Source organism: Gracilinanus agilis, chromosome 5, assembly GCF_016433145.1.
Source record: "Gracilinanus agilis isolate LMUSP501 chromosome 5, AgileGrace, whole genome shotgun sequence".
In the NCBI taxonomy this organism is placed as follows: Eukaryota; Metazoa; Chordata; class Mammalia; order Didelphimorphia; family Didelphidae; genus Gracilinanus; species Gracilinanus agilis.
Genome location: NC_058134.1, coordinates 298,711,493 through 298,781,336, shown reverse-complemented (window position 1 = coordinate 298,781,336; position 69,844 = coordinate 298,711,493). Strand labels below are relative to the sequence as shown.

Sequence of the window (69,844 nt, the reverse complement as noted above, 5' to 3'; positions counted from 1 at the left end):
CAGATGGCTGCTCCCCATCTGTGGTTTAGAGACATTCACAATCTGCCCTCTAAAGCTCCCCACACTGCTCATCTTTTTCCCCGGGACTTCCCCACTTCAGGGAAGAAGAGCTCACCACAAAGGATGCTATCTGTGTTCTCTGGCTAGGGATTCAAGGGGGAACTCAGAGCGGCCTTGCTGTCTCGTATCAGCCAAAGCTGTCACCTTCACAGTCCACAAAAGATGTGGAGTCAGGCTGGGGCTCCTGGTGGCCTGAAATTCAGATGAAATAGCCTGTGGAGACAGCAGGCAGAAAGTGGGGGACGAGAGGCATGGGAGGGGAGAAGGTGAAAAACTCTCCTGGGCCTACAGCAGGGGACAACCGTCAAAGCACGTGACTGATGCCCGCTCTGCAAGATGGGACAGGGGGTTTGAACTCAGGAGGAACCTAAGAGAATTTGATCCTTAGGTGGAAACCGATGGGTTTACAGGAACCTAGCAGGGTATGAAAGGCTCCCACAGCCAGTAAGGCAGGAGGGTCCTCATCTGTGAAGGGAAAATTAGAATATTTGTGCCACCTGCTTCCCAGGGTTGTTGTGGAGCTCAAATGAGATCAGAGGCAAGTTTGAATATTTTGCCAACTTGAACAGGCAGATGGTGATGGGGGGGGGGGGGGGGGTGATAGGAATGATGATGGTGGGGGAGGTGATGGTGGTGATGGAAACGACATTGATAGTGGCCGAAGCGGTTGGGATGACAGTAGTAACAGGAACAATAAGTCCTATCCAAAGCCCTTCCACTTCCCTTTCTGAAGTAATTAAATGAGGCTCTCTCTCAAATTCCTCTAAGTTCTGACATATCTGGCACTTGTCCTGGTGCCCCAGAAGCCTCTGTATGTTAAGTTCTAAAGTGCTCCCTCCCAACCGTCTCACTCTCTGTTCTCGGATTTCTCCCAGACCTGAACGTCCATGTTAGTATTTAAAACAGCAAAGTCCAACACTATGATTACTTATTTTTCTGCCTTCGGCTGCTGATTAGAATCTTCGTGGAAAGCTGCTCTTGCCCTGGGACACCTCTGCGCATTTCATTTACAGATGAAGCAGTTCTTCCCAGAGGGCCTGCACTCCCCAAAACCATCTGCACCCAGCCAGCCACACACCCACAAATACACACCAAGAACGGAATCACTACGGTGCTAGGAGCCAGCTAGGTCGAGAGCGTGGGCCAAGGGGGTCTCCAGTGCTACCAGCGATGATCAGGTCTCAACCAGGTGAAGGCCAACAGCTGAACATAGGGATTAAGTTATCCAGTAAGCCCAAGGAAACTTCTCGGAGAGAAACCCTCGTTGGTAATCAGTCCCTTTTCAGGATCCCTTAGAATGTCTCTGAAGGGAACTTCTTCATCTTCCCCCCTGCCCCACCTCCCCAGGCTCCTCCAGCTTCTCCCCACTCCCAATGATGACTTCTCCATCCTTCTAGTCACCAAGGCTTAAACCTCAGCATCATCTTTGGCTCCTCCCTCACCCTCATCCCCTCCGGCCAATCAGCTGTCAAGTCCTGTCAATTTCACCTCAAACCACATGAGATTTAGAGCTTTCAAGTCTGGACCTTTTGCCCAAAGTCCTCCTTTTACAGAAGAGGAAAATAATATGTAGAAAGTTTAGGCTACAAGTCCAAGGGCACACTGGTTGTAGTAGAGTCTAGATTTGAACTCGGGACCTTTGATTTCAAATCCAGGGCTCTGCCTCCATCACCCACCTCCCATTTGTTTCCCCCACTACCACAGCCATGCTATTCAAATCTTCTCACTCAGTTGGAATCAATTCCTAATTCTCCAAAACACACACACACACACACACACACACACACACACACACACACTTTCCTTGATTTTTGCTTCCCAATTTGTCTCTGACCATGCCTCTCCTCTGCTAAAAGGCCTTCAGGAACTCCCTAGAGTTAGAGCCAAATAGAGATATGTCTCAGCCTGGCATCCAACCTCCCTCAGTCTAGCTCAGACCTCTCCCCTATTACCACCTCTCTTTCTCTGCCTCCAACCACTGTGAGCCTACCCACTCCCCGTCTCCACACACCTACACCTCAACTAATATCCTTAGCCTGAAGACATCATTAAGTGGATATACTGGTAAGCCTTTAGCAGAAATGCTTCAATCTATTCCTGTGCCATGGTTTCAACCATGACTCCTCCCTCTGTGGAGGCAGATTATAACCCTTCTAGGCTTAGTTACAATGGCAGCAACCTCATGGCCATGGTGAGGCTGGTGCCCTGAGCCTCGCTGGTACGGAGACGAGACTCACCACCTCTCACCGGCTTGTGTGTGAAACCATGCTGAGTTGGGGGTGTCTGCCAGTCTAGCCTGCGAGGAAATGGGCATCCCATGCAGCAGTGCAAGAGGGATTCATGGAGGACCACAACCACCACTACAAGTCCCGTACCATGGAAATGGCTATAACAAATTCTGTGAGACAGACTAAAGCACTGAGGCCAGGGATAAGGTTAAATGCCATCATGGACACGGGGAAATGCCTTGGATGTTTCTGGCCAAGTCACTCCACTTTGTGCCCCTAAGTTTCCTCCTCTATAAAATGGGAATAGGAATTCTAGCACCTTCCTCCCAGGGTAGTTGTGAAGAAGCTGTCCCTTAGGAAATACTTGCTGATTGACTTTAATATTTCAAACAAGATGATGATTGCGAGGTTCTTGTAAAGCTGAAAGCTCCGCAGAACAGCCCGGCATCTTTGTTAATCCACTTTGGACCTTCTTTCACCCTTGTCACCTGGAGGCTTAGTGAGTTGTGGACTAAATGGGTCATCAAGTCAAGTATCTTCCAGAAACCTGTATGAAGATGTAGTTTGTGGCTGTGGACACTGACAACAATAAGGGTAATTATCACAAACAACATTAGCTCAGATTTCTATAGTGCTTTAAGAGTGACAGAACATTTTCTAGATATTAGCTCATTTGATCCTCATGACCACCCGGAGAAGGAGGTGCTACAATCCCTCTTCCCATTTTATACATTGTACATTTCATATATTGTAAGATTAAAAATTAATATCCAAATACTCTATTATATTTCATAAGATTTACTAATAACTTGAAGTAAAAGGAATAAAAAGACAAAAGCAAAAGCCTGAGTAAAGCCAGCTTTCCCAGCCGTGCACACGGGGGAAAAAGAGCGAGGGAGAGGTTACACACAACTATACACAATATGAAAGGATGCTACGTGGGCAAAGGAGAAAGGATTCTGGGAGATGAAGTCCAAGGGCTCAAGATTTTCTCATTACACAATATGCATATATAATTTACAGTTGAGGAGAAGGAAAATGATTGCCCGTGGTGACACAGCCAAAGAATGGTGTTGATCCCTAGAGAGGGATATGTGCGTTTCTATGAAGCCACATTAAGTTTACCCCTTGTAAAAACAATTTGGAATGATGGGAGGCATGTAATTGAAGAGTTTGCACCCTTGGGGGCAGCCATCCTCCTGCTGAGACCTCAGGTGACTGATCACTTTATCGATTGATCTAGGGGGTTAGATTTGATTTCCTGGGTATTCTGTCTGCTCCTAATATCTGTCGGGTCACTCTACCTCTGTGAGCCTGTGGGGCACAAAGTATTTTGTAAGCATTAAAGCAGCTCCAGAATTGAGTTGAGTTTGAACATGGGCTCCCCAGAAGGAAGGAGATTTGTTCCAGATCACACAATCAGTAAGGGTAGAACCTGGGACTAGAATCCTGGTGTCTTGGATCCCAATCCATGGCTCTCATGACATGACAGCATCCTTTCAGAGAATGACCCTGTTTTCTCTGTGAGAGCCTGGCTAGAGAACTGAGTGAACCCCTCATTGGCTCACCCCCAAGGACCAAGGGACTTAAAGGAGAGGAAGCCTTCCATTCACTGCTGGTCTCATCTGCTCACAGGTTGGAGGACTCTGGCTCAATCAAGGTCCACGGGAACCTGAGAGATGGCACCAGGGGAGAGAGGGCACAGCCACACCTGCTGAGGCTCAAGGCAGGCAGCTTTGAAGAAGAAGGAAAGGATAGGGCTTAAAAACAGGAAGCCATGAAGCAGACCTTAAGAAAGTGGATTTTATTGATGGATGACTTTGGCCTTAATATCCCAGCAGTTTGAGGGGAAAGGCTCTTCTCTCTCCCCAGACATCCTTCCCCTGTAACAAAAAAGAAAGAAAGGGAAGGGGGAAAGAGGAAGGAAGGAAAGAAAGGAAGGAGAGAAAGAGGGAGGCCAGAAGGGAGAGAAGGTCAACCTGGATGGCCTTTGAGGTCCCCTGAGAAGGTTGGAGTGAAAGGAACATTTTTTTTTCTGCTCTCTGGCACTGTAGCTCCATCTTCACATGGCAGAGGTCACGCTCAAAGAAGGGGCTCTTTGAGCCCCGCTTACTTCACCGGCTCTCCTTATAATTCTGACATCCTTACTCTTGCCATTTCTTATTGCTCAATAATAATTGGGAGTTCAGAGCCTGGCACAGAGAAAATGCTCAGATGCCTGGTGGTTGGCTGTTGAATTAACGTTGGAATGGAAGGGTCAAGGCCGAAGCCACAGTATGGTCTCCCTCCCCCTTCCCCAGCTCTTTTTCATCAGCTTCTTTTCTTTACCCACCCACTCTGTGGCAAGAGAGCAGCATGGAGAAATCTGTGTTTTCCCAGTCTTTTGTAACAAAGGAAGAAAGGGAGTAAGGAAGCCCGAGTGAGCCTGAGGCCAGACCCGAGTTGTCAGGCAGTAAAGGAGGGAAACAAGGAAGCGAGTGTGTGTTTTGATGAGGAGGGATATAGGGCACATGCTTAAATTCAGCCACCCTCTGGCTTCTGGACAGAGGAAACTCAAAGCCCACAATGGGTTTCCCATAACCCATTGAGAATTCCATGTCCCTTCAGCAGTTATAATTTTTCAGAGATAAAGAACGACCCTTCTGACAATTGTTCACTGTGTCTAGCCTTAGGCTGCCCTCAGAGGGAGTGGGATGGGGAGGATGGAGGTGGGAGTAAGTATCCACTATGTAAAGACCTATTTATGGAATATCTCCTATTGAGGACCAAAGACCTAAAATGGAGGCAGGGAAGGAAGTCTTTTCTTTTTCTTTTTTCTTGTTTTTTTTTTTTAAACCCTTACCTTCCATCTTGGAGTCAATATTGTGTATTGGCTCCAAGACAGAAGAGTGGTTAAGGGTAGGCAATGGGGGTCAAGTGACTTGCCCAGGGTCACCCAGCTGGGAAGTGTCTGAGGCCAGATTTGAACCTAGGACCTCATGAATCAAGGCCTGGCTCTCCATCCACTGAGCTACCCAGCTGCCCCCGGGGAGTCTTTTCTATATTGGGGAAGTTCGTAAAATCATCCATCTGAATCAAGAAGGGGCTTCAGAAACCACAAATACAAACTAAAAGGAGCCTTAGGTTGGGGGATGGAAAACCCAAGAGGGGCCTGAAAATAGGGAAGGTCAGAACTGGGACACAGAACATTAGAAAGATGCCATGGCATACCTTCCCTAGAATGTATGCCTGGAGGAGATCTGATCGACCATCTCCTCCAGATCCTTTATTTTTTTCTCACAGGAGGAAGCTGAGGACTGGAAAACAGGACAGTATTTAACCAGAATCACGAGGTGAGTGGTTTGTCCCAGTTGCCTGAATCCAGGATTCTTTGTTGCTTTCCTGCTTCGGTTTTTAATACAACCAGAAGGAATTCCATTTCCCCCAAAGTCCTTCCAAGGTATCTAATCCAAAGTGACATCCTTGAAACCTCCATGTCCAGCCTCGTGAGCAGCGTCCCAAACATGAGTCACCTTAGAGGACCTGCTCCTTAGCCAAGATCTAGTTTCTTGGAAATTCATTTCCACTGTGAAATGAGCTTCCTAAGAGTCGCTCTGCCTAGCTCTGGGGGCTGCACGAGGTTAGAGTTTGGCATTCTGGAATATGCCAAATTGAAATGTGAATCAATTGTCAGGAACTCCACTGGCACCTAGGAGAAGCCATGTAATTGGAGTCAAAGCTCCTCGAGAATAGGCATGGCTGCCCTCAACCCTAAGGCAGTGGGGCCTTAAGGTTCTCAGTCTCTTCTGGCTGGATTGGAAGAAAAAAGAAAAAAGGGAGAGAGAAATGAACTCGTTTGGGCTAGAAGTGAATTGGAGTCCATTCTTCCAATTGTATGTAATACAATAACTGGCCCTGAAATGACAGGATTTAGCCAATCCCAGCCCAGGTCTAGGCGAGGTTCTAAGACCAGACAGCCAGGGAATCACTTAGGGAAGAGGCCTGTGAAGACCCAAATCCAGGGTGAAGCAGGGGTCCTAAATATCAAGGCAAGGTCAGAAAGGTCTACCCTTCTTCTCCTCTACCCTTCCTACCGCTGACCTTCCCTGTTCTAAGTTCCCATTCTGACATTCCCTCCTCCCTCGGATCTTCCCGTGCTAAGGTTCCTCCCCCCTCTGACATCCTATGTCCCTTCCCCATCCCATTTCGGATAGTCTAATACTGCAAATGTTCCATCAGGGGAAACAATCTGAATCGTAGAACCAGAAAGGACCCTGGAGACCAGCTTGTCCAACCCCTTCATTTCATAGGTGAGGAGCTGACACCCTCCAAGTCCCAGGGGTAGTGTCAGAGAGAGGTCTTGAACTCAGCTCTTCTGACCAAGTGCCCAGGTGTGTGGAAATACAGGAGCCCCTATGTGTGCCGAGTTCCATCTATGCCCTGGCTGTGAAGGCATGACCTTGGAGGTCAGTGCCAAACTCTCCTCTTATAGATAGGGAAACAGAAGGATAAAAGAGAGACGTCACTGGCCCAGGTCACCCCAGTGGTGCCAGGGTCCAGGGCTTTTTCAAAAGCAGAGTTGGGGGTCCATTCTCCACCTTCCAATTTGTTGAGAAGAAGGCAGACTTAGCCAGAAAGGGCTTTTGATCTAACTCTATGTCTAGACCAATTTCCCTTGTTTTACAGGAGAGGGTACAAGGACCCAAAGAGGAAGAGGGATTGGCCCCAGGTGGCCAAAGTGGCAAAGATGGAAACTGAGGCCAAGGCCTCCGGTGCAGACTATGTGGTTCCTGCCCCCTATCCGTAGAAAGTGGGAGGGTAGGCTTCAGATGCTCTCCAGTCTAGCATCCTGTGTTCTGTTGGTCTGCAAGATCAGCCAAGCACAGGAGAGAATCAAACATTTTAACCCCAAAACAAGAGGCAGCACCGTCCTCTGGGAACCATCCAAGACCACAGGACTCCAGGACTCAGTCACTAAGGGTTCAGGGTGACGAGCAAGGGGGATGGGCTGGTCCATAACTGAGGACGTGGGGATGGCTCCATCTCCTCAGATCTGCTGACTGCCTCTCCCTTGGCTCCCATGAATACCAGGGAAGAGGGCCCACCGGTCCCCTCATTAGAAATCCTCTCACTGAGTTCATGGTGGAGCCTCAGACCAGCCAGCAACCTTCTACGGGGTCCTTCTCAGCAAGAAGCGCCAGCAGCCAGCCTGGCAGAGGGAGGGACAGGAACCTGACTACCTCCTGGTCCCTGGCCCAGCAGGCCACGCCAGGCAGCAAAGAGCCCAGCTGGGAGAGAGAGGCTTTGAACAATGGGCCCGGATGGTATGTGCCTCTGATGGGCTCTGCAGAATTAGCCAAGTCGCTCTTTAGCTTTGGGGAGAGCCGGAGGAGGGCTGAAAGAGCTCTAAGGCTCCCTCCGCCCTGACGTTTTCTGTTCAGGGGTCTCTCCCCCCTCTGCCTTCCCTTGTACTCGGGCTTCTCCCAGTCCTGACACTCTGTTTTATGCTCTGTTTTGCAGATTTTGTTTATCCATTCTGAACTTAATGAATACTCCCCAAAAGGGAAAACAACTCCATGTATAAAACGGAACAGAAAATGGGTCATAAGTGGAAATTGTGAGTCTCTACTATATATAATTGGCTCCTTTAAAAGTGAAGATAGTGGACCTCATTCTGCCCTCTGAATGCCCCACGTGGGTCTCTAGAGGTCACCCGGCCTCTGGAATAATGGAGTCACTGAATCTGTCAAAGACATGCTTTTTTACACTGTTCTCTCTATATTTATATATGAACATATATATTTATGTGTATAAATTGTAAGAATATATAAACAATTGTAGAAGTTGTTCTCCAGATTCTACCCATTTAATTCTACGTCTGTTTGAATGCATCTCCCTAGCTTTCTCTCAAACCATCGCCTTCACCATATCTCGCAGCATCTAGAATTTCATCACAATCACAGGCCCCCCCACGGATGGGCGCTCCCACCATTTCCAGTGGCGTAGTTAGAATCTGTTCCCCTAAAAACGATGATCTCCAGCAAAACGAGGATCCCGGCACCCTACTCGCCTGCTGTCATCACGTGCTGCCGCAGACAGGATATAAATTGGGTGGGATTCCTCGTCTCTTGCTCTCTTCCTGCCTGTGGGCAGCTGTAGTGGATCGGGGACTTTTGAGCAGGTTGAAAAAAAACTTAGTCGCGTGGTTCTATTTTGTCAGATAACGAACTATAAAAATGATACTTGAAGTATTGCACACGGTTCTCTGTCACCACCAAAAGAGGGGCCCTCAATATTCTTGGGCAAAGAACAGCTGTCCTCAGATACCTACTAACTGGGTGACCCTCGGCAAGAAACGTAACTTTTTTTTTATTTTTATTTTTTAAACCCTTAACTTCTGTGTATTGACTTATAGGTGGAAGAGTGGTAAGGGTGGGCAATGGGCTGTCAAGTGACTTGCCCAGGGTCACACAGCTGGGAAGTGTCTGAGGCCGGATTTGAACCTAGGACCTCCCGTCTTTAGGCCTGGCTCTCCATCCACTGAGCTACCCAGATGCCCCAAGAAACGTAACTTTGCTCCAGCTCCCCCTACTGCAAACGAGCGCGACAGCCCCAGCACCCAAGATTGTTGGGAGGATCCAATGAGATCAGATTTGTCCAGTGGCTGGCGCTTAATAAATCAGGTGCTTCAGGGGCAGCTGGGTAGCTCAGTAGACTGAGAGCCAGGCCTAGAGATGGGAGGTCCTGGGTTCAAATCTGGCCTCAGACACTTTCCAGCTGGGTGACCCTGGGCAAGTCACTTGACCCCCATTGCCCACCCTTACCACTCTTCTGCCTTGGAGCCAATACACAATATAGACTCCAAGAGGGAAGGGTTTAAAAAAAAAAAAAAACAAAGTAGGTGCTTCATAAGTAAAACTCAGAAATAAAGAATACTTGCTCCCCTTCCCTCCCTAGAGCTATGGGCCTTTCCCCGCTTTAGGATACAGGCGCAGGGATGTGGGTCCGCTAGCACCATCCCTGTTCCAAGAGCCTCTCCAGCCTGAGGGAGTCTACTGCTACCAAGAGTACGTTAGGAAAAGAATTCTCTTGCTGTTATATTACTTTGACAATCCAGAAACCTTTAAACATGATTGTGGGCACTCAAAGAGCTTAGAAAATATTAGTCAGCCCTCGTGGTAACTCGGCATCAGTCTGCCCATTTCAGAGATGAGCAAATTGTTGACTCAGAAGCCAAATGACTCTGAGTCTCTACAATGACTCAGCTGAACTGCACATCCCTCCCTGTCCCTCTCCTGCTCCATGCCCTCCAGCTGAAGAGAGCTCCAGGAATACAGGATGGAAGTGAAGCCTCTGAAATCCTTCCCCACCCCCAGCCCAGTAGGACTTCGGGGGAGCAGGGACTCCTGGGGCCTCCCTCCGGAAGCTGAGCTGACTCAAGTCTCTGATCCAGCTTTCGTCAGGGCCAGGCTCTCCTGAAGGAGAAGGGCAGGGGCTTGCTTCAGACAAAAGGCAGCAAGAACCGCGACACGTTCTCCTCCTCTCCAGGACCCAGCCGCCCCGAATCCTCCTAAATGGCCCTGGCAAGGAGGCAGAGCAGGGCTAATTATCCTCAAGCTAGAGAGGAAGAGAGGGAGGCCAGAGGAGGGAAGCGATGGATGAAGACGATAATAGCAGCCAGTTTCCACTGAAAAGCCCTGGGAGGTCAGTAGCAAAGGGGAGGCTTATTCTGTTTTATAGATGGAGAAGCTGAGGCCCATCCAAGGTCACCAGACTTAAGAAGGGGCAGAGCGGGACAAATCTAAGGCTAAATTCTTTTCTCTTTTCACTGCTGCCTCTTAAAACTGTCCACGGAAGGCTATTCCATTATTTCTCATTTGATAGGACTGCAGAACCCAAACTTACCAAGTTAGCCCTGGGCAAGAAACTTAACTTTCCTACAGCTTCCCCAGCTGGAAATGGGCATAACAACAGCTCTGGCTCCCAGGGTTGTGGCGAGGATCCAATGGACTGGATTTGTCCAGTGCTTAGCTCAGGACCAGCCACATAGTAGGCCTTAACAACTTAGGTGCTTTAGAAGCTAAATAGAAAGAAAGAATGTTTGTTCCCCTTCCCTCCCTATACCTATGGGCCCTCCCTCTCTTTAGGATACAGGGACAGAAATTCATGGTCAGTGATGCTGGGAAAAGCTGCAACCACTGGAGAAAGCCATTTGGGGAATTCTAAGACAGTGACTTGAACGATAGAGCATGGAGGGCCTGAGAACAGGAGATGTCAGAGCTGGGAGGGTTCTTCGGAACCATCTAGAATCATCTCCATCTCTATATAAGAATAGTTTCTTTAGCATCCCTTACAGAAGAGCCCATCCAGACTCTCCTCGAATATTTCCAGTGACAGAGAGCTCACTGACTTACATGGCAAACCATTCTTTTAATACTCACAGTTCACATATGTGTAAAACATTCCCTTAAAGTTATCATTAGAAAGAGATTTGCATATGACTCAAGCAACATTTCTTAACTGCCTGACATGTGCTGGGCACCACTTCCTTAAGTTATCTCCTGAAATATTCCCAAGAGTCCTGGGAGGTGAGAATTATTGGCCTCGGTTCCCCAATGGCTCCGTGGTCAGAAGGGACAAGCAAGCAGCTCTCAAGAGAAGAATGGCAAACTTTCAACAACCATCTGGATATTTGTGCCAAATCACTAATAATGAGAAAAACAAAAATAGGAAAAAAAAAACCCCAATGGATTGGCAAGATGACAACAGATGAGAATAGTCAGGGTTAGAAAGGTCAAGAAAAGGGAGACACAAATCCATGGCTGGTGATGCTGGGAAAGGCTCCAACCACTGGGGAAAAGTCATTTGGGGAATTCTAAGATAGTGACTTGCATATCCATTGCCCTCAATCCAGAGATCCTGCTACTGGGTCCATCCACCAGGGAAGTCACAGAGAGAAAATGATGTTCCACATATTACCAAATACTCATCAATAGCTCCATGTTTGTGGTGTCTAAGACCTGGGGAATGACAGACCAGACCAGTAGAGGAATTTGAATATAACCAAATATTCCTGTGCTTTTAGAAAGGATGAAGGTGATGACTACAAAGAAAGAGAGGAAGCCTTAGAAGAATTGGTGCAGAGTAAAGTCAGCAGAGCCTGGAAGACAGTAACTACCACGGGGCACATGCCAATAATAAGAGCAAGACCCAACAGTGGCTTGATAGGGAAATGGAATGCTCATGTGCATCTCCCAGGAAGATATCATCAAAATCACCCCTTCTCTTTCTTACTGACATGCTGTATGCACAGTCAGACTTGATTCCCATGTTGGCTAGTTTTACCAAACTGCTTTTCCATTTCTCTCCCTCTTCCTTCCATCCATCCTTTCTCCAAGAATGGCTTGCTGATTTAGACAGGCAGGAACAAGTTAGAGTTGGAAGTGAAGGTCACACACATACACACACACACACACACACACACACACCCCAATTTTAAAAATGTTGGCTCTATTTTACAGGTGAGCAAATAGGCTCAGAGAGATGAATTGATTTGTCCAAAGTCACAGAAGTAGTAAATGACAGCCCAAGGACTCAGATGGAGGTCTCCTGACCCCCAGATACTATCCATGTGCATCTCTTCTATCCTCACAGCTACCATCCTCATTACCACCTGCCTAACTTAGCACAATAATTTCTCCCAAGGTGGCTGGGAGCACCACAGTACCCAGAACAATGACTCTGGAGTCAGGAAGATTTGAATTCAAAACCAGCTTCAGACACTGATTAGCTGTGTGATCCTGGGTAACTCAATGAACCTCCTTCTGCTTCAGTTTCCTCAACTGGGGAGAATGATAGCACCTCCCTCTCTCCTTGGGTAAAGAAGATCAAATAATACTTGTCAAGTGCTTAGCACAGTGATCCTGCTAAGATCTTCTTACGCATTTTTGGTTTCAGTCTCGTCTCTGCTCAAAAATCTTTCTGGCTCCCTACAGTCTCTGGAGTAAGGTTCAGGGTCTTCAAGCTGGCATCTGAGACCCTCCAGAACCTGCTGCTATTCTCCTTTTGCATTTTCTCCTCTAGGAAATGGGCTTCAACCAAACTGCACTACTGTTTCCCTTGCTTCTCACCCACCTCAGTGCCTTGATCACACTGTCCCCTCTACTTATCCTTCTCCGCTTTTACTAGGAATCTTTAAAGGCTACCTCAAACAGGATGTCTGCCATGCCTCTCTCCTCCCCTGATCTCAGCAACAACTGCCCACAGCCACCCTCACTCGCACAGCTCTGGCCTCCTCTGAACTGACCAGGAAACATTGTATGTAGCTGAATCCAGGTGGGTATCATCCACCTCCTAGGCAGTCAGCTCCCTTTGAGCCCTGCCCAAGGCAACCAATTACTCTCTGCTAAAATGGTCTACTAGACCATGCCATACTGGCATGGCCCTCCAACAGGGTGCATGGCATTATAGGAACCAAAGGAGCAGAATGAGGGTCAGGACCTTGAGGGCTACGACCCCATTTGGGCTGCCCTCTCTCCTCCCTTCCTCCCATTCAAAGCACTGGGGCCAGGTTTTTCTAGCCTCAGGAGGCTTGAGCAATTCCTGGGAGGGTCCCCCAAACTCCACTGGGAACCCCTCTAGCTGCTCTTCTTGTCCTGAGCCTACATCAACTTCCACTCCAGTTTAATGGAGGGTATTTCATCATTTTAAAACAAATTTGAACATAGGACTCTTCCCTGTGGAAGTGCACATGGGTTAGTGAGCACAAAGACTGGGGGGCTGTCGGGGAATTGACATTCTTTGGCTTTCATCTCCATGACCTCAGAAATTCACAGGGAGGCAAACCTTTAGGATGGAAGCTCCCAGAGGGCAAGCAAGGACAGCGACAGCAACACTCCAGAAAGGAGAGTCAGAGAGCTAGCTGAATCTGAGCTCTGGACGCCCACACTTCAGTCCAGAGACATTGGCAACGGGAAGTGCTGAGCCTTGGCCCTTCTCTGCCATAACCTTGCCCAGCCTCTGGGAAAAATGACTCCGTTTCTTCCTCTGTAAAATGAGACCGAGGTGGGGGCTGGGGAATGAATTAGGTGACTTCAGTCACCTTTCAGTGTTGGCCCACTCCAGTACCCAAAGGTGCCAGGTACTCAGCCAGGTTCTAGGGATTCAAAGCCCAGCGTTTTCCCTCCAGGGGCCTATTGGTGAGTATTCAAAGAACAAGCCTTTGTTCAGCACCAACTCGGCCAGAGTCTGGACGTGCATAGACAAAAATGGAAAAAAGCCCCTCTTCATGAGAGGAGCTTCCCTCCATCATCTCTTCCTGCCCAGACCCTTTTTTCCTTCAGGAAATCTGCCTTCCCTGGCTCTCCCCCAGCTTCAAGGGAAGGATCTCTCTCCTCTCCAAAGTGTCCTTTTGGGCCCTGCTCTGGAGCTCCCCTCTGGCCAGTGCCTCCCTCCTCATCCCACCTCCCGCCCTACTTATTGGTCTGATAGGCACTGTGAGAGAGTGTGTGTGTGGGGGTGACCTTTATGCCTCCTGAGCTGTGCTGGGTACCTGGAGCATGTTAATAATTGTGGTCAGACATGAGAAGTCTTCAAAGGGAGGGGCTGCAAGCCATGTGATTCAAATGTTTTCTCTGGGAATAGTTGCCCTCAGCTGTAAGAACAGTGTGGGAGAGCTCCATTTACCTCCATCTTGCGTCTAGCAACGACTATCTAACACCAACCTCCGCTGGGATTCAGAAGCCCCATTTGTGACCCGTGAAGCCCCAGGGAACAGGGATGGGGCGGGTACAAGGGGGACCGTTTAGCCCTTTGGGTCCCAAACATCCTGCCCCAGGAGTAAGCCAGATGAGGGCACGAGTAGAGGCATCCACAGATGGTGGACCGCCTGGAGATCTGGGGAAGGACAGTAGGGGCGGACTGCAGGGAGCTCAGAGGCAGGAGGGGAGGGAGGTGACCTCTCAGAAGAGACTATATGATCCAGAAGGGACCTTGGTCTATCCATGGGAGGCTGAGGTCTAATCCAGTTCATCAGTCTCAAAGCAAGAACCTCTGAAGCCACCACCCAAATTCTCCTTTTCCCACGGCCTTTTGGATTACACAACAATCGTGTCCTCACAGCAATCCTGTCCACAGACAGTGGGAAAGGCTACTGTTCTGGCTTACAGATGAGGAAAACTGAGACCAGAGAAAGTGATTCATTCGATGCCACTAAGCTCAGAGTCACGGAAGGTGTGAGGTGGAGACCCCTAGCCCAAGCTGCCCCGCACAACACGCAGGAGAAAGGCCCGCAGGCTCCTACTTCCAGAGAAAGGCAGCCCTGAGCCGGGGCCTCCCTCCTTTCACAGAGGGCCTGTTCTCCAGAGAGGAGCCCCCGCCCTGCAGGGAATACAGTGGTGTGCTGGGGTCCAGGCTCTTCCCAGCCACCTCACACACAGTAGGGAGCTAATAAAGGCTCGCTGTCGAAGGAAAGAAGAAAGGAGAGCTCCAAGTACTCCAGAGACTGCATCTGGACGTGCTTCTTCCAGTTCCCAGCACCATTTCCCTTTCAGTGCCTAACAATTGCGCAACTGGAACCTGGAGAAGGCATTTCTCGGGCTATTGAACCTTCATCGGGAGGAGTGGGAAGAGGGCTCCAAAGGCCAGGCAGCCACGGGCGCAGAGGCACCCCCAGCTGGGCACGCAGGCACACACACGGAGCCATACCAGCTACACACGCGCAAGCACATCCTCTGGGCCAAAAAGGCCAGCCGCCTGCAGGTGTGCCTCCTGGCGAGCTCCTCCGCAGCACCCGCTCCCCTGAGACTCTGTGCTCAACGCGGGTAGCCTCTCAATCCTTAGGCGCCCCCATCCCCGCCTCCCCACCCGTTGCCGTTTGCCAGGCTGGGGGCACTCAGGGACAGACAGGTAGATGTCACCGAGCAAACCAAAAGACGGACTGGGGGGCGACGGGGGAGGGGGAGGGGGACGGAGTCCTTGAAAGCCCTGAGGCGAGGCCAGGGAGCTGTTCTGGGCCGACCCGACCAATGTAGAGCGCTGTGGGCTGGCCGGGGTGGGGCGCCCCTCCTCCCTCTCTCCACCCCAGGCTGCCGCCGCCGGGTGTCAGTCAGGTAGTCCCGGCTCCTGCGGCGACCGCTTAGGAGGGAAGGGAGAGACAAAGATGGGAGAAGGGGCGCGTGCATGGACAAACCGAGATATCCACAGACACACACGCTTACACGTACGCACACAGACAGATGAGCAGACAGAGGAAAAAAGAGATGTGACAGAGACCGAGAGCCGGAAACAGAGACAGAGGCTGGGCTGTGGGGGGAGAGAGCAGGAGAGGAAAGAGCCGGACAAGACCCGACCCTATCCGACCCCTCCACCTCCGCCCCCAGCTGGGGGCGCCCCCAGAAAGGCCCCTGCAGTTGCTCCCAGAGCGCTGAGGGGGGCAGGCAGCGGAGGGGGGGGAGGGGGCGTCGCTTCTCGGACCCCGCAGCCTCCCCACCTTTGCCTAGGGCCCGGGGCCTCCCTTGAGCTCCCCACCGCTTCTCACCTCTGTCCCTCTGTCCTAGGAGCTCTGGCGCGGAGGGGGGGAACCCGAACCCCAGGGTTGAAGGCCGGGATTGGTGGTGGGGGAGGTCAGAAAAGCAGCAGCCTCGGCGGCAGTCTCAGCAGCAGCGTCGCGATGGACCGGTTGCAGGGAGGGAGGGAAGCCCGGTGGGGCGGGGCAGGGGCGGGACCCTCGGTCCAAAACCCGCCTTCGGACCGCCCAGCGGGACCCAGGCCGCCGCCACCACAGCTCCCCGCTTCTCCCTCCCCGCCTTACACACACACACATTATGCAGTCCTACATACAAAAATAGAGACAGCTGGAGACGCACCACTTGGGTTCGAATCCCCAAGGTCCCTGGGCTCCCTGGGCCTCTGTTTTTCACTCTGGACAACGAGGGGGCTGCCCTGGCTGTCCTCAGAGGGCCCTTCCAGCTGGGGATCCAGGACCCCAAGACACAGACCCAGAGAGCCACGTTCTCTCTTTGTGGATGGCCTCCCACATTGGAATGGGAGAGAGGGACAGCTAGGGTTGTCCTTTAAAGCTAAGACCCTGGAACACAGGAAACGCTTAATAAATGCTCTTTTTTTTTTCTTCCATAGAAAAGACCAGAAGACAGTTTAGATTGGAGAAGGCCCTGGGGCAACCAGCAAGGCTGAGAGAATCGCTGAGCCAGGCAGGGCTGAAAGAGAACCTCCAGGCCAGTGATGCCAGGGGACTGAGAAAACCAATTAACGTCAGATCAGGTTGCATTGCAGGGTTTGGTTTTTTTAGTTTGTCAAACATTTCCAATTATATTTTAATCTTCTGTAGGTGAGAGTTTTGCAAAGAACTCTTATACAGATTCTAACCCTATCAACCATTTTGCAGGGGCAGCCAAGTAGCACAGTGTGCCAGGCCTGGAATCAGGAAGACATCTTTGTAAGTTCTAATCTGGCCTCAGACACTTAGTAGCTGTGAGACCCTGGGCAGGTCACTTTACCCTGCTTGCCTCTGTTTCCTCATCTGTCAAATGAGCTGGAGAAGAAAATGACCAAACCACTCCAGGATCTCTGCCAAGAAAACCCCAAATGGAATTACTGATAATTGGATAGGATCAGTCCTGCTCTAATACATAGAAAGGAGCTGAAGGGTGGGGAAAGGGGGCAAGACCTGGGGATAAAGTCCAGGAACAGACTAGGAGAGGAATCAAGAATGCTGGCTAGCTTGGGCCCTTCCTGAAAATGGAGGTCCCAGGTGGAACTTGCCACCACCAATCTTTTGGTGGGACGGGGCAGTCAATATTCCATCCTCCATATAGCAGCTTTATATGTCACCCTCCTTACTCAATAAACTCCAGTGGCTCCCAGTTATTCCCAGGATCAAATATAAACTCTCCTGTTTGGGTTTAAAGCCCTGTCAATCTTGACCCTGTCTGACATCCAGCCTTCTTCCATCTCATTCCCCTCCAAATACCCTTCAGTCCAGAGGCTGTGGCCACCCTAGGTATTATTGCATAAAATCAAGCATCTTCCATCTCCAGCGCTTTGCCCTGGCCAAGCCCCTAGCCAGGAATGCTCTCCTTCCCCAGCTCTGCTTTCTAGCCACCTTCCAGACTCACCTCAAGCTACTCTGCTGGAAGTGAGTATCTTTTTCCAACCTTTTCACTTTCTGTCTGCTCTATCTGGGCTTTGCATCCACATCTGCATCTACTTCTCTTTACATTTTCTTCCAAACTAGGATGAGAATTCCTGGAGGGAAGAACCTTGTCCTCTTTTTTTTTTTTTTTTTTTTCAACTCCTAGGCTTGTTTGATTGATGGATTAACTCAAAGGACTGCAGAAGATAGATGGAGGCCATCCAGTTGAGGTGAGGGAAGACTGAAGGATCACAGAAGGCTTCCTGAAGGAAGAAGCGCCTAATCTGGGCTTTGAAGGATGGGTACAGTTTCAGCAGGTTACATGGATGGGGGCTTTCCAAGTGTAGGCAGCAGTTGGGGCAAAGGCAGAGAGGGCAGCAAGCACAGGACCCCTTTGAGAAATGACCAGTTGGGCTGACTCATGGGAAGGAAGTCCACAAAGGTTGAGTGAGTGTCAGATTAGAGAGGATGTTGGATACTCAGCTGAGGAGATGGAAAAGTGCCGACTGGTATTCTCTAGCATGTCATGGTCTCCAAAAAGCATTCTTCTCTCAACAGAGAAAGAGGCTCAGAGTTGTTCCACTGTGGTAAATGAACCTCATGCCTCAGGCAGTGAGTGAGTGGACCTTTGGGGAAGCGGTCACTGCAGGTTGTAGAGTGGTCGCAGCTGGACATTCACTGGGAAGGCAACTCGGGCAGTCTGATATGCAGCAGGGAAAAAGGGGAAAGGCCACAGGAGGGGAGGCAGCCATCTTCCTTTGTTCTTTTAGAGCCAGTAAAGCCCAACTGAGGGGACCCTAGGGTGATACAAGAACAGGACCTGGACAGGGAGGGTGAGGAAGTTGCTGTTAGGGCTGGTTTCACTCACTGCCTTGTGAGCTGTGTCCCCAAAGCAATTTTCCCTGATCAGCTCCTTGATTAGGCTTGTTTCTCCTCAGGTGACTGTTCTGTTGTTGAGAAAAACAAACTCTTCATTGGTCAAGGACTTTCTCTGGGTCAGATCCTGCTTCCCCTGGAGGTGAAGGCCAAGGGGAGATGTAGAGGACAGCTCCTGCTGTGGTTCCAGTCCCAAGGGCTTCCCCAGGACACTGTTCATCTTTCTAGAAGGAGGCATTGAGTGGGAAGGAATCGAGCATCAGTAGGATTTCCATGAGAAAATTCACCACAAGGATGACACTTTTCTAATCAAGAGCCACCTGAGGAATGAAGGATAGAATTCTAGATGACATATGAGGGAGGTTCTTCACATCAGGGCCATAGTATCCATTTTGAGGCTGATTTCATGCTGTGCCCCTCCCTTGGCCATGCTGCAGCCAAACCTCATCCTATTCTCATCTTGCTCCTCACCTTCTCTGTGCTTTGCTCACCTTTTTCCCCATTCCTATACCCTGACCCTGAATCCCTTCACTCTCCTCTAATCTCTGTCCATTGGAGTTCTTCTTTGAGTCTAGCCCTTAAGATGCCAATATTCCCTGATAGCTCCCCCCCCCCACCCAAGGAAAGGAATTTCACAAATTTCCCTGCTGGGGCGGACATGGGCTGCAGCTAGTCCAACTTCTAGCTGGCCAAGCATCCTTGTCATGTGAACATCCAAGAAGAGGGAGCTCACTACCTGCCAAAGCAATCCCTTTCCCTTCTGGGTACTTCTCATACTTAGCCAACTTTCCTCACTTTCCTAGAATGTCAGGGCAAAAGGGATCAGAGGGAATTCCTATGAGAAGGTACTGCATCTCACTTGGAAACACGGGTTACCTATTGTTTTGTCCAGGAATCCTCCTTAGATTGTTCCACTCCACCCCCACAATCTATCATGACACCCATATTCTGACTGATACGGCTTAGTACTTAAGAGATAGAATGCTGGGCACCCTCACTGAACTTTCCCCATGATCATGTCTTATCCCCACCAATAGGCACACATGTGCCTGACTCTGTCTCCCTCCCTCCTGGAGTTCTGTTCTATTCTGATAGAGTTATTATACACCCCTCTCTTGTCTGTCCTTCATGGCTCAGCCAAAGAGACATGCTTACTGTTTTTCCCCCATCGAGTTCTTCGTCTCCAGCTTCCTTGCCCTTCTCCCTCATGCCTGGAATGCCCTCCTTCTTCACTGCTGCCTCTTTTCAAAGCTCAGCTCACGCACCACCTTCCTAAGGCCTTTCTTTGGGTCTCTGCCCTTTTTTTCATGTTGTATCTGCTTTGTATTTTCTGTCTTGCATACAGTAGGTGCCTAGTAAATATGCCTTGATGGCTAGGGCTATGGGTTCATGTATTCCAACCTCATCATTTTATAGCTGAAGAATCATTTATTAAGCACCAGGCACTATGCTAATCTCTAGGTTTGTGCTTTACCTAAAAACCACTTGGGAAGTAAGTCTAGGACTAGGAATTCACACTCATATCTTTTAACTCCAAATTCAAGAGTCGTGCTGTGCAGAGAACCCTTAAAACAGGACAAAGACCAGAGGGAGCAGAATCAAGACTGACAGCTTCAATAGCCTGGTTACAAGGATGAATTCAGACTGCCCAGGACTCCTGAGGATCAAGAATCCAGAAACTTTTCTTGGTAACATGTAATTGTTTTAAAGTAGCATTATCTGGGGAAATGTGTGTGAGTGTTTGTATGAGTATATGCGTATTTATGTGCGTGCATTTGTGTATGAGAAAGAAAGAGGAGAGAGACAGATGGAGAGAGAAAGGAAGAGATAGAGATGGAGAGAGAAAAGATGAAAGAAAAACAGAGATGGAGGAAGAGGAGAGAAGCAGAGCTGGAGAGAGAGAAGGAGAGAGATAAAGAAAGAGACAGAGAGAGACAGGGATGGAGATGGAGAGAGAGAGAGAGAGAGAGAGAGAGAGAGAGAGAGAGAGAGTCTGCTTTATCCAGCTGAAGAAGTTTTGATGGTTCTCTTGTCCTCAAAATCACTGTCCTCCTTCCTATTCCCATTATTCCATCTTTGATCCATAATGGCCCTGTATGTGTGCTTGGAGACAACTATTGCTGCTTCTCATCATTATTAGTATTTTTTAACAATTAGAAAAATTTTCAGAGCAGCACAAAATGGGCTTGATGATACTCAGGCTGACTTCCTTCCAGGGCTACATTCAGGTCAAGGGTTCAAACATCCATTCTTGAGAAGGCAGAGGCTTGGCAGGGAGGTGAGTGTCAAACCAAGACCAAGGATTAGTTGTGATCTCAAAGTCCTTGTGAACTTAGGAGAGACAACAAGTGACTCCACAGTGACAGGTTCCAGGGAGTCTTCCTCACCAACCATCTTTACATTGCTGAACCTCCTTGACTGACAAGCAGTTCGAATGTGTGTGAATTTCCCCCAGAACAATTAGGAAGATCTAGCCCAGCAGGGCAAGCAAGGGGGCTAGGATAAGGGTCTGCTCTAGGGCTGCTTGGTCCGCCATTTCCTTGAAAAAATAAAAACAAAAACAAAGAGAGGCATAGGGTCTAGGATAGGGAAGTGATAGTTCTCCCAAAGTGGGGTGGGGTAGTACATTTAGAATTTTATGTTCAGGTTTGGGAACCATATTGATAAACTGGAGAGTGGTTAGAGAAGGGCAATTAGAGTGAGTTGAAGAACTCTGGAGAAAAGAAGCCTTAGTGAGGATCAAGAGCTGTCCCAGGTATTTGCAGAGTTGTCCCAGAAACCAGAGATCGACTTTGTTCTCTTTAGCCCCAAAGGGCAGAAGAAGCTGGCAAAGAAACTGCTGAGAGACAGATTTAGGTTTATGTCAGGATAACTTCATGATCCTCAGAACTATACCAAAGTCCTCTCCTTGATCTATCTGAATCTCAATGTCTTCCTTGGTAGAATAACTCCAATTGGACCCAGCACTTTGGAAAGACAAGCTGAACTCTGGCCCTCTAAAACCCAGCCTTTTTCTCAATGAGTTCCAGCTCTGTGTCAGGAGGATGAGTGGACACCACTGGATCATGTGCCAGAGTTAATGACTTCAGGGCTCCCTCCACTTGTGGTTCTAAAAAGACCTGCATATCGTAAGGGCTAAATTTAGTGGTTGGACTTAAAGTACATGAAATTACGTGGTCATAAGTCAGAAGTTTATTCACAAAATAGAGGGAAACAATAGAGAAATGTGAGAGATGTTAGAGAAAATACCTAAACTAGTCCTCAGCCAGGAGGGCCAATAGTGAGTAATTATGAGGCCTCCTCCAAGATGGAAGCTAGTCTCTTAGGAAACTAGGAAAGTGGTCAGCCCTTTTCACTCTCCCAATAAAGTAGTCCAGGAGTCAGAATCTAAATTGAAGTCACGATCCAAGCCAAAGTCTCCAATGAAGTTCGTTTGAAGACTATCTCTAGGAGACTCTCCACCAGACTCAACTTCACCAGACTGCCTCAGGCCCAGGATTTCATGACTTTTATATTGGTTTCCTGTTCCTGCCCCTCTTCACAGGAGTCAGTCACAGTTTCCAAATTGTCCAGCCCTGCCCTGTCTGTGGGATTAACTTGTCGCCTCTAAAGGTGTCAACTCTCCTCCTAGAATTCACATGTTTCTGAGTTGTCATCAAATTTGGATTCACATGTTACTGAGTTATTACCCAGTTAGCATGTAGGTTGCAGACTTCCACCTACTTAAGGCTAAATAGGTGTGTCTTCCTTTTGGAGGTGCAAACTCCTGTAGTAAGAGTTTCCCTTACTTTTCAGTTAAGTATGGGTGTATTGCTTTTGTTGATTAATTCAAAAGTAGATAAGGGAGAGTTAATCCTGTCCTCATAATCTAAAGAGGTACTAAGTAGGGGTATTTAAGATATTGTTAACCAAAGTTTCAACTCCAACTAGGCAAAGAGAATAAAGAATTCCCTTTTCACAAGTGTAAATTCAGAACAGACAAAGAGAACCGAGAATTTCCTTTCACAATATGTAATATTTGCCTCTTGCTCATGGCTTTTCTGTCCTTGTGATGCTGCCATCCATGGTCTTCAAGCAGAGAGGAAATGACCTTTTATCAAGGGTGCCATAGAGAGGATTTCTGTTCTGGTAGAAAAAGGAGTAGATGACTATTCTCATGCCCTCCAGTTGGAGGCTTTGTGATTCAGGACTGGGCAGACCAGTCACCTTTGGCCTCGGGGCCCTGTCTCTTTCCATCCCAGAAGAAGGTCAGGAGCTCACATGGCAGGGCAGGGTCAAAGGTGGGAAATGCAGCAGGAGTCCATTTGTACTGGCTCCAAAGATGTTCATTAGGAGCATTGATATTCTGGAAACCAGCGTAGGCTACACATTGATTTGTTGTTTTGTTAATTGTCTAGATCTATAAAAGCAATGAAGAAAATGCGAATGATGCATATTAAACAGAAAAGCATATGGTGCATATATCAGTCTTTCCTAGAGCTGATTGTTAAACATTTATCAGTTTTCCCCTGGTCAGAGTCCTTTAGGCCAACAGGATCCATTTCAACCCAATTGTGCAGACACATGTAATTCCCCTACATGTGGGTCTGGCTCTAGGCTGTGTTCTCCTAAAACCAGAGGTGACCCAGACCTCAGTGTCCAGCTGGGAGCAGCTCCCCAGGGCTTAACTCAGCCAGCCTTCCCAATGGGCACAGAGATCAGAAATCTGGCAGGTATGATCAAGTTGAAGGAAGGGAGTGAGTGAGTGCCCCAAGCTCTGTGGGAGGGAAAAAGGAGAAGGGAAGGGAGGCAGGATGGGAGGATTCTGGACCAGCCATCTGCCACCCAATGCCCATGTTGTGACAGACTTGATAGGAGGTGTGACTCAGCATGCCAGAGCTGCCAAGCTACAGTTAGGGTACCTGCTGGCTGCCCGGCTGCCCCAAGGGTACCCACAGAGAAGCATCTGCTTTGAGCTTGTGGTGCCAGGAATGGTATCTGCCCTTGTATGGCTAACTGCCATGGTGGCATCATCCCTCACAAACTCCCAGATGCAGCAAAGACCCTGAGTCTGAACCATTTTCCCAATGACAAGGATCATTGATGATGGATCTGAGGCCTCTTCTGGGACTACAGGGGCTTCCCTGGGGAGTCAGACAGGCCTTCTCATTGGGAAAGTAAGAAAATTCCCTTCCCTTCCTAGGTCTCAGCTTCCTTACCTGTCAAGCCTGGAGAATTGTCTCACACATTCTCTGAGGTCCATCCCTTTGGGTTGGGACCTTGGGTTCCTCCAATCCCTCAATAGAAAAGCCTTTAGCCCCTCGCTGAGGCTGAGACCTCTTGTGCCACAAGGCCAAGGAATTGCAGAGCCAGGAACCAACCCTATATGCATCTGGTACTGTTTTCATGGTTCATTGATTGGGAGCTGCAAGGGGCCTCCAAGGCCAACTGGTTCATCTTCCTCCTTTAAGGATGGAAGGCTGAGGCTCTGAAAGTTTACAAAGTAGGAAGTGTGAGTGATGAGCCTGGAACCCAAGTCCTGGGCCACACTGCCTCATCCAGGGACTTTAGCATCGTGTATTTCTTGGAACCAATGACCTTTAGTGGTCAAGACCATTGGAGTGGATGGAGAGAAATCAAAGAATGGAAAGAAGTCAGCATCAGGGCTGGAGGGGCACAGAGATTGTTTAGTCCAACATCCTCCCATGATAGAAGAGGAGACAGACTGGGGAAAAGTGTCTCCATGGGGTGCCCCTACCCCACCCCACTTCTCTTTCTAGCACTTTACACTTTGTCTTCCATACTTGTTCACACCCTCTTCATTACTGTCTTTTAGTAGAGAAGTTTGTCCTTCCTCCTTTTGTATCATCCCGTGACCTTGTCCTTTCCTTTTCCTTTAGGTGGAACTGGCTCAGAGGAGCTCCAATGCTCAGATCTTCCTGCAGTAAACTCAGTCTAATCTCTGATAAGGAAATAGCCTACAGGTGATATGAGGTCATCCATAGGCTACAGGCATTTTTGGAGAAGAGGCAGAGGCCAGACTATTGGGGACAGTCTGACTTCCTAGATCCATGATGACAAACCTATGGCACACATGCCAAAAAGGGCACACAGAGCCCTCTCTGTAGGCATGTGAGCCATCACCCAATAGAATGAATTACTAGAAAGGCAGAGGGACTTGGGGGAGCTTCTCCCTTCCCCCTTTCCACCACACTGGAGATATTTTTTCACTTTACCTGCCGTCTGCCCAGCAGCCCGATGGGAGTGTTTCATCCTCCATCTGAGGTAAGGGGGCCAGGGCACAGCACAGGGTCTGGGGGGAGGGCACTTCACATAGTCTCTAAAAGGTTTGCCATCACTTTCCTAAGTCCTGGCAGAAGCCGGGCTGCCTCGATGCAACAAATAGGGACTTTTTAAGGTGAGTGGGGAGGAAAGACCTTTAAAAAACCTAAAAGCAAGGGATATTCATAGTCTTCTTCCCCAATATGGCCCCTAATTTGTGGTCCAAACAGATCTTAATAGAGCACTAAGCTCTGGGACTCCATCTCTGATAATCAAATGATCATTTATAGCCTCCCTTCCTACCCAGCCGCAGATGCTCCCCATCATTGCCATGGAGATGTCAGATCCCCCAGGGCCAGAACCAGGCAAATCTGAACTGGAGACAACTTCAACTCCACCCCATGTTCTCAGCTTGTTCTGAAGCCTCCCAGGTCCTAGGAGATGTCACCACCATCTTGCTGGGCACCTAGGATTCCTTGACTCTGACTCCCTCATCTCTCCTCCAAGCCCTTCCCCAGGTTAACTGGAACCAGGTCTTGTTGATTTGACTCCATCATATCTTTCCCACGTGTTCACTTTTCTCCACTCATGGAGTCACCACCATTGGAGTGAAATCTCTCAGCACCCTTGGTCTGGACTATTGTTCTAAACCCTGAATGAGTCTATGCCTCAGTAGAGCTCTAGGCCTGGAATCGGAAAGACCTGAGTTTAAATCTGACCACAGACATTTACTAGCTGAGTGACACTGGACAAGTCACTTAACCCCTGTCTGTCTCAGTTTTTTCTTTTGTAAAATAGGGGTAATAATAGCACCTACCTTGTAGGGCTGTTGTGAGGATCCAATGAGATATCTGTAAGAGCACAGTGCCTGACACATAGTAGCTGTTTCATTTATTGACTAATTGGTTCATAGTAGGTAGATATTCCTTCTGTAAATGCTTGTTTTCTCTCTCTTCCTCCCTCTTTCCTTCCTTACTCCCCCTGCCAATTCATCTTCCATGTAGCAGCCAAATTATTATTTCTAAGACAGGCCTATCTCTCTGCTAGTTGAGCTTTGTTCATTTCTCTCTCTCTCTCTCTCTCTCTCTCTCTCTCTCTCTCTCTCTCTCTCTCCCTCCCCCCCCCCCCTTTTTACTTTCAGGACACTGCAGCTCATCATTAGGGTTCCCTAGCTAAGGCTAAAGATCAGAGCATCCACATCTCAAAGTCTTCCAGTGCTACAAAGCTTTTCCCTAACAAAAGTCCTGGGAAAGAGTCAGTGGGGAGAAAGTCCATTATAAATAAGGTTTATAGGAGAGGAAATTTCCCTTTCCCCAAATCTCCTAGAATAAGACAAATAAGACTAGCATTCAAGACCAGGCTCCAGTCACTTTTCTTATTCATGGCTTCCTTTGGTCCAGTTAGTATCTCCTCTCCCTCCCTCCAGCCCCAGTGGCTTGTACCCCAAGGCCGGCTCATCTAATATCCACCTTTCTCCTGCCATCTTCTCCAGTCCTGACCTGATGTTTGAGGTCCAGTTCAAATACCGCCTCCTCTCAGAAACCTTCCCTCATTGCTCCAGTTAAAAGTCTCCCCCCACCCCCAGCCTTCCAGGTGCCCTGAGCCTTAGGACTATGGCTTAAACAGATTTCTGGGATTCTCCCAAAGGGAAAGGGAGCAAGCTGGCCAAATGGCTCAGTCTTCCTAGCTCTTCAGCGCCACCTACTGCTCCCATTCTCAGAAGAGAGGGTCAAGTAGAAGACTAGACTGGCCCCTGGGTACTGCTCTTTACCAGCTAGCCCTGTGCCTGCCATTCCTCAGGCAAGGGCAGGAAAGGAGCAGTGAGCAGGAGAGCTGGAAAGAGACAAAAAATGGGAGGAAGGAGGTTTATGATGAATGGCAGATCTGGGAAGTTGTCTTTGGTCCTGAGGGACTTCATGGGACAAGGACCCCATTCCTACTTGGGGACCCTGTGATTGTGCAGGGGACCAGGGAGGGTTATGGGATAGAAGAATACTAAGCAACCAAGAGTCCAGACCCTCCAGTGCCCCAGGGCAGCCAGTCTGCTGACCCAGCCAAGATTTCATTCTCCTGCCCTCAAGCTCCTCTCAGCGCCCTCTCTCCAGCTCTCCCATTTGGGACTCAGAAACCAAGACTTGGGCCCAATGGGCACTTGCTTACAGTGTGGGATCTTGCCCACTGGGGGTTGTCCTCTGTCCATTGATCTCTGAGGCTATCGCCTGCTGTCTTTTCATCTCATTTCATGTCACCTTAGGCTAAGACTTTAGGGCAGGCACCTCAGTCTTTTCCTTGCGGTCCCCAATCCAAGACCACTCATCTCTCCATCAGTGTATTTGGTAGTGGCACTGAGCTGAGGGCCCCTTCCCCAAAGGATCTTGATGCCATTTCTTATTTTACTTGGACACATGGGCATTTGAAGTAGCCTCTGAAAACTCTTTGGAGACTATAACCCAAACTTTGCCCACTCTAGGACTCCTCTGATGAACCACGGGTGGGTGGAGGTCACTGAGAGAGAGCAGTGGCATAAAAGCCTAGGGAAGAGGAAGCAGCTGGGAAAAGGAGAAAATACTTTAGAAACATTGAAATTTCGTTGTGAAGTTACTGAAGAGAAAGATGGGATTTTTTTTCCATCCAAGTTCACAGATCCCTGAAATTATCTATGGCTCTGCTCTAATACCAAAGTACCCTGAACATGCATCCAGTATCCAGACTTCTCATTGCCCCACTGTCTGCCCTGCTCTGGGACTTCTCCCCGAAGTCCTCATTATCCTGGAAGGTTTTAGAAACCTGGGGATGCTCCATCCTCTGCCCCCTCTGATGGGGAGGGACATGACCCTAAATCTCACTTCACATTTGACTGCAGCAACCACTTAGGGACTTCTCTGACCCACTTCTCCATCCTAGCCACAGTCAAGTTCCTCCCCTGGACCCTCCCCACTCACCTTGATCCTCAGCTTCCTTTTGCATTTTGTGCTGCCTTGTTAGATTGTAAACTCCTTGGGAGGGCAGGGACTCTCTTTTTGGTATTTGCATCCCCAATACTTGGATTAAATGTTGTTCAGTCCTATCTGACCTTCCTGAACCCATTTGTCTTCCTGACTCCAGGGCCGGTGCTCTATGCACTGCACTCACCACCCAGTGCTTAATTAATGTTTGACTATTGACTGTTTCCACCAGCATCATTAAAAGCAACTAACACAAGGGCAGCCAGATGGCACAGTGAATAGAGTACTGGACCTGGAGCCAGGAAGATGTAAGTTCAAATCCTGCCTCAAATGTATACTAGCTGTATGACCTTGGACAGCTCACCCTTAGCTTCTCTGTGCCTGTTGCCTCATCCATAAAATAGGGATAATAGTAGCTTCTATCTTTTAGAGATGTTGTGACCCACAAATGATATAACATGTGTAAAATAAGCCTTGAAATGCTGTATTAGTGTGCGTTATTATTATGGTTGTTGTTATTGTTGCTCTTATCACCAGGATTTCGTGTTCCCATGGCTCTGAACCTGTTGTGGCCCCCTTAATATAAATGAAAACCATTTAACATTGGTTTACTTTTTCAGGGGTATTTTTTGTTGAAAAGATGTCACAAGCCTCCAAAATGAAGGGTGCTGTTTCTTCTCCTCTGACCCTCTCCTGAGTTCCTGTGGGCAGTGGACTGACCCCTAGAAAGTGGCAACTCCAAGCCATTTACATCACTGAATCTGGCTGTGATGGGCAAGTGGACCCTGGCTTATGTGGCTGCTGGATCTGTTCCCTGATCACCTGGAACCTAGGGGTAGTTCCTTAGGGTGTCACAGAGAGAGATACTACTTCATTGCCCTCCCCAAGAGGCTAAAGGAGAGCCCCTGACCCAGGCTTCAAGCTCGTTGGAGCACAGGGCATACATGCCTAGTTAGCTCTTGCCCTCACACAGTGTCTGTCTGCTGCTCCATTGGCTCCTTCTAGCTTGGGGTCAAATCTCTGCCACTTCTGTTTATTTCTCAGTTGTTTGGCTGCCTTCCTGCTAACTTCTAGGGGGCCCTCAGGTCCCATGTCAAGAAGTCTCTGCTCTCCTAGGCAGGCAGGCAAGTGGTTTGGGGGAGGTCAAAGAGAGAGCTCATCTGGTCCCAGACTGTTGTGACAGAATGTTGTTGGACAATGCCTGTACCCGGTCCATGAGGAATCTCATGGGGACCCACTCCTCCAATATGAGAAGCGGCTCTCTCTCTCTCTCTCTCTCTCTCTCTCTCTCTCTCTCTCTCTCTCTCTCTCTGTCACCTACACACCAGGTCCCATCTATCTTCATGATTTGGGGTTCCCAGAGGAGCAGCTAACTCTGGCTCTCAGGGTTCTAGGAGCTGAGATTTCTGGTTGATGTTCTTCAAGAGTCCCTAGCCTTGAATTTCCCATAAACAAGAAGCAGTCAGACTCTAGGAGATTTTTGAAAAAGGCATGACTAAGAAGAGAGAAGAAGGACAGTTGGTAGCCAGTGGCTCCTCCAAGAGCAAAAGCATTCTTCCACAAATCCATGCACTTATCCCTCGAGGTGGGGGGACTCAAAAGGAGAGTATAAGAAGTGTGGCTCAAGCCCTGGGTCTTTAGGTATGACAGGCACTTTGTAAATGTTTGTTGCGTCCTTGCTGAATGTCTAAGGACAGGAACCAGATCTACATCTGGTAAGCAAAGTTCCCAAGTGGGGTCACCCCTCTGCCAATGTAGGGTGGCATTTTCTCTGCAATCCATCATCTTGGAGAGCTGGCTAGAGTCCTGAGAGGTACAGGGTGGGACTCATGTCCATGACTTTCTGGTTGGTTCCAAAGTCTATATCCCCTATCTGCAACTGCCTGGTTGTACCCTCCATGGGGAAACATTGACTTCTCCTGGCAATCGAGCATCTGGTTTTCTGCCAGGTTCATGTGCTGGGGAAGATGGGAGAGAGGATGGAGAGGGACCTCTATTTGAGGCCAGTCTTGTGATAAATCCATGAATCAGTAAGAAGGTGAGAACTGACACCATGCCAGGTCCTGAGCTGAACACCAGAGATACAAACACCAGAGCAAGATAGCCTTCACCTCCAAGGATCCGTGCACTCCGACACAGAGGAACTCAGCCTCCTTCCAAGGAAGTCTCCATCTGATCCAGCCTAACTCTTCTGAAAGGTGATCCCTCAACCAATCCCCAAACCAGCAGCTGAAGACCTCAGTTCTGACTCTTAACAGCTGCCTGGTCCTTGAGGCAGAGCACCAGCTGGGGGAAAGACCTTTGTCCTCAAGATTGCATAGGCTCATCTAGTCTGGGGCTATCTCAGTCCTTTCCAAATCTAGGATTCTCTGAACCTCAGTTTCTTCATCTTTGGGATGGGCTCATCATACGTGTGCCACATGCTTCATGGGGCTTTTGTGTGGCAAATGCTTGCTGGACCTCAGAGTGAATGCTCATGGCAGGGGAATCCTATGTTCTCTCTGACCCTGCCCCCGACATTCTCTTCTGGCATCACAAAGGCTCTGGCCTGTGATTGGCTGGAGGAGTGAACTTTGTGAATTCTTTCCAAGCTTCCAGTGCAGTCTGGAAGATGGGGGGGTCCAGGATGTGGCAGGTACTGCTGCTCTCCTTCGTAGGGACCGTGACTAGTGACACATCATGTTCGTAAGTGAAGGGAGGCACAAGGAGAAGGGGGTTGGGGGAGGTGGTAAGGCACTTAAGGGGAGAGAAAATGGACTCCTCACCCTCCTTTCCCTCCCAGAGACTCCTGCTTGGAGCTGGGAACAAGGGAAGTCTGTCTTCCAGGGGAGGGCAGGGGTCAAGGGCAGATCCATCTTCTCTCTTCAGGGGTTTCTGTGGACAGAGGCCATTGGCCAAGAAATTTAGCTCTCGGATCGTTGGGGGAGTGGACGCACAGCCTGGGGCTTGGCCCTGGATGGTCAGTATACAGATTGTGTATTGGAATGGCTGGTACAGGTTCCATGTCTGTGGGGGCTCCCTCATAGCTCCAACTTGGGTTCTCACCGCTGCCCACTGCTTCAGGAATGGTACTAAGACGTGAGTAAGCTTGGTGTGGGGGTTGGGGGAGTGCAAAGAGGGGTCTCTTATCCTACTGATCTTTCTCTAAGAGTTTCTCTGTCTCCCCTCGGCTTCTTTTTCTTTGTCTATATGTCCTTCTGTCTCTAGGGGATCCCTGCCTAGGCATATCCTTAGTGAGGGAGTCCTAGTTTTTTTCTCCTCCTCCATTTTTGATAGTGTGTGAGTCTCTTGTAGTCCTGCCTAGTACACTTGCAGTGAGAATGTCATGGTTTCCCTGTCTTTTTCCTTGTCTTTATCTCTTCTTTCCTTCTCTCTTATTCCCTCTCCTTCCCTTCCTTCCTGCCTTCCTCTATCATTTCTCTCTCTCTCTCTCTCTCTCTCTCCCTCCCTCCCTCCCTCCCTCCCTCTCTTTGTCGCTCTTTCCTCCCCTCACTCCTTTTCTCCCTTTTATCCTTCCTCTCCCCTCCCTCCTTTTCTCCCTTCCTTAACTCTTTCCTACCTTGCCTGAGGTGACTCTGAGTCCTCACTGGTTGTTTCCCCAGCGACTTGATCAATTGGAGGACGGTGATTGGTGCATGGGAGATGCAGGTTGGGTCTCAGGGCTCCATGGGCAACAAAATACAGGAGCGAAAGCCCATCAAGCTTGTGATACATGAAAACTACAGTCTTCAGAGCGAAAAAAATGACATTGCACTGATACAGATGGACAGACCAATACAGTGTGGGGACCTGGCTCGTATCGCCTGCCTACCTCGACCAGGCGAGATCCCAGTCANCTCTCTCTCTCTCTCTCTCTCTCTCTCTCTCTCCCTTTGTCTCTCTCTCTCTCCCTCCATCCCTCCCTCTCTCCCTCCCTCCCTCCCTCCCTCTCTTTGTCGCTCTTTCCTCCCCTCACTCCTTTTCTCCCTTTTATCCTTCCTCTCCCCTCCCTCCTTTTCTCCCTTCCTTAACTCTTTCCTACCTTGCCTGAGGTGACTCTGAGTCCTCACTGGTTGTTTCCCCAGCGACTTGATCAATTGGAGGACGGTGATTGGTGCATGGGAGATGCAGGTTGGGTCTCAGGGCTCCATGGGCAACAAAATACAGGAGCGAAAGCCCATCAAGCTTGTGATACATGAAAACTACAGTCTTCAGAGCGAAAAAAATGACATTGCACTGATACAGATGGACAGACCAATACAGTGTGGGGACCTGGCTCGTATCGCCTGCCTACCTCGACCAGGCGAGATCCCAGTCAGACCTGCAGAGAAGTGTTACATTGCTGGCTGGGGGGCCAGACACGAAGGCAGCGGTAAGCCTGGGATGGGGTATTGGTGGAGTCAAGAGGGTCATGGTACCTTGCAGGGATCACTGGGTCCATGAGGTGAAGAGGATCATGGCAGCTACAGGGGCTATTCAGGGACCACAAGGCAGTTGTAGATCAGAGGCATCACGAGGAAGCATGGATGTTTATGGAAACCACAGAGGAACCCTGGGGTCATTGAGGGTGATTATCACAGAGAGTGAGGGTCCTAGGAGATCACAGGCATCATGGGGACCCACAGGGTAACTCCACAGCCCTGTCCCATGTAAGTGTTGGCTTTGGGCCAGTTTCCCAAGCAGACTTTGCTTGTGGACCCCAGGGACAAGCCATCAGCTGGTTTATTCACTCTTCAACACTCAGAGCTTCCATTAGGAATGCCTGGAAGCCACCTATTTCATTAAATATCCATTTATTCTCTTGGAGTATTATGCTCAGTTTTACTAAGTAGATGATTCTTGGGTGTAATCCTAGATCCTTTGCCTCAGAGAATATCATATTCAGTCCTTTCAGTACTTTAAAGTGGAAGCTACTAGGTCTTGTGTAATCCTAACTGTAGTTCTATGGTATCTAGATTTTTTCTGACTGTTTTATATATATGTAAATATATAATACATAAATAGAATATATTTATATAAGTATAATATGTACATAAACTTATGTATGCATATATAAAACAGTAAGAAAAAAATATTTTTTTCATGTCAAATCCTGTTCTACAGTTAGAAGATCCTTAAGCCTGAGACATCCAGGGTAGAATATACATGATGTTGCTTCTCCTCCAAAAGACAGATTTCAGGCATCTTTTGTTAGTCCTGCCCCTGCCCCCCACCCCCATCTCTATTACTGCTTCTCATTCACATCTCTTTAGCTAGCTCAATAGCCAGCTTGTTGGATTGGTACGCTGTCTCTGCCTCCTGGGTTCCTTGGACAATCCTGACTCTCTCATACATTGTATTAGTTCTCCTCCCTGGCTTTGAGGCATCTGCACATTTGAGAAGCCTGCCTTCAATGCCTTTATCCAAGTCAATGATAAAAATATTAAATTGCCCAGGACCCAGTACATATCTCTGGAATCCTCCAGCAGAGATTTCCTTTTCCACATGGACATGAATCCTTTCTTGCTACCAGTCACTCAGGTCAGAGCCCATCTAATTGCAGTCACAGCGATCGTATCTTTCCATCTTGTCCAGAAAGATGTTCTACAAGTCCTTTGCAAACATTTCCTGGACTCCAATTAAATTGCGCTTATGGTAATCTCCTGACCTATCTATCTTGTAATCCTGTCGACAAATTAAATAAAGTTAATTTCTCATGACATCCCTTAAAAAAATAACCTTTACCTTCTATCTTAGAATCCATACAAGTACTGGTTCCAAGACAGAAGAATGGTAAGAGCTAGTCAGTTGGGATTAAGTGACTTACCCAGGGTCACATAGCTAGGAAGTGTCTGAGGATACATGTAAACAGGACCTCTTGTCTCCAGACCTGGCTCTCTATCCACTGAACCACCTCGCTGCTCCGTCATGAAACTATTCTTGCTCTCATAGTCCAATATTTTCTGCATGTTCTTTTTTATGGGGAAAATGGAACTCCAGTCTTAGAAGACCACAAATATCAAGCGATATCATGCAAAAGCAAGCTGCAAATCCATGTTGCTAATACTGACTTGAGTCTGAGAAGTAGCATGACTTGTGAGGGCTGAGGAGAAGAGGTAGGCTAGAGAGGATGAAGAGAACAGCCAGCCGAGGGACTGACAAAACGAGGAAAACACCAAAATACCTCCATCAGCGTGGCAGGTCAAAAAGGTGAGGTTGGTCACCATCTTCACCCCAATATGGATGGACTCTACCTCTGAGGGAAATAATGAGGTGTGCCAATATAAAGTTGTGGTTGGATTCCATCAATAAATGTAGTTGATAGACTTCCCTAGGAACTCCACCTTCAAGACAATTTTTCAAGAGGAGCAACTAGGTAGCTCAGTGGATTGAGAGCCAGGCCTACAGATGAGAGGTTTTGGGGTTCAAATCTGACCTCAGACTCTTAGTTGTGACTCTAGGCAAGTTACTTAACCCTCACTGCCCAGCCCTTATTACTCTCTGTTCCTTTATTGTGATGACTGCTAAATTGTGTATGTTTCTGATTGTGGCTCCTCTGTTTTTAAACTCTTCCTTTTTGGCTGCTTGCAGTATTTTTTTCTTTGGTCTGGAAATCCTGGATTTTGGCTATGATGTTCTTGTGAGTTTTCATTTGGGAATTTCTTTCAGGAAGTGACTGATGGATTTTTCTATTTTACTTTGTCCTTTAGTTCTAAGAGGAGATCTAAGCTATTTTCTTATAAGATTTCTTGATATATCTATGTCTAATATATCTAGGAGCATAGTCATATTCTTTTTTTTTAAATCATGGCTTTCAAATTGTCCAATAATTTTTTTTAATCCCTTACATTCTGTTTTGGAATCAATACTTTAGTATTGGTTCCAAGGCAGAAGAGTGGTAAAAACTAGACAATTTAGATTAAGTAATTTGCCCAGGGTCTCACAGTTAGGAAGTATCTAAGGTCAGATTCGAACCTGGGATCTCCCATCTCCAGGCCTCGCTTTCTATCCACTGAGTCACTTTGATGCCCCTGTCTAATAATTCTTGAATTATTTCTCCTCAATCTGTTTTCCAGGTCACTTGCTTTTACTGTGAGGTTACCTTAAAATTTCTCCTATTTTTTCCAGTCTTTTTGCTTTATTTTAATATTTCTTATTGTCACATAGTATTGTCAGATTCTATTTAATTCATTAGAATGAATTTGTTGCTTGGGAAAGATTTTATTCATCTTGTGCCCAACCATTAATTTCCTTGCTAACTCTTTCTTCCACAACTTTCATTTCTTTTCTAGTTTTTTTTCTAAGTACTTTTGTTTGTAAATTTTTTTAAATTTTATTTATTTAATTACTTAATTTAGAATATCTTTCCATGGTTACATGATTCATGTTCTTCCTCTCCTCTCCTCCCTTCCCCTCCCATAGCCAATGAGCAATTCAACTGGGTTTTACGTATCAATGATCAAGACCCATTTCCATATTATTATTTGCAATAGAGTGATCATTTAGAGTCTATATCCCCAATCATATCCCCAATGAACCATGTGATCAAGCAAATGATTTTCTTCTGTGTTTCTACTCTCATAGTTCCTTCTCTGGATGTGGATAGCATTCTTTCTCATAAGTCCCTCAGAATTGTCCTGGATCATTGCATTGCTGCTAGTAAAGAATGTTCTCCTGGATCTGCTCCTTTCATTTTGCATCAATTCCTGGAGATTATTCCAGTTCACATAGAATTCCTCCAATTCATTTTTCATTTGAGCACAATAGTATTCCAATACTAACAGATACCTCAATTTGTTCAGCCATTTCCCAATTAAAGGGTATCCCCTCATTTTCCAATTTTTTGCCACCACAAAGAGTGTGGCTATGAATGTTTTTGTACAAGTCTTTTTCCTTATCTCTTTGGGGTATAAACCTAGCAGTGGTGTGGCTGGGTCAAAAGGCAGACAGTCTTTTAAAGCCTTTTGGGCGTAGTTCCAAATTGCCATCCAGAATGGTTAGATCAGTTCACAACTCCACCAACAATGCATTAGTGTCCCAATTTTGCCACATCCCCTCCAACATTTATTACTTTCCTTTGCAATCATATTAGCCAATCTGTTAGGTTTGAGGTGGTACCTCAGAGTTGTTTTGATTTTCATTTCTCTAATTATAAGATTTAGAACACTTTTTCATGTGCTTATTTATAGTTTTTATTTCTTTATCTGAAAATTGCCTATTCATGTCCCTTGCCCATTTTTCAATTGGGGAATGGCTTGATTTTTTTGTACAATTTATTTAGCTCCTAATAAATTTGAGTAATTAGATCTTTGTCAGAGGTTTTCATTATAAAGATTTTTTTCCCAATTTGTTGCATCCCTTCTAATTTTGGTTGCATTGATTTTGTTTGTACAACCCCTTTTTAATTTAATGTAATCAAAATTATTCATTTTACATTTTGTAATATTCTCTATCTTTTGCTTTGGTCTTAAAATATTTCCTTTCCCAAAGATCTGACAGGTATACTATTCTATGTTCACTTAATTTACTTATAGTTTCCTTCTTTATATTTAAGCCATTCACCCTTTCTGAATTTATTTTGGTGTAGGGTGTGAGATGTTGATCTAAACCTAATCTCTCCCATACTATTTTCCAATTTCCCCACAGTCTTTGTCAAATAGTGGATTTATGTCCTCAAATCTGGGATCTTTCAGTTTATTGTACAGTATCTTGCCAAGGACATTTACCCCAAGTCTATTCCATTGATCCTCCCTTCTGTCTCTTAGCCAGTACCATATTGTTTGATGACCACTGCTTTAGTACAGTTTAAGATCTGGTACTGCTAGGCCCCATCCTTCACTTTTTTTTCATTATTTCCCTTGATATTCTTCATCTTTTGTTCTTCCTAATGAACTTTGTTATAATTTTTTTCTAATTCAGTAAAAAAGTTTCTTGGTAGTTTGATAGGTATGGCACTGAATAAGTAAATTAATTTGGGTAGAACTGTCACTTTTATTATATTAGCTCATCCTACCTATGAGCAATTAATGTTTTTCCAGTTATTTATAGCTAGTTTCAATTATGTGGAAAGTGTTTTGTAGTTATGTTCATATAATTCCTGTGTTTGTCTTATCAGATAGATTCCTAAATATTTTATATTGTTTAGGGTGATTTTAAATGGAATTTCTCTTTCTAACTCTTGCTGCTGAGTTGTGTTGGAAATACATAGAAATGCTAATGATATATGTGGGTTTATTTTGTATCCTGCCACTTTGATATAAATTTTTGCCTGAGTACAAAGGAGTCTTTGGCTGAATCCAATAGATTTTGATATGTTATTTCCTCATTGTCATTCTCTTCAATGAAATCATTAATTGTTTCTATGATTTGTTTTTTAACCAACTGACTTTGGAGAATCATATTATTTAATTTCCAATTAATTTTTGATTTGCCTCTCCATGTACTCTTACTAATTATAATTTTTATTGCATTATGATCTGAAAAAATTGTGTTATTTATATTTTTTGCATTTGTTTGCAATGTTCTTATGCCCTAGTATGTGGTCAATCTTTGTGCATGTTCTGCTTAAAAGAAGTTGTATTCCTTTTTGCCTTATTTATTTTTCTTTATATAATCTTTTAATTCTAATTTTTCTAAGATTTCATTCACATCTCTTACCTTTTTCTTACTTATTTTTTGGTTTCGTTTATCTAGATCTGATAGAGGAAGGTTCAGGTCTCCCACTAGTATAGTTTTGCTATCTATTTCCTCCTTAAGCTCCAATAGTTTCTTCTTTAAAAGTCTGGCTGCTATACCATTTGGTGCATACATATTGAATACTGCTATTTCCTCACTGCTATTTCCTCATTGTCTAACTGCTTTTTATCAGGATGTAATTACCTTCCTTATCTCTTTTAATCCGATCTATTTTTACTTTGGCTTTGTCAGATATCATGATTGTGACTCCTGCCTTCTTTTTCTCAGTTGATGCTCAATAAATTTTACTCCAGCCTCTTACCTTTACCCTGTGTGTATCTTCCTGCCTCATGTGTATTTTTTTGTAGACAACATATGGTAGGATTTTGTTTTCTAATCCATTCTATTTTATGGGCGAGTTCATCCCATTCACATTCAGTTATGAGTACCACCTGTGTATTCTCCATCACTTTGATTTCCTCTTTTAGTCCTGCCCTTTCTTCTTAAACTATTTCCTTCTACACCAATGCTTTGCTTTTAATCAATCCCCCTATTCCCCACTCTTATTTTACTTTCCTTCCCACTCCCTCCCTTCTTATTCCCCTCTTATTTTTCTTTAAGGTCTTTTAAATGCCCTCCTGCTACCTTTTCCTCCCTTTTAATACTCCCCACCCCACTCCCCGCTCTTGGTTTTTCCCTATCACCTACCCTGTAGGGTAAGATAGAATTCTAGACACCAATAGATCTGGCTGCTCTTCCCTCTCAGAACTGATTCCACTGAGAATAAGTTTAAGTATTACACATTATCCCTCTCTTCCTCTCCTTCTTATAATAGTATTCTTCCCCCTCCCCCATGCACCTCTTTATGTGGTATAATTTATTCTATTTTTCTTCTTCCTTCAAGTTTCTCTTGGTGTCATCTTCTACTTATCCCCCCCCCCCCGTTTTATCTTAAACAACTTAGTATATAACCTCTGCCTATGAATAATTCTTCTATCTACTATAATAGTGGAAATAATTTTTGAGAGTTACAAATGTAATTTTCCATATAGGAATATAAACAATTTGACCTTACTGACAACCGTAAAAATGTCCCTCTCTTTCTTATTTACTTTTTTATGTTTCTCTTGAATTTTGTATTTGGACATCACATTTTCCATTTAGTTCTGGTCTTTTCTTTAGGAATGCTTAGAAATCTTCTATTTTGTTATATGCCCATACTTTCCCATAATTTTTCTTTTTACTCCTTGGGTAGGTGATTCTTGGTTGCAGACCAAATTCTCTTGCCTTCCTGAATATCATATCCCAAGCTCTGTTGTTCTTTAGTATGGAGGCTCCAAGATCTTGTGTAATCCTGACTGGGGCTCCTTGATATCTGAATTGTCTCTTTCTGGCTGCTTGCAATATTTTCTCCTTAGCTTGGAAGCTCTTGAATTTAGCAATTATATTCCTGGGAGTTGTCTTTTGAGGATTTAATGTAGAGGGTGATCTATTGACTCAATATCTATTTTGCCCTCTTGTTCAAGTATATCAGGGCAGTTTTCTTGGATAATTTCTTGTAATCAAGACTCCTATTTTTCCCCCAGGTTTTCAGGTAGACCAATGATTCTCAAATTGTCTCTCCTAGATCAACTATCTTTTCAATGAGATATTTCATGTTCCTTCTATATTGTAATTCTTTTGACTTTGCTTTATTAATTCTTGCTATCTTGTGAGATCATTAGCTTCTATTTGCCCAGTTCTGGTCTCTAAAGACTGGTTTTCAGCTATGATCTTTTGATTCTTCTTTTTGGTTTGGTCTATCCTGCTTTTTCATAGCTTTCATCAGGTCAATTCTGTTCTCCAATTTGCTTATTACTTCATTTGATTTCTGTGCCTCTTTTTTCCAAGTGGGAAATTTTGTCTTTTAAACTGTTATTTTGTTTTTGAATTACTTTCATTTATTTTTTCCATTTTTCTTTTATCTTTCTTACTTGGTTCTTGAACTCCTCTTTGAGTTCCTCCAGAGCTTGTGACCAATTTCCATTTTTTTTTTAGGAAAGTTTGGATGTATTTGCTTGTTTGTCACTCTCTGCTGTTGCTTCTGTATTTTGCTCTTTTTCTGATGTCTGTTGTGGCCAGTCCATTTCTGCCCTATCTCTGTGCCCAGGCTCCACACTCTTCAGTCTCGGGTCCCAAGTCTCACTGCCAAGGCCTTGCACTGCCCTCAGGTAAGTCTGTGCTGCCCTCAGCCAGCCCCTGAGAGTTTAGAGATTCTCTGGCCCTTGCTCTGACTCTGGCATGGTAGGCAGTGTGGGGAGGGGTGATCATTTCATGCTTTGGTGTCATTTTACCCCCTTGTAGCATGGAAATGCCCAAACCCTGCCTACCTTCAAGGTTGCACCCCATGCAGAGCCCCTTAATTTGTCTGATTTTTATTTTTGTCCTTTTGAAACTCTTTGTAGTGATTGGTTGTGAGGAGAGTCATACAGTTCCTGTTACTCTGTGGCCATCTTAGCTACACTCCTGTAAATTTTTTTAAAATTATTGCTTCAAATAAATTTCTTGCTTCATCTCTTCTAAGAATTCTCATTGAATTTGTGTCCAAGCCCTGCTTTTCTCTGAAGTTTTGCTTGAAGATATTTTGGGAGTAATTTTCTTCTGGGTTCATGTCTTGAATGCCCCTGGCATTGTAATAGCTTTTTTTTTTATGGGATTTTTTTGTTTGTTTACTAATTCTTCCAGCCTGCTTCCTAGCTTCAGACTTTGTTGGGGACAGGCTCTATACATTTCTGGAAGGAATATCTGGGCCAATTCTGCCAATTGTTTTCTTGGGTGTTCTGGGAGTTCCAATCTTGATGTATATTGAGGGTTGTTATATCTAAATCAGCCAGCTGGAAACCTCTGCTCTTTCAGAGGGATAGAATTGCATGCTCCTTTTTAGTCTGAGATTCCTGCCCTGTATGTTCTGCTGCAGGCTTCAGGACCAAGCTGGGGCCTGAAGCCCAGACCCTGCTCCTCACTCTGGAGTGCCACCCCAGGTACAAGTCTGCTCCTCGGCCTTCCCTAGAGTAGTGTCTGGAACTCTTCCTTATACCCGTAGAAACAATGAGATATCCGCTAGCCCTGGTATACAGCCTCTTCCTAGGCTAAAGCATTCCTTATGGTGGGCTTTTGGCCAGACTCTGTTTCCAGCATCTTCAGAACATTCTCTCTATCTCTCTGTGCAGATCTAGGCTAGAAACATGATATGGGAGATTGATGGAATTTCTGGGTCAGGATTTGGTCTGGTGGGTCTCTTCGAAATAGTTTCTTTTGGGGGTTATAGGATACTTCTTATTGTTGCTCTGCCGAAAATACGCCCTTTTCATAGCCTTCTAGTGGAAGAATACAAAAGGTACATGTGTAACCTGTTAGCATCTTTGGGATGCAGAGGCTCAAGAAGGATCTTAAATCAGATAGTGATCCTTCCACAGCCTATGACCTCCAGTAAAAGTTCATTCCCTCCCTCAGCTGCCTGCCCAATATGTAGAAAGCCTCCCTAGAAATACCCTTTGGCCTTTTGCAGGTTCCAGGGGAATCTGATCTATTTGCCTTCCTACTGCTACCTTAATTTAGGAGCTGAAAAGTAGGGTCTTTGGAAGATTTTTGGTGAAACAATCCCCCAAATGCAAGCTAGCCTTCCCTCCCTCTCTTCTCCTTCCCTTCCTCTTCCTCTTTCTTTCTTCTTATCCTCCTCCTCTTCTGGCTCAGATCACATCCCTCTAATGACATGCCAGGGATTGGACAATAGACCTTGATCCACTTGTTTTTTTTTTCTCTATATGGATGTTTTAGAATGCTGATAGATCTCATTGGGGGAGGATCTGCCTGGGACATTTCAGATGCAACCAGCATAAAGCCTCTAACTCTGAATAGCTGCAGGGGACTTCTCCCTCCTCTTATCATGGATTCTAAATTGTCACTTCCATGAAGGTGGCAAAGATCCATTGATGAGCGCACACTTTCCTCTTTCAAGGAATCTTGTATGATTTTTCACACATTCCAAGAAGCCTTCTACATGGCATATTTCACTATCAAAAGAAATGTTTCTGTAACCAACCAGTAGCATTATGGGATCTCTCTCATATCTAATTGCCTCAGCTTTCAGGACCCAGCTTCTTAACTATCTGTGCAATCCATTTAGCATCTGTAAGTTCATTTGGTTCATTGATAAAAATGTGGACCTGAGCCAAAGACAGAGCCCACAGCCCTCCACTAAAGACCTCATCCAGATTGTCCTCAGATAGTCACACAGGTCTACATCTGCCTTGCTGTCATCAGATGCCTTCTGGGGTGACTTGAAACTCTGATGACCCTAAAGGCTTCTCTGAGCTCACATTCTAACCACCCCTGGGATCCTGTGCCTGGTGCCATTCCCAGTTTGAGCAGGAGCCTCTCAGCCTCTGAAAACCTTCATTTGGGATGAACCCCATCACCACTGTACACCTGCAGGCTGTCCCCCCACCTCAAGCTTTTATATGCACCAAAATTGGCCCCCTAAGCTTCCTCCTGGAGCTCCTGAGCTGCTTCCTTGGGGGAGAGGAGGAGGTCTAAGGTCAGTTGCCCAGATCCTCTGTTCTCACCTCCGGGGAAGGATGGTAAGCTCAGTATTGGTTCTTGGGTTGTAAGAGTCATCCTAAATACATGCTGTTGCCCAAGATCATTGTCATCAGTTCATTGGGCTGGGCAGGGGACGTAGTGCTGACCTTAACAGTCATCCTCCCTCCTGACCTAAGAGAATCCCATTCTGGGCATTTCTTCATTGTAAGCAAGGTGAAGGAGGGAGGGCCCTTGGGGCTTCTAGACCTAGTTTACAGGAGTTTACATCAGGAGGGGAGGGCACAAAGAGTCAGCAGTCAGAGGTAAGCCCCTGGGCTGGTGGGGCTGGCAGGGACCTTGGCAGTGAACTGGTTAATCCCAGGCCTCTGTCTGAAACAGATCAGATATCCCGGATACTACAGGAAGCCCAGGTTAACATCATTGATTTGAGGATATGCAATGGAACCTTCTGGTACCACGGGTACATTCACCATAACAACATTTGTGCTGGCTACAAAGAGGGAAAAATTGACAGTTGCCAGGTAGACTCCCCTCCTGCCCCCCGAAGATCCCTACATTTCCTGGGCTCCCTTCTTTCCTGCTACTTGCTGATAAGGAACCCTTCTTCCGCCCCCCGCCCAAATTCTCACCTCTGTCCATCTGTGTCCCCACCCCCAGCCCCCACCCCTTTTCAAAGCCAAGATACCCCACGTAGCGGAGGGAGAGCTCTTGGTGCCTTTGACGAGGGCCTGCCAGGGAGTTGTGCCCGGACCTTTCCCCTCTGCTCCTCTTAATCTTCTTTCAAGGCTCCAGGCCGGGCTGCCTTGACAGAGTGCTCCTTGTGTCTAGGGGGACAGCGGCGGGCCACTCATGTGTAGGGACACATACAGCAACACCTATGTGGTGGACGGTGTCACGAGCTGGGGGGCCGGCTGTGCGCGGGCATACCGGCCTGGTGTCTACACGTCTACTTGGCACTTTTTGGACTGGATTGCCGCCAAGATCGGGCCAGCCACTGATTTTGCTGCCCTGCCTCCTCGGACCACGACCCCACCGCCCACTACTCGCCCTCCTACAACTGCTCCAATCAAGATCTGGCCCCCCACTTACAAACCCTGGACCAATATACCCGCCTGGCCCCCCATTCGAACCAAAGCTCCAGTCACCCCAATCCGAATCCCATTTATTTTCTATACAGTCTCAACCCGGTGGCCCTCTGCTACTGTACCCTGGTACTTAAGGTCCTCCACACCCCGGTGGTGGGGCCCTGTTGGGCAAGCGAAGAGCCCTTCCTCCCAGATCTGGCTCCCAGCCAATCCCCCATCGGCAGGCTCCCCAACTCCAAGGCCCTGGCGCCCTGCCCAGTTCAGTGTTCTCCAGCCCTGGATCTCAAGTGCTTTGGAGGCCAGGGCCCAAGTTTTGGGACCCGGTCAGGACTCGCCTCTTACACTCTCCTTCCCTAAGCGCTTAAGGATGTTCATGGACTCCATGAAAAACAACAGATCCATATGGGACTCTGTCTAAGAAAGCTGTCCACATGTGGCCTGGTGCCTGGCACCAGATGGTTTGGTCCTTCTGCCTTTCCTTGGGAATGGGCCAATAAAGTTGTATGTGAAGCTGGGGTCTTCCTGCTAGTTCTGGGTCTCAAACCATACTTCATGGTCTTGGGTGGGAAGTTGGGGCCTGCCTGCTAGTTCGGTTCTCATCCCCTCCTCCCAATACTTCATGGCCTTTAGGGATATAAGCTGGAGCCTACCTGCTAGCTCTGTCCCCTGCTCCCTCCATACTGTGGCTTTTGGTAGGGGGATCACCTGTAGGGACTCGGGGACTGAGGGAAGAGGAGGTGGCCAAGAGCAAGAGAAAGAGGTCCATTTGGCTCATTTGGAATGAAGCCTTTGTCATATGGGTAGACTCCTTTTAGGAAGCAGTCTCTGCTCCCCCCCAAAACCCTCCCTGCCAGAATTCTTGGATAATCTCGAGGATAATAGGAAAGGTTCAGTCTGGATAGGGGGACTGGTTAGCATTTCAGTCTGGGGCCTCCAAGGAGGACAGAAGTGAGGAGGGCTTAAGAGAATGAAGGCCCAGGAAACCCGATTCTGGGTTTTAATTGGAATGGAGGTCTGCCCTTCTGATGGAGTTACTCATGTCAAAAGAGGGAAGATAGAGGGGCCCTTCTCTGCACCTCGACAATGGCCAGTGGGAAAAGTGGGCTCAGATGTATGGAGAGGACTTGGCTTCCAACCTCTTCCAACTTGGGTGATCTTGAGTGACTGCTTCAGCTCCTGGCAGTTTTCCTCATTTAGAAGATGATTGGGAAGTAGGAGGTGGATGTGGACTAGATAATCTCTGAGGTCCCTCAGCTTGAAATCAATGTTTCAGGCAGAATGCCAATCTAGGCTAGCCTTCACCCTCCCATTGCCCTGCCTCCACCTGTCACCTCCTAGATTCCTTCCTAAAAGTCTCAGTGCTTCCCAGGTGCCAAACATGCCTAATTCTCTCCAGCTGTTCTCCAGTTCCCCAGGATGGGCCAGGACCCAGCCCCTGCCTCTCCCTAACAAAGTTGCCCAGGATGGTCAGTGAAGGCAAAGTTTCAGAAGGCCTCTGAACCTGCAGTCATCTCAGGCAGCCTAGACTGTCTCCAATGGTCAGGAAGCCTGGTCCTGTCAACTAACCTGACACTCCATGGGCTTTTCTTCCCCCCTGAACTCCCTGACACCCTAGCTCCATTCTCCTTTATTCGGGCTTTTCATCCATCTTTAATTCCTGTAACTGAGCCTCAAAGGACCTGCTCTCCACTTTTCTCACCCTCTGGACTACCTCCCCCCAAATCATTCAACTATTCCCTAAGATAGGATATTCCAAGCTCACTACCCAGGATGCACTCTGCCCGGAGCAATGAGATGATGGTCTCTCATCCTGTCAGGGTGTAGCTTTGGGCAATTTTCTATCTCAGGAGCTCAATGAAATGACCTCTAGGCCTCCCCCATTTGGCATTTATGGAGCAGAGTTTTCCAACCCAGGAGTAAGAATTTGTTTCCAACTTCTCTGGACTAGCAATAACTAGACTTGATAGTTTCCTCTTTCCAGGATGGCATCTGTGACTACTGAGCTGGAGAGTGCCAGTAGGGGTAGCATCAGGGTGACCACAGCCTCTTATAGAATATCGATGAACTTGAAGTTGGAAGGGACTGACTTCTTCAGCATCAGTGACTATCTACTCCAGCCTCTTCTAGAAATAACTCTGTACCCCACCAAGCCCACCAAAACTTATCCAGTCAGCTTCAATGGCTTGGGGCAGGGGAGAGCCCACTTCTCTTTTGGGCAGTTCTGGTAGTCAGGAAGTTGGTTTGTCCTTCCTTTCTTCCTCTGCTCCTGTCCTTTTAGGGACAAACAGGACAAGCCCATTCCTCCTGCCCCTAAAAGCTTGCCTTGTTCAATCACCATCCCAAACAAGGGGCCCAAGGAACCAATTCTAGGTCACATGTCTTTTAACAAGAGGTCAGAATCTATGGCCAGCAGACGGAGGCCAGAGGACCTGCAAAGACAGCTCCATGGGAAGGGCTCTGGCCTACCTTATTCCACTTTCATTGATACATTGGAAAATGTGATTATCTGTCACCTGAAAGGGAGGCAGGTGACTTCCAATTGCCACCAGTCCTATTAGAATAGGCCTGCGATTAGGTAGCTTATCTGGTACCAGACTCCCTTTCTGATGAGGGAAGTTTGAGGTTTTTTCCCCCTTTATCTGTGTGTTTTTGTTATGGTTAATTATGGGGGGGGGGTGTTAGAACATGCTCTTATGAGCACCAACACCAATAGGAACCAATAACTATTTTGTAAAACTTTGCTAGAGATTCTTTTCCAAGCAATCAAGGGCCTCTTGAGAGTTGGGAATATGGACCAACACATCTACAAAGAGCAAGATCTGATTCACTGAGATAGTGAGTGCTTAATAGGGAGAATGTCAAGGGAAACCCAGGCTGCCTTCACATGGAGCAAGGACAGGCTCATATGGGACATCCCCAGTGATAGGCTGGGCAGAGAGGAGTCTCCTCTTGGAGATTGGAGAGGCTGCTCCTCTCCCTGGTCTATACAAAAGCGCTTGTTGACCACCAGTTTCTCTGGGGCACTTCCTTTGCACCTCCTCCCATTAAGAAGACAGGAGTATTCATTAAGCACCCTTTATGTGCCAGGCACAAAGCTAGATGCTTTCACAAACATTATTGGATTCTCACAATAACCCTGGGAGGGAGGTGTTATTTCACGGGATCCCAATTTCACAACTGAGGAAGCCAAGGCAGACAGAGGTTCAGTGACTTACCCAGGGTCACATGGTTTTGAACTCAGTTCCTTCTGACTCCAGGCCCAGCCCACTGTGAGGGAGTAGAGAGGACAGGATATGTGCATAAGGTGCTTGTGCTCATTCTTCTCTGGCACCCTGTTAGCTGGGCAGTAATCCTCCACCAGGTGAGAGTAGTCAAGCATCTTTGGAAGGAACCACATTCTCAGAATTGCCTCCACCTGGGGAGACCTCCTGGGCTTCTCTACCGGAGAATAAAGCAGGTTGAGGGAGTGTTTGTGCAGTTGTTTTTTTTTTTTTTTTCACCAGAAACCAGAAGAGGCGAAGAGCACAGGTTTGGATGCTCTCCATTGGCCTGAGATGAGAGAGGGATTCCTTAGGATGGACTTTTCCAGCTTAATCGATGGTAAGAGCTGGTGCAGAGATATAGCAGAAAAATAGAGCATATGGCATGGCCCTGTGTGTGCCAGCTGGCCTGAGTCTGAGCCTTGGAGTTATCCCCAAGTTTGAGAATCTGGGCTTCTGAGATCCAGGGAGAGGATTTCCTAATGCCATTTGCTCCTTGGAGAAATAAACATCTCTCCAGTGACTATCCCTAGAAAGTCTTCTTGGCACCTGAGGTTTTTCCTAACCAGAGAGCCTCTTCCTACCTGTCTGGTCTCTGCATTCTCCCTTACATTCTACATTCTGGAGATACTGGCCACCCCAGTCAGAGGCTGTCCCCCATACTTGATATACTCCAACCCCAACTCTCTGGTTTCCCTCAAGATGTAGCTCCAATCCCATCCTCCTCAGAAAGCCCATCCACATTCTACCCCCAGCTCTAGCTTTGCAAACCCCAACTCTAAATTTGTGGAATGGTCCCAAGGCTTTGAGGAGCTCCTGAGCCACCTTTGTGGCTAGGCCTTCCAAAGGAAGCATCACGTGGTCCTTGTAGATCTCTCCTGGCATTCTTATTTTCCCTTCATTGGCCAAAGTCAAGTCCAGAACACATAAGATTCTCAAGGCCAGTGGAGCCCAGCACATGTGCTCTCAATGGCTCCTCTATCAGGACAGCCTTTGGCCAGTTGGTCTGATTCACTCTCATAGCAGACACTCTGTTCTCTGTCACGTTTTCACTTATTTCATACCCAAGTGCCATCTCCCTCATTCCTCGTCCTGCACCTTTTCTGGTCCCGAGAGGGAATCCGTTCTCTCCATCCACATCGTCTATTCTCACTCCCTCAGCCCCACTCTTTTGTGCCCTTTACCTTATGCCCCGTGGATCCCTGCTTCCTTACTTGCACACTCTTTCCGCCTTCTGACCTTCAGAGACCTGCTTCTTCCCAGAGGACATGGCTTCTCTGGACATTCTTTTCAGTAGTTTGTACTTTTTCTCAAACACCTGGGTCTGGAAGCTGTTATACTCAATTCATATTGATTAAGTACCTACCGTGTGCCCAGGAACTGTGCTAAGTGCTGGGGTTCAAAGAAAGGAACAAGACTGACTACTCTTGAGGAGCTCCCAGGCTAATTGGGGAGACCATAAATCAATCACTGTATACAAAACAAGCTGCAGAGAGGACAAATAGGAACTGATTCCTCACCTCTATGGGCATCTGAAAGCAGTGTGTAGGCACATGTGTATAAAGGCAGGGAGGTCCAGGACCCTGTGTGGACAGTTTTTCTTTTTTTTTTGTGGGAGGTAGAATTTGTTTAGCAAGGAACAGGCCCCAAGGTGAATGTTGAAAACAAAATATTTAATTTTCTGTTCTTCAGGTGGATACATAAAACATCGCCTCATTCCACCTGTTGCCCCCCACCTCCAAATAGGGTGGGCATGGTACTGACCCCCTATTTCTTGTCCTGGTGGTGTTGATGACTGGCAATGACTTCCCCCAGGCTGGGATGTGTGTGTGTGGTGGGTACAGATTCTTCATCACTGCTCTGTCTCCAGGATGGGGCCTGGTATTGACCCTCCTCCATTCCCGCTGGGATAGGGGCCTCAGTGCTCCTCCTTCCATATCCCAATGTTGGGAAAGCTGGGCATGAGTAAGAAGCAGAGAGGGAGGAGGAGGAGAGTTAGCACAGGAAAGATAGAAAGGCTGGAGTAGTAGACCCCAGGTTGCTTGGGAAAAGTCAACTCTCCTTAGGGTGTTGGGGTTGTGGGGAGAGGGAGAGGACAGAAAGTGACTCAGGGAGATGGAAGATCCACGAGGATGTCACTCTGTTCCAGATCTGACACGGCCTCCATCTTCTTCTCTAGCTCAAAGTTCTGCAAGAAAAGCTGTAGGTGAGCCAGGCCTGCCTTGGACAGGTCTGAAATCAGAGGGCAGGGGGGTCAGGCAGGCATCCCCATCCTCCACCTCGTCCTAACCACCCACCTCAAGCTCTTGTAAAACCTCATCCATGAAGTCTTGGGAATTCTCTTTGTAAGAAACCGCCAGACGAATAGCATCATTGAAGAGCTGGGGAGAAGAGAAGGCAGGTCCCCAAGGGCAAAGGCAAGACATTCTGAGACCTGCTGGCCTCAGCTCACCTAGCACTCCCAATCCCGACAAACTACCTTCACAACATTGGTGCCATCAGCAGCTGAGACGAAATACAAAGGCAGTGAAAATTTCCTGGCGAAGTTGAAGCTTTTCTGGGTTACCTTGGTGTCGGCTAAAGAAGGGGAGAGGGTTACTGCCGGTCGTGTCAGAGCCCCCCCTCTAGGGTCAGCCCACCCCCCACCCCCGGGGCCACTTCCCACCGTCAATCTTATTGGCCACCACGACGCAAGGGATCTCAGGGCGGAACTCACGAAGCTCCGAGTACCAGCTGCCCAAGTTCTTGTAGGTGACCTTTCTCTGCACATCGAACACCTGGGCAAGAGGAAAGGGGTGGGTAGCTCCAAGGGCTCTCCTTCCCCACCCCTCACAGGGCTCTGTGACCCAGCACATGGAGGACTTCCAGGATGCCAAGGGAAAAGGGGGAAGGAATAGACCAGGCCTGAAATGCACAGGACCATGGGAAGGGGCTGGGGCTCGAGGCTAAGAAGCCCTGGCAATCCAATGGGGCCATGGCTCCCGGGCTGTTTGTAATTTAGGACCTTCCCTCTCTTCCTAGGAGAAAACATCCTCCGTGAGTCTAAACCTTTGTGGATTAAATGCAGCCTGAAGTCCCAATTGGCAATAGTCAGGAAGGGCCCAACAAGGGTGGTGCAGGAACGTCATCAGTCAATCAATCAGAAAACATTGACTCCCACGAGAGCAGAAAGGAGCCAAGGCAGCTTGGAAGGATGATATTAAGGATGACTGCCTGCCTCCTTGGACCAGAAAAGCTAGGGTTGCTCAGGGCACCTGTCTGTCTATCCATGGGATTCCAGGGGTTGCTGTTACATGCCCAGGTTCCACCACTGACAGGGCTTTGTTTGGAGAGATGCAATTATTCAGCGACTGGACTAGACAGTCCTGCCTGGAACTTGCCCCAGCTCTGAATGGGACCTTGCTTGGTTTCCCAAAATTGCTTCTAGCCCTTATGATGAATGTGGCCTGGCTGCACCAGTTGGCCACAGGATAGGCATCTGTACCTCATCTCAGGGTGTGAAGTGAGCTCCCAAGCAGCATCCCCAGGGAGAAGCTAAGATTGCTACTCACTATCACATTAGAACGATGCCTGGGACCTGTGGGAGATGCTAAGCTGGGCCACAGAACCAAGGGATGGGGATGCACGTCAGTCTGGAAATCTTGCTCCAAAGAGAATCTGTCCCGAAGTGTCATTTTGGGTTGTAGGAGAATAACTGTTGGGTAGGAGAGCTCCTAGCTGACCTGGACCTATGGCACCTTCTCAGTCTCATGAAGAAACTCTTCTCTGGGCCTTGTCAGGCAGTGCAGCCACCCTTAGAAGTGAGGAAGTCCCAGGTCCAAGGCCCTCCAACCCTTCCTGGCTGGGTGAGCCTGGCAAGGCTGGGGAGTCCCTTATTTCCCAGGATTCTAGGCAGCTCTTAAGATGCTGCCTTGGGTCCAGTGTACCACTGCATGGACATGACAGGTTGGGCCAAGTCAGGGAGAGAGGACTGACTTCAGGATTTCTTTTCTTGAGCCCCTCCTGGGGCAGGGACCATACTGGAGTCCCAGTTCAGCTGAGAGGCCATCTGAAAGCTGAATTGCTTGCCTCTCTAGACCCTGAGACACCCCTTGGATCACCTCCCTTACCACCCCGTAGAAAAGGGGAGAGAGGGGCGCCAGGTGGGGTGTAGGTCGGCTCTTGGCCACATCTGTGTCGATGCCATTTTAGTTACCACACCAAATGGATTACCTTCAAAGTCATCAAGTCTATGAAAAATTAGGTAACTTCCCCATCTAAGAACAGTTTCCTTGAAATCTGTCCTAGGACATCTGTGCAGTGGCTACTAGGGAGATAGATCCAGAAACTGGGTGAGCCTCCCTACACCAGCCAGAGTATCACCCTTTATCCCAACCCAAGGGGCCAAATGTAGAGAAATGGAAGGGGGAGACAGCCCCGTTTGGGACTTTTCTTGGGGCCTCAGAGGCCATTGGTGCAGGACCTAGAAAGGGAGGACAAAGACCTTGGAGACCTAGTCCTGGGCCCTCTCCTCCTGTTTGATTCCTGTCTGTCCCTTTGGGAGTAACTAGTTGGGAGCTTCCAGGCCAGCATCTTCCTGGAAGGATCCAGCCTCAAGCTGGGGACTGAGGACATAGCCCTGGTCAAAGCAAAGAGGAGTGGGGTGGGGGGGAGATAGCCACTGAAAGGGTGCAATCTGGACCCACTCTTGACCTGAGGGCCAGGCTAGCAGATGGGCACACACAGACACATCAGCATGAAGCCTATGACTTGGGTCCTCAGGAACAGTCATGGCCTCCCCACCGCCACCCCATAGGCTTCCCTAGTTCAGGGATGTCTAGGCACCCTCCCCTTTGACAGTAGCTCTCATCTCTGTGTCGAAGCCTGGCTGGAGGGTCTTCTTGTCCGTGCCCCAAACTCTTTCCAGCTTTGAGGTTGGACGGATGCCATCCTATGTGGGTGGAGAATTCTGAGATCTGTCCTTGATCCAAACGGAAGGACATGAGACTCCCTGTGTTTAGAGTGTGTGTGAGTGAGGGTGCAATCCTCAGAGAAGTGACAGCTTTCTCGGGAGAGGCAGCTGGAGTTCTGGGGCTGGTCCTGCCCCCTTCTGGACCTCAGGGAGCACTTCCTCCATCCCAATTCCAGTGACCAGACTTGGGAGTCATTCCTGCCTGGACCTTGGTAAGCCCTCACAGGAACCAGGGTCCCAAAGGGTTCTCAGTCTCCCAGGAGGCTACTGGCTTTTGGGGGTGGGGAGAGGCTGCCTTGGCCAACAGACTCCATGGTCTCCAGTTGAGACATACCATGATGCAGGCGTGTGCCTTGTGGTAGTAGGAAGCGTGCATACTCTGGAACCTCTCCTGCCCTGCTGTGTCCCAGAAATCTGTTGGAAGAGCACAGGCATGAGACATGGTACAGTCCCCAAAACCTAGCCTTTCTCACCACCAGGGAAAGAGTGGGTATCACTGGACATACAAGTGTATGCATGTGTGTACACACAGCCAGGTGGGGGGAGGAAGGTGTCACGAAGAGAGAAGGATGGCAGGGGGATGTGTGTGTGCAGGGTGGGCACAGACCTGGTGAGTCTTTCCTTATCCTTGACACTTCTTTCCTCTTCCTTCCAACTTGTCCCAGCCCAACTCCACGGGGAGTCCTGCGTCCTTGTTCTCCTCCCCTTCTCCCAACCTCTTCTCTACCTCTACCTTGAGCCCACCAGGCCGGAAAGGGCAAGGGGACTGTATCTGGGGGTAGACTGGGGCTTGGGCTCTAAGGCCTCTAAGGGAGGTAAGATGACCAGGAGGGAAAAGGGCTGGGAGCATGGAAGGGGTCAGCTGGGGAACTTGTGGGTTGGGTAAGGTCAAAGGACATAGGGGTGGTGGCTGGAGCCAGGAGGACAGAAGGGTCATGTCCAGCCTCACAAAGGCCACACTGGGGATGAGCAGAGGGGGATGAGGCTCCAGGTCCATCAGCAACTAGCACTCAGAGTAGCCCAAAATAGAGTGAATGACCTTGGAGATCTTGGCTGGAGGTGGGCAAACTGTGCTTTGGGAAAGACATGGAAATGGCCATTGCTAGGCGCCCTTTCTCCTACTCTGCCAGTCTGACCTCACTTTCTACTTGCCCATCCAAGCCCCAGGCTACCCTGGGCCTATTTGCCCAGGTCTCCTTTCACTGCCCACCCAGCACGAACATTCCCAGCTTGTCTGTCCCCACCTGTGAGGAGAGAAAAGCCCCTCCTCCCAAACCTCCTTCTCTTCTCCAATGGATGGCTGCTCACCCACAAGGATGGTTTTGCCGTCTATATTGGCCGTGTGTTTGTACAGGGTCAGAGCATAGGTGGACAGCTGCTGGGGCTGGCTGAACCTGGGTTAAGGAAATGTCTAACAGGTAGCAAGTAACATGGGCCTGAGACCCAGGAGGGAAACACGAGATGGATAAATAGTTTGGGAAGCCTCTTGCCTATAAATTGGTAATTGAACCCATGGGAACTGATGAGGTCACTGGAAGAGAGGGAGCAAAAGAGGGAAGGAGGGAGAGAGGGAGAGAAAAGAGGGAGGGGGAAGAAAGAAAATGGAGGAGAAAGAAGAGAGGATAAGGAGAGAGAGAAAGGAAGAGAGAAAACAGAAAAAGGAGAAAAAGAATAGAGAAGGAAGGAGAAAGGAGAGAAAAACGGAGAAGTAAGAAAGAAAAGAAAGGAAAGGGAGAGAAAAGAAAGTGAAAAAAGAAGAGAAAGAGAGAGGGAGAGGAGACAAGGGATGAAACAGCTGCCCCTGAGAATGGATGTCCCTTAGGTCAGGCCCAGGCTGTCTAATGTCCCATCTCCATGGCCAGCCCCAGAAGAGACTGTTGAGCTGTGCCAAAGATAGTAGGAATCTGGGATGGGAGTGGGGTCTGTCTGAATTTCTCAACTTTGGTTTATCAGTTGAGGGGAATGGGCTTAGATTTAGTGGTTACCATTTAGCTGCTCCCTCAGAGGAATAAGGACAGGCCTGCCACTCCTTAGCCAAGAGTTTGACATACAATCCCAGGAGGCCCACAGCTAGAACCCAAGGCCCCAACTAGAAGGTCCCCTGGGCACTCAATACAAAACTGCTCAGACTAGGTCCAGCTGGTCAGCTCCCCCTCAGCTGTTCTGGGTAAGTGGGACCAAACTGGATGTCTCTTATCTAGGGATAGATTCCATCCCATTCAACAAACATTTTTTTGCTCAGCCCAGGTGGCCAGACAGAGGAGGGGATCAAGGACTCAAATCTGCCCAATAAAGCCTCAGGCACTAAGTGCCCTCAGGGCTCATAGGGGAGACCAGTAATGATGGCAGAAACCCAAGTCCCCAGTCCTGGGAGGGAAGGACAGAGTTTCAGTCCTGATCCCTCACCAAGGGCAGGAGGAGACCTTTCTGGACTACTGCTGGACATGGGGACCAGGAGGGCATTTCACAACCTGAAGGATACAATCCATCCATGAGGAATCTCTCCATGAGCCTGCAAGTAAGAGAGTGTGCTCAGTGACTCCGAGATGGGCTGGGAGTCCCCTCCCTGGACAGGGCTCCCCAAAGTTATCCTGGATGCTCCCTGGGGCCCTCCCAGCTCTAGCCTGAGGGGCTGAGGCTCTCCCTTTTGACAAGAATCCTGGGTCTGTGCCCCATCTTGGCGCCAACAATGGACCTCCCTGTCCCCTTCCCCCCCTCCCAACTCAGCCTAGTCATAGTGACCTGGCCTCAAAAAGCTCAAGGTCAAAGGTTTTTGCCTTCCTTCTACAGTCTGAGTTAGTCACCCCCTCCCTCTCACTGAGCAGGGGCCTTTTCTATTTGTTTACTGCATTTGAGCCCCTCTTAGCTCTTCTCAGTACCCAGGCTCTGACCACTGAAGGCACTTAATAAACCCACGACCTGCCAGAGCTGTCCAAGGCACAGACTCCAAGTTCCTGGTAACAAAAACACATTTCTTAAGTGCCTGCTGTATGCCAAGCATGTCAAACTTGGGATCAGAGGTCACCTAGCCCTGAGCAGGGAATTCCTTCCCTCAGCCTTCCAGACCCCCATTGTTTGGATCCAAGTCTCTCTCCCACCTCCTCATTTCCTCCAGGTCTGTGTCTCCCTCCTGATCCCCACAACCACCAAAACCCTCCTAGATGGCGTCTGCACCTCTGAGCCATGACCACCTAAATTCAAATTCTATCTTGGATTCTTTCTAGCAAGAGACTTAATACCATCCCTCCCCCCGCCTCAGTTTCCTCATCTGTTAAATAGGTATGGCAATGACTGAGTCCTTCCCTAAAACGCCTGATTCCTTCATATGATCTCAGAAATGCCAAGAGATGAGGTTCAATGGCAGGAGACCCAAGGAAGAAAACCCTGGCCAAGAACAAGAGCCTGGGCGGGAACCCTGGGTGTAAGTGCTGTTCTAGGTGGCGATCTGCACCTGTGGAGGGTGTGTGCTGGGGAACTCCCGCCTCCTGCTATTCACAGGCTTGTCTGGGGGTGCCTGAAGGGAACAGCGGGCGAGAGAATGAACGAATGAACGGAGGCAGGTTGGGAGATAACCCTGGCCTGGGACTTCACATCCTTCCATTAGAGGATAGGGGGATGGGTCCTTCTGCCACCTGGACTTAAAGACCCTCGGCTTGGCATTCAGTGACTGCCCCACAACCGCGTTCAGGACTCCCTCCCCTCCCCCTCCCGGGATCAGTGTTCCAGGCCCCAGGGGTTGGCGTTCAGAGCTCCACCCACCCCAAACTCTGGGACTTGGTGTTCAAGGCCCCCGCCTCTCCCCCGCCACGCACTTGGACTTGCCCACGGCGCTGTCCCCGAGGCAGATGATCTTGACGTTCTCGGCCGAGTCATACTTCTCCTGGTCCAGTTCCGGCCCCGTGCCTGCCCCGGCCCCGGCCCCAGCTCCGGTCCCTGCCCCAGCCCCAGCCCCAGCGGGCTCCCCGGCCATGTCGTTCAGGCCTCGGGCTTGGCAGCGTCGTCACCGCTGCTATGCAACGGCAGGGGCTGCCCGCCCCAAACGCCAGATGGATGGCCAGGAGGCCCCTTGGGCTGCCCGTCGCACCGCCCGAAGGACCCTGTGGCTGAGTGCACATGCGTATTGTGGGGGAAGGGCAGTTCATGGAGCTAGAATGTGGGAAGGCGCATGGGGGAGGGGTAATCCCGGCCAGAATGGAAGGACCCATGGGGTCCTACAGGGTCGTAGGAGAACGTATGGGAAGGGGGAGGAATGGTACACGGGCACGTACGGGACGTACGGGGTCGGGAGGGGAAAGAAGACGCACGCATGGGTGGGGGAGTAGGACGCAGGAGTACGCACAGGAGTAGACACGGAAGACACTTGGGCGCACGAGCACCAGGGAGTCTATGGAGGCGCTGGGGCGCGGAGGGCCCCGCCTGCTCCAACTCACTCTGGCTCTAATCAAGCCAGATGCTGTGGCCCACCCCCTGGTCGTGGAGGTTCCGTGGAGGGCCCCGGGCAATGCAGGGAGGGCTTCCCACCCGTGTAGACTAGTCAAGGTGGGGGAGGAATACAGGGCCATTCCAGGGGAGCCTCCCGCTGAGGCCCTTCCCTCCCCCTCCTTTCCCCCCCTCGCCCCACAAATCCCATAGGGAAGGAAGCAGGGGAAGCCCAGGACTGACTGGGTGGGCCTTGAAGGCTAGCCAAGCCCTGGACAGACCTGGGGCAAGAAGGGCGAAGGTTATTGTGGTGTCACTGCTGAAAAGCTGTGACCATAAGTGCTTCACTTCCCCTTGGGAGACCTGCTAGGATGACTTCTTTTTATACCGGCCGTATGATGGCCGGTGGCGAAGTGACTTTGCACCCATGGTCTCCCCACTAGAAAGCATCTGGGTCAGCATTTGAACCCAGGATCTCGGAGCGCCAGACTTTCCGTCCCCAGGGCATGAGCTACAAAGGCTTTGGGGTTCAGCCTAATAAGAACCCTGATAAAGACTTGTTCAGCGCGTGGGCTCAGGAGAATGTTAGGGCGGGTGAGGACAAGTTGGTGCACAACCTTTAGGTTCTGCTTTGTTCCTGGCCCCGGATTCTCCAGGGAAATTCGGGGAGGGGAGGGAATACCCGGGCACCTAGGAACACACCGAAGACTTCTTGGAGAGCTCCCACAGACTTTTAGCTACTACAGACCCTGAGGGTGGCAGTGGAGGAGGGATCTGACCCTTCTCAGTTCAGCGTGGGTCTTGTTTCAGGCCATTCACCAGCAGATCTTGAGCAGCCAGCTCCTCATTGTGCGGACACGGGACCTGGTTTGGGGACGGGAGGACTGTCAGCGGTTCTACCAGGAGCACTCAGGTGGGCGAGCCCCTCCAAAGGGAGGGCGCGGGGAGCAAGCCCAGTTTGTTTGTCTGATGGTTTCTCTCCCATAGGGCGCTTTTTCTACCAGCGCTTGGTGGAGTTCATGGCCAGGTACTTGTGCTCCCCTCCCCTCCTTTTTTAAATTATTTATTTTGCTTCCCCTTCTCGTGTCCTGATGGCCCTGCCCCAAGTTCAGGGTAGTGATGGCGAACCTTTGGTTCTCTGTGGGCACATGGCCCTTCCCCAGAGTCCTTTACTTTCTTAGAAAGGCAGAGGGATTCTCTTTTTCTCCTTTCCATTGTGCCTGATGACATTTTATCACATCACCCACCCCTCTGCCCAGCAGCCCAATGGGAGCGCTTTCTCCCTTCCTTATATGGGGTAAGGGGGGGGCATGCCTGGCACTCAGTGCGGGGAGGGATGGGCACAGCACAAGTCTGGGGGTGGGGCCTAGCACTCCACCTCTAAAAGGTTTGCCATCACTTAAATAGGTCATCTTCTCTGTTCCTCCCCAGTGGCCCCATCCGGGCTTACATCTTGGCTCACAAGGATGCTATCCAGCTCTGGAGGAGCCTGATGGGGCCCACCAAGGTGTTCCGAGCTCGCTATGTGGCCCCTGACTCCATTCGGGGGAGCTTTGGCCTCACTGACACCCGCAATACTACCCACGGCTCAGGTGAGGGGGGGATGGGCAGCTCCTTGGGGCCCACTGCCTCTTTCCCCCACTCCCCTCAAAGATTTCTCTCTTTTTGTCTCTCATGGACCCAGATTCGGTGCTCTCTGCCCGCAGAGAGATTGCTGCCTTCTTCCCTGACTTCAGTGAGAGCCGATGGTACCAGGAGGAGGAGCCCAGGCTGCGCCTTGGGCCCGTGTACTACAGTGTGGAAGGAGGGGTGCACTGTGTGGGTAGGGGGGAGACCAGCCAAGAGCCCCCACCCTAAGGGCAGGAGGATGCCCTAGCTCTGTTGCTCCAGGAGGAAGGGGCGTTAAGAGGCAGGGGCTGGGCCAAGGGGTCCTGTCATTAAACCTGCTTCAGCCTCAGTTTCCTCTTCTATAAGATGGGGATTGTGGTCTCACCTCACAGGGCTGTTGAAGGATTGATAGGGATCAGGTAAATCTCATGATCTGCCTCACCCAACCTTGGAGCTGATGCTGGCACCAGAGATGCTCCCTTATTAATGGCCTCAGTCCTCCTTTCTCCCTCTTCCCTTCTGGTGTTTATGTAGATGGGCCTTGGGGAAGTGTTTTATTCCCAGTCTCCAACCCACTGGCTGGGCCTCAGGGCAAGGAGCAGTTCCTTGCTCCTGCCAGATCTAGACCCTCTTTGAGATTCCATCCATCTCCCTTTCTAGGGCCCATAGTTAGCTTCTCATTTCAGCCTCACTCACCCTCCCTTCTTTCTAGCCTACCTCTTGCCCTTTGCGGCTACTCACTGGTCCTTTTAAACTCTTAGGCTGTTAGCCTTGTAAACCCCCATGGTTTCCCTCTGCACTGCTATAGCTGCCCTCTCTCCTGAAAGGCCCTCCTACCCCTGCCCCAGACCTCAGCAGCCCATGAATGATTCTTCCTCTCTCTCTCCCACCCCAATGATTAAGAATGCCAAAAAGTCCTCAGACTGTCATAAGGTTGGACTTTAGAGCTGGCCAGAATCACATGACATGCCAAATCCATACCAGAACAAGGATGTTGACTTTCCTGGAAGTCATTTGAAAAGCGGGCCTCCCAAGGTAGCCCATCTCCCTTTGGGGAAGGACCCTCCTTCCCCTCAACTGCCTTATACCGATTCTCTGTTCTTTGGAGCCACCTTGAGCAAGTCTGAGCCCCCTCCCTGAAGGAGCCTTTGGACCAGAAAATTGGGCCTGTTTGCCTGGTGGGTGCTGAGGACTTTTCCTGAACCTTCTTCAGGTTCCACGCGTCCCTTTCTTTCAAGGATCTTCTGGCCCAAACACCGGCTTGGCTGCCACATAGTGGACTCAATGTAGGTGGGGTTGGCTCAGAGCAGTGATGCCTCCCTCTTTCTGGATGTTGTGGCTGCTTCTCTCTGTTGGAGCTGGCAGCCAAGGAAAGCCCTCAGATCTCGTCCAAATCCTTTGCGTGTTCCTGTCTCTCTTGCTTATGAAGTTGATATTTCGAACCCAGTGCATGAACCTGTAAAAGTCCTGGAGCCAAAGGCAGGAAGACCCGAGATCAGATCCTACCTCAGACACTAGCTGTCTAGGCCATGGCTGTATTTTTTTTCCACCAGGAGAGGCTTTCTTTGAAGCTTCTCAAGAAGCTCGATCCTAATAGTAAATCCATCAGTTCCTTTGGCTGTGTATAGTGTGTTTTTGTTGTTTTTTTTTATCATGAGTCCCTTGGGGTTATCTTGGGACCTTTTTTATTGATAATAGTTTAGTCCTTCGTTGTTGATCATTGTACAATATTTCTGTTACTGCATATACTGTCTTGGTTCTGCTCACTTCGTTTTGCATCAGTTCATATAAGTCCAGGTTTTTCTGAACTCATCCTGTTCATTATTCCTTATGGAGTATTAGTATTCCATTACAACCATATATCACAGCTTGTTTGTCCGTACCCCATTCTTCTATATGCAGTATTTTGCCACTACAAAAAAAAGCTGCTAAAAATATTTTGCTACACATACATCTTTCCCCCCCATCTTTGATCTCTGGAATATAGCCCCAGTAGTGGGATTGCTGGGTCAAAAAGTGCTTAGTTTTATGGCCCTTTGAGCCTGGTATTGCTCTCTATAATGGTTGTATCAGTTCACTGTTCCACCAACAATGTAAGTGTACCAGTTTGCCCACCTCCCCTCCAATATTTACCATTTTCCTTTTTGGTCATATTAGCCACTGATAAGTGTGAGGTAGTATCTCAGAGTTGTTTTAATAAGTATTACCCTAATCAATTATGATTTGGAACATTTTCTTATATGACTAGATAGTTTTAATTTCCTTCTTTAAGAACTGCCTGTTCTTATTTTGGCCATTTATCAATTGTACAATGCTCTATATTATAAAATTGGCTCAGTTCTCTATATGTGTGAGAAATGAGGCCTTTGTCAAAGGCATTTGCTGTGAAATTTTACCATTTATTTTTCCTTTCTAATCTTGGTTGCATTCAGGTTTCTTTGTATAGAAACAATTTAATGCAGTCTAAATTATTCATTTCATTTTTCATAATGTTCTCTGGTCTTGTTCTTTCCTCATCCATAACTGACAGATAAACTTCCATGTTCTCTAATTTGTTGACGATATCCCCCTGATCACTAGATCAGAGATGGGGGGTGGGGGGAGGAACAGGACATATGTGTAGCAAAAAATTTTAGCAGCTCTTTTTGTAGTGGCAAGTATCCATTTTTACTTTTTCCTAGGATATGGTCTGAGATATCAGTCTCTAATTCTATACTATCACCTGTGCCACCAGTTAGGCATAATTTTTTGCAATAATACTGGCCCTATGGTCCAGTACTGTTTCCCAAAGGGTCACAAATCACTTTAATAACAGTCACTATTCACTAGCCTTTATGGAAAGTCCTATTTTCTTGTCTTTTTAAACTTACTTTCAGCCTGAGTAACAACTCTTAAGAAAAGGGCAAGGGCTAGGCAATGGGGTTTAAGCGACTTGTCCAATTATATAGCTGGGAGATGGCAGATTTGAACCCAGGTCCTGACTAGGCTTGGTGTTCTTATCCAGTGAGCCACCTAGCTGTCCCTGCAGATTGAGTTTTCTTAACCTTAGGTCACTGAGCAATCTTTAGTCTGAAATGACTCATCAAAGACTAAAGAGTGCCCTTGTCATCTCAGCCCCCACAGATGCCAGCTTCCTACTGGCCATTTAGGTTCTGTCCCAGGAATGGACCCCCACCCTGTTACCTGTGGGGTACCCTTTTGTCCATACCTCTTCTTCCCCCAGAACTGAAGGAAACCACTCCCTTATTGAGTTTATATAACTGTTGGTGGTCTTAGGACACCCAATTTCTTGGATCCCTGCCTATTCTCCTGCCTTCTGGATAAAGCTTGGACAGCTCCACTATTTCTTTGTTTCTGTGGGCTGATTCAGTCAACCCCCCTAGTTGGACTTGCTTCTTGAAGTCTTCTCCTCCCTCCAGGGTTGACCTCTACAGAGGATTTTGGACTGGGATCCTGCATTTCCTTTCAGTCTCACCCCAATCCTGGTTCCACTTTCCTCCCCAAATACCCTTGACTGTAGGGTTAGCCACTTTAACTGTTTGTTTTTCTCTGCCCTTGTCATGCACCACCATTCATTTCTGAAGGGTAAAGACCTGCTGGGGGAAACTGACATTGCCTGGCTCTGATCCACAACAAATCCACTTTCTGATGTTCACTGAGTCTTCACTGAATTAAATAGCAATTCTGGATTGACCCTAGTTTCGCCACTTTGCTGGGTAGCTGCCTGACCTTGGTCTTATCAGTGTGCCTCATTTTCCTTCCCTGTAAACTGGAAATTTATCCTTTTTTGCTTACCTCTCAGGTCTCGCCTGAAATTTAGTATAAAGTGCTTTGTAAAAACCACAAGGGACCAAGGAAGTGTCCGTTGTCCTTTGGAGGAGAGCCAAGTTTCATTCTTTCCAACAAACTGCCCTGGACAATTTTGAGGACTTAACATTGTTTACTTGGTTTGAACTCATCCTTTTCCTTTCTTAGAATTCTGCTTCTCAGAGATGACAGCATTTCTGGACTTTTGACTGCCACCTCTTTATCATCCTTCCTTTCTCCCCTGAAGAAGGACTGTGAGAGCCCAGTAGGGCAGCACTAGCTGATTCTGGCTTTGGGGCAGAAATGCAGGAACAAGAAACAGAGGTTTTTCTGGTTGTCTATGGATCCCTAATGAGCCTGTGCTCAAGAATGATCAGGGGACAGACACGACATTCCAAGAAATACCTAAATGAAAGAGCCCTTTCTTGCAGCACTCACTCCACAGAAAGCTCCTGAGGAAGCCAGCAGACAGTGGAAGAGCTTCACAAAGACTTATTACAAGAATTCATAAACTTGGAAAAGTTTCTGAGCAGCCATGGACTGAGACACTCAGTGAAGATGTTGAGAAATGGCGGGAGGCAGGAAGAGAAGGAAGTCCTGTATTCAAACAGGAATAGGACTGGGGAAGTTCTTGATAGACCAAAACCTTGGGCTGAACCCTTCATGAAATTTCAAAAAGCACAATTGCTAACTTGAAAATGGTTTCAAAGAATAAACTGTGATTAACATTTAGCTGCTGTGCTGGAGTCACAAAAGATAAAAGACGGGCCCTGCTGTATAAACAGGACAGATTGGGAGTGATTTCAGAGGGATGGCACTAAGATTAAGAACTAAGAAGGCCTGGCTACCCCTGCCTCTTGCCATCAGGAAGGGACTCCTATCCCTACTAGGGGTCCCACTCTCCAGTCTTCAGGAAAGCCCTGACCATGCTTCACTTGACTTTTTGTTGTTGTTAGGCCACCAGGTCCAAGGAACAAGCACCCTTCTCTGTTCTATGGACCATGATCTTTTGTTACTGAGTAGAATGTGTTCATTTACTCTCCTCTGGCCCCACTCACCATCCTGTAGCTTTGAGGCTTAAAGCATCCCTGTGAAGGCACACCATGGGTGGTGTTTCACCCATTAGAGCTGTAATTCCTAAGCACATGCTTAGGAATCCCTCAGGCACCTTCCCATTCTAAATCTAAGATCCCATCAGTATCCTGTCACTGGCATTGTTGAAGAGGAGCCTGGATGATGACCAACATACTGTGCTGATTGGGTGGGTGCTGGCAGAGCCAGATGATCACTAAGGTCCTGTGAACTCTGGGCTTCTGATTCCTCCAGTAGAATTTAAGCTTCCACAAGGTAGGGAGCATCCAACATAGTCACTTGCGTTGGGGAGATGCTTCGTCACTCTGAATCAATTTGATTTCATTATTGGGTTTTGGAATGGCTGAAGAAACCTATGGACAAGGGGGAGGTTAAGGGGGTGTGTCTTTATTTCAGTTTTCAGTAAGTCTGACAGCATTTCACCTGATGTCAGATGTGATTGAGCTGCCATGAAACCAGGAGAGATGCTTTTAGTCAGGGGGAACAAGATTGTCATCTCTGAGCACTTCTTAGGATAGGCTTTGAGCATTGGTGGCAGTCTGAGGAGAAATGAGCAGTTAATGCTGGCCAGGGAAACCCTGCCCTAAATGACAGGAACCCCAAATTATGCCAACGAGATGGAATTTATTGTGAAGTCTAGACTTGGGCTCTCAAAACTACAAAGTAGGGAGATTGTGGAGACGTCAGTTACTGCGAAAAGGATCTGGGGCTCCCTGTGAACCATATGCTCTGTATGAATTGAGTATGGTGAGAATTCAAGAAAGCTAATATGATTTTAGACTGCATTAATAAAAGTGTCCTACTGAGCCTGACCCCTTCATTTTATAGATGAGCAAACTGAAACCAAGAGATGAGGTAGGATTTGAACCCAAGAAGACAGGACTGAGGATTTTACTTCCAGCTAAAGCTTTTCAAAAATAGAAGGGGGGAAGGGAGATATGGCTGGGTAGCTTAGTGGATTGAGAGCCAGGCCTAGAGATGGGAAGTCCTGGGTTCAAATGTGACCTCAGACACTTCCTAGCTGTGTGACTCTGGGCAAGTCACTTGACCCCCATTGCCTCTAGCCCTTACCATTCTTCTGCCTTGGAAACAATACACAGTATTGACTCCAAGGTGGAAGGTAAGGGTTTAAAAAAATAGGGGATCCCCATAACTCGGGAGGGGGAGAGTGATCTCACTTGTCACACGAATCATAGCTGGGATGATGATAATTGTCTTCAAGTTCAAGAGAAGGCTTAGGACAGAATATCTGGGTCTGGGAACCTTCTGTGGAAGTGATGAGGGAAGCCGTGGCTAGTAATAAGATGTCTAAGAATTCAGAGAGCTGCAGGGATCACTTAGCTGTGGGGGAAAGGAGACAGATCATGTAATAAATGATAGCAAGGAGATGTGGCCAATGAACAAGGGTTCGACCAGGTGGGAGCCATGTCGCAGAAAAGAAGGGACCTGAGAATGTCCAGGAGGGATGGTCATCCAAGGAAAGGCCTCTGAGCAGCTAGATCTAAGATAATCCCAGAGATTTGTGATGAAAAATGCCATCTGACTAAAGGGAAAGAACTGATGGTATTTGAATGTAGACCAAAACATAATATATTTCTCTTTTTTTAAAATTTGAGATCTCTTCCACAAAATGACTAATATGGAAAAAACATCTTACGTGATTGCACATGTAAAACCTATATCAGGTTGCTTATGTCTAAGAGAGGGAGGAAGAAGAAAGAATTTGGAACTCAAAATTTAGAAGGATTAATGATAAAAAATTGTTTTTACATGTAATTAGGGAAAAATAAAATCTTTTAAAGAAAATTAGTGTCCCCTGGAGATGTCTATCCTAATGACCCTGGCCACACAACTTTCTTCATTTCTGGGGGGATCCCCATATATTAGTTGGCTCTGGGCTCAGCAAGCTTTTTAAAACAAAGCATCTTACTGGATGAAAAAGTTTCTAGGATGGCCTCACAACACCTGAAGTCTGGTCCACAGGCTAAAAGGGAAGCTACTGACTGGTCAAGTTCAGCAGGACCTTCAAGAATCCAGAGCTTCCTCTAAGTCATCGTCAAAAGCAAAAGGGGCCACCAGGCCTTGAATCAAAGTTGCTTACCTGCTCAGATTTCAGGCCACCCCCAAGACAAGTGAGCAGCAGGCTGACTCAGGGTCATATTGCCAGACACCTCATCTTGCCTTACTCTGCACCCAGCTCTGCCCCACCAGGGGAAGAAGAGGTCAGGCAGCCTCTGGTCTTGATCGAGACTATGCCTTCCTGCATGAGTGAACAGTTGTAGTTGTAGACTCCTGCCAGGGAGGGTATGTTGGAAACAGGAGCTGCTTCTGCTTTGTGCTGGGCTCCCTGCCAGTTGGTGGTCTGGCATCTCCACTCTTGGCATCTGCTCTGGGTCGGGCCTCCCTCCAGTCAGTGGTCAGGCACCTCCACTCCTGGAACCCATTCTGGGCTTCTACATATCTTGGGGACTGTGCTTGGGCAGCATCAGACAGAACCAACAGCCTGTTCCTAGACTCCAGATCCTCATCATTGTTCTAAAAGATCTTGGTCACCCTCTTTAGCCTCGGAGAGACACTGGGGCTAGAGAGGAAAAGAAACCTGCTCTAGGGCACCCTGATGCCCCTGAACTAGGACCATGAGGTCCCTCAGGGGACCAGCAATGTCCACCATTGCTTTCTGCACCCCACACCCATTGTCCAGTCTGCAAGGTTTCTCCATTGACTTGGGAGCAAGCTGGTATTGTCCCAGGGTGGGCCCCAGGAGTGATGGCTTTTGGTTTATCTCCTTCCAGAGACCAGACAGAATGGGGCTTGTCTGAGCCCCTTAATTCAGGGGTGGCGTTGGTGGGAGTTCAGAGAAGGGAATTGTTGTAAAGTAGAAGGACTCTTAGAGGCCATCAGGGTGAAACCCTCATTTCTCATCCTCATATCACATTCCCATTTGTCACCATGTAGCCTTCCCTGATTGCCTGAAGGAAAAGGGCCCACCAGCAAAGTACCATTGTAGCAAGGCTCTACACAGCTTCTGGGTTCCCTATGGTTTGGCCACTGCCTGTTCCCTAGCCTAGAACAGGGCTATTCTTCACCAGGGCTGGACTCTTGGCACCTTCCCATGGCACAGGGGTCCTTCCTTATTGCTCCTTCTTATAGGTCAAAGCTGCAAATGGGGGGAGTGGTCTTGAGCTGCAGCCCTGATGACAGAGCAGCACTGAGTCAGACCTCACCCTTGAGGTTGAGCCAGAGCCTCCTGACCCCCTCCCAGAACCAGGAACAAGACTCCTCTTTCACCAGGACCTCCCCAGGAGGGCAAGTAAAAGCTGGAGGTTTCCTCCCATTGGAGCCTCCAAAACCCAAGGCCCCAGAGCCCAGGGAGCACCAGACCAAGCCCAACGGGAGGTTATAGAGGCTGGGACTTAGAGGAGTTTGCGGGGGGCGCTGGGTTGTGTGGCTGTGAGTACTGTGGGATGCGGGGTTAGGAGGAGCTGCAGGGGCTTCAGGAAAGAGTATTTCCAGGTTCAGCTTGTGGGAGAGTTGGGTTAGGGTTAGTGGGCTAGTGAGCCACAGGCCATGAACCCCAAATTTCGGGTCAGAGACAGTGACCAGGAGGGAATTTCAAGGATCATTTGGAGACAGGATAGAGGTGGGGCTGTCCTAAGACCCTTCTAAAAACCCCCGTATCCTAAGTGCTCTGGGCAGACATGGCGGCAGGCTTCCAGCTTTCTCCTGCAATGGCCAAGAAGGGCCCCATCCCAAACCATCTCCTTCAGATGGCCCTTCATTTAGCCCAGCTATTGTTGGGAGCTGAGCCACCAGCCTCTATCCCTGCCTACTAGAATGCCAAATCTTTCCGTCTGAAGGAAGGCCCTAAATCACCAGAGTATGGTCATTTCTCTGTTCATGGCAAAAGTCAAGTGTGCCATTGATGAGAGGAGACCCTGCCCCAGCCTTTCCCTATCCAGAGGTTGATGGGAGAAGGGCAGGGTGTCCCTATCCTCCCCTCTCTTTCGGTAGCTTCGGAGCCCAACAAGACGGCGAACGCCAGTCCTGGTGTCCTGTGGACGTCCTCTTTCTTTACAAATTCTGCCATGAGTGCTTTGAGGATAACCCGTCATACAAGAATGCGTCTGTAAGTGTTTTCTTATAAAGGAGCTGAAAGTGGAGTGGAGGGGATGGCAGGAAGAGCCACAGAACATCTATCTCTCCTTCTGTGAGTCCCTCACCATCTTTGCTGCCTTCCCCTGGACCCCCTCCTCGTCATCCACACCCTTCCTAAAACAGTTCCCAGAGCTGAGTCCAGGACCCCAGGTTCAGCTGCTGCCTGAGGCTCTCTGGGTGACCTTGGGCAAATGACTTTCCTTTCTTAGCATCTATTTCCTCCTTGGCGAATCTTAGTTAGAAATCCCTATAGGGGCCATTTCCCAAGGCAATTGTGAGTTTTAAAGACAAACCTGGATAGACATGGGAATGAAGTGAGATTTCCTTCAAAACTCAGTAGAGAAGTCTTAGAGACTGAGGGTAAAGGACCTGCCCAGGGTCACAAAGTTATTATCAGGATGTCAGGGTGGGATTTGAATCCAGGGCTTCCTGGCTCCATCACACTGCTTAAAACCTAAGTAGCCTATTAGCATCAGCTGTGAGGTGGCACCATAGTGCCCAGAGCACTGGGCCTGGAGTCAGGAGGACCTGAGTTTCAAACCAAGCTCAGACATTTCCTAGCTGTGAGACCTTGAGTGAGTTTGCTTTAATTTCTTCAACTGTAAAATGAAGATCATGAGAGCACCTATCTCCCAGGGTTATTGTGAGGATTATTATTTGTAAAATACGTGCCTGCAGGGCAATTATAAATCGACATAAATGTCTGTTTTTTGTCCTTCTGCTCCCAAAGAGAACTGAATACAACCATCCCCTTTTGTTCTGGCTCGCTGTGTGTCCTGGAGCATTCTTGACTTTCTGACAGACCCTGAATTCTTCCTCACCCCCCCTGCTCTGGCTTCCATCTCTCTTTTGGACATCTACGTTGGTCAGAGAGCTCCCTGTGCATCCCCATCAGCCTCTTTAGACAACACACTCTCTTCTTCCTTATTGTTGTGTCTTGAGATTTTAATTATTTTCTTTTACATTTTTTATAAACCCTAAGTTACTGGGTTGAAACTAAGTATTTGTTCCAAGGCAGAAGAGCAGTAAGGGCTAGGCAATTGGGGTTAAGTGATTTGCCCAGGATCACACAGCTGGGAAGTGTCCAAGGCCACATTTGAACCCAGAACCTCCTGTCTTCAGGTATGACTCTATACACTGAGCCAACTACTTGCCTCAAGAGTTTACTTCTTGAGAGTTTACCATCTTTCCAGGGCTAATATCTCTGGAAAGGAAGCCTGCCTATCTTTCCTTTGATCCCACTGAAATGTTTTCTCCAAGTTTTGGGGGGCCCAGACTGTCAGGATCTTCATATTGATCTTTCCCATTCTTAAAACCCTCTGAAAATGGAGAGGTTGCTTTGTTGCAAGGTTCCCACCATTTCTACCCCTAAAACAGTTCCTTTTTCTTGGTGAAATCAGACACAGAATCGAATTTCCTCTCATTCTCTTCTTGGGTGAAGATGAAGAGGAGGCAGCTGAGTCTCTGTGATGTTTGCCAGGAAGTAGATATCCAGCCGCCTCTCTAGCTCTTAGCAGAGAGTCACCAACGACCATAGCTCACTCGTTCTTCATCCTCCTTCATCATCTCAGGTTCCTGTGAATGTGTTCCTCCCTCTTGGGAAGCCCCTCAGAGCACTTCCTAGCTTCCCATGATGGATAGAGGCTCTTCTCCCTTCCAGGGGGGCTTCTTACACCTTGTGCCATCCTGATCCAGGGAAAGGTCCTCTCTGCCCATTCAGAGAGCTGCTCTCCTATAGGTTTTTTCAGGGAAGCCTTGCTTTCATTTTGAAAAGCAGCCCTTCCTTGGCCCTGACCACCCGATGAGTGACAAGGCCCAACTTTCTCTCTAGGCTAGGAGGGAGGCCAATTTGCCTTTGGAGCAGAATGAAAGTCACCAGCAGAAATACAAATACCTCTCATGGCCTTCCTGGCCATGGTCATCTTCTCCATCCAACACACCCTTCCCTCCTTGCTGCCTGTCTACCTCAAGAAGTCAGTCTACAGACTTTGCCAGTCCCTCAGCCCTGGTGTGCTCAAGGTGGTCTCAGTGAGCCCAGGATGTTACTCCATTGGTGTAACGTCCACTTGGCCCTGACCCAAGTCACCCACAACTCTAGAAGACATAGTTATTCTATGGCAGGGCCAGAAGCCACGGGATACCTAGGAACCAAAGCAACCCTCAACTCTGGGAAGAGGATGGCTCATTGGCCTAATGCAGGCACATTCACAACTATTATGAGCAACTCTGGCCACAAAACATGGCAAGGATGTGGGAGCCTCTGCTGGCCTAGAGGAGGCTGCAGATGCCCCTCATCCATTTCCCTTCCAGTCCAGACCTTGTTTAGCCATTCCCAGCTGTGAGCCAGGGGGAGGAGGGGACGAAATCCCAGGATCTCGGGGATACTGTAAATCAAAGAGGGGTGGACCCTCCTAGGGGCACGTAGGAGAAAGGAGGAAACAAGGAAAGTACTGAAGGGTCTGAATGAAATTGGAGAAAAGCCCGAGACAGGGAGGAGCAAGGAGAAGAGAGAGAGGTGAAGGAGAGGGTGAAGTCAGGAAGAAAGGAGTATGGATGGATGGACAGATGAATAAATGGATAGATAGATGGATAGAAAAATAGATGGATAAATGAATGGATGGATAGATAGATAAATAGATGGAAGGATAGAGCGATGACTGGATAGATTGATTGATGTACAGATAGATAGAGAGGTGACTAGATGGATAAATAGATGGATTGGATGGATGGATGTACGGATAGACACAGGGCCATACAAACACAGGCATCCTAAGGCTGGGCCAGGGGCTTGGCAGAGATACAAAAGTGGAGGCCAGCTTATAGGCTAGTCAGGAGTGGCCCTAACAGCAAGGGTGTAAGCCTGATTTATCTTCCACATCCCACCCTCTTGGGGAGAGTGGCCGAGGCATTCCAGCGCCCTGGGTTTTGGTCTCCTCCTCAGTCCAGTAAAGGGACTGAAACCTCCTCTCAGTTCTGACCATGAGGGGAGCTGAGACCAGGGAAGCGAGACTCGTGTCAGACCTGGGCGATCCGTGTGGGCTCTGTGGAAGAAGTTACGCTGTGTACATCGGCAGGGAGAGCATGGTTGCTGCCAGAGGCTTCTTTGGCTCCAGGCTTGGAAGGCAGAGGAAAGGCACGCTGAGTTCTGTCTCTTCCCTGGTGCTGGTGGGCCCGGGGTGTAGGGAGTTGAGAGCTGGTGCAGAGGCCAGCATCCCCTGGGAGGGCAGGCCTCTTGGCCTAAAGGCTGGGCCACCCCAGCCGCCACACTCCTGAGAGGGATTCAATACCTGGGAAGGCCATCCCTTCTCCCCCAGCCATTGGTGCAAACCTGACTTCCAAGTTCAGAAATGCATCTCACAATCAGAGGTAGGCCTAGAGACAGGAGGTCCTAGGTTCAAATCTGGCCTCGGACACTTCCCAGCTATATGACCCTGCATACAGAGATTTTTGAGTTTCGGAGGGTGTGAATTCTCTAAGTGGTTTTCCAGCTCCTCCACTTAGTTCAAGTTTTTGTTGATTCAATCAAAAGGTACTCAAAGGAGAGCTAATCCTGTCTTCACAATCTAAGGAGGTACTAAGTAGGGGTACTTAAGTTGTTAACCAAAGTGTTAGCTCCTACTAGGAAAAGAGAATAAAGGATTCCCTTTCACAAGTGTAAACTCAAAGAGAACAAAGAATTCTCTTTTATAGAGGTCAGTGCTTTTTTGACTGAGTAAAACTCAGGTCATTCAAGAATATTCCAAGACCCAGTGA

At 48.3% G+C, this 69,844-nt stretch overlaps 3 protein-coding genes across 3 annotated transcripts; 2 read left to right on the top strand and 1 right to left on the bottom strand.

Moving 5' to 3' along the window:
• The first annotated feature begins 30,111 nt into the window (after positions 1-30,111).
• ACR (acrosin) lies at positions 30,112-43,217 on the top strand. Its single transcript, XM_044679504.1, has 5 exons — positions 30,112-30,185; positions 30,369-30,578; positions 31,565-31,848; positions 42,093-42,235; positions 42,543-43,217. Exons 1-5 carry the CDS (start codon positions 30,112-30,114, stop codon positions 43,215-43,217), a joined length of 1,386 nt encoding a protein of 461 aa, XP_044535439.1.
• Positions 43,218-47,711: 4,494 nt separating this feature from the next.
• Positions 47,712-59,558, bottom strand: LOC123248862 (rab-like protein 2A). The gene is made up of 9 exons (XM_044677752.1): positions 59,534-59,558; positions 54,823-54,904; positions 53,493-53,522; positions 52,319-52,398; positions 51,345-51,424; positions 48,725-48,836; positions 48,539-48,636; positions 48,357-48,440; positions 47,712-48,247 (listed from the first exon to the last, which is right to left on the bottom strand). Exons 1-9 carry the CDS (start codon positions 59,556-59,558, stop codon positions 48,167-48,169), a joined length of 672 nt encoding a protein of 223 aa, XP_044533687.1. The 3' UTR covers positions 47,712-48,166.
• Positions 55,353-58,660, top strand: NME6 (NME/NM23 nucleoside diphosphate kinase 6). The gene is made up of 5 exons (XM_044677753.1): positions 55,353-55,489; positions 56,240-56,342; positions 56,417-56,456; positions 56,861-57,021; positions 57,114-58,660. Exons 1-5 carry the CDS (start codon positions 55,397-55,399, stop codon positions 57,284-57,286), a joined length of 570 nt encoding a protein of 189 aa, XP_044533688.1. The 5' UTR covers positions 55,353-55,396; the 3' UTR covers positions 57,287-58,660.
• Positions 59,559-69,844: the final 10,286 nt, after the last annotated feature.

Bases quoted from the DNA above. Each gene is read 5' to 3' on its own strand.
- ACR (XM_044679504.1), top strand. From the start codon at position 30,112: ATGGGGGGGTCCAGGATGTGGCAGGTACTGCTGCTCTCCTTCGTAGGG. The intron at 30,186-30,368 runs GTAAGTGAAGGG...TTCTCTCTTCAG, and splicing joins ACTAGTGACACATCATGTTC to GGGTTTCTGTGGACAGAGGC. The intron at 42,236-42,542 runs GTAGACTCCCCT...CCTTGTGTCTAG, and splicing joins GAAAAATTGACAGTTGCCAG to GGGGACAGCGGCGGGCCACT.
- NME6 (XM_044677753.1), top strand. From the start codon at position 55,397: ATGGAGGCGCTGGGGCGCGGAGGGCCCCGCCTGCTCCAACTCACTCTG. The intron at 55,490-56,239 runs GTTCCGTGGAGG...GTCTTGTTTCAG, and splicing joins CCCACCCCCTGGTCGTGGAG to GCCATTCACCAGCAGATCTT. The intron at 57,022-57,113 runs GTGAGGGGGGGA...TCATGGACCCAG, and splicing joins CAATACTACCCACGGCTCAG to ATTCGGTGCTCTCTGCCCGC.
- LOC123248862 (XM_044677752.1), bottom strand. From the start codon at position 59,558: ATGGATGAGGAAAGAACAAGACCAG. The intron at 53,523-54,822 runs GTGCGTGGCGGG...TCTTACTTGCAG, and splicing joins AGCGCCGTGGGCAAGTCCAA to GCTCATGGAGAGATTCCTCA. The intron at 48,637-48,724 runs GTGGGAAGTGGC...CCCCTTCTTTAG, and splicing joins GGTGGCCAATAAGATTGACG to CCGACACCAAGGTAACCCAG.